The sequence below is a fragment of the Lycium ferocissimum genome, chromosome 11 (assembly GCF_029784015.1).
Source record: "Lycium ferocissimum isolate CSIRO_LF1 chromosome 11, AGI_CSIRO_Lferr_CH_V1, whole genome shotgun sequence".
Classification (NCBI taxonomy): domain Eukaryota; kingdom Viridiplantae; phylum Streptophyta; class Magnoliopsida; order Solanales; family Solanaceae; genus Lycium; species Lycium ferocissimum.
The window spans coordinates 41,226,705-41,298,793 of record NC_081352.1 but is presented as its reverse complement, the minus strand read 5'-3'; the positions used below and the strand labels follow the sequence as shown (position 1 = coordinate 41,298,793).

The 72,089-nt window shown below is 35.4% G+C and overlaps 6 protein-coding genes, 1 long non-coding RNA gene and 1 pseudogene across 25 annotated transcripts; 3 read left to right on the top strand and 5 right to left on the bottom strand.

The window, feature by feature from the left end:
- The first annotated feature begins 6,519 nt into the window (after positions 1-6,519).
- Positions 6,520-8,604, top strand: LOC132036454 (ABC transporter G family member 10-like). Its single transcript, XM_059426800.1, has one exon. It carries the CDS (start codon positions 6,557-6,559, stop codon positions 8,387-8,389), a length of 1,833 nt encoding a protein of 610 aa, XP_059282783.1. The 5' UTR covers positions 6,520-6,556; the 3' UTR covers positions 8,390-8,604.
- Positions 8,605-18,900: 10,296 nt separating this feature from the next.
- On the bottom strand, positions 18,901-21,533 carry LOC132036400 (transcription factor bHLH30-like). Its single transcript, XM_059426734.1, has 2 exons — positions 20,891-21,533; positions 18,901-19,773 (listed from the first exon to the last, which is right to left on the bottom strand). Exons 1-2 carry the CDS (start codon positions 21,161-21,163, stop codon positions 19,279-19,281), a joined length of 768 nt encoding a protein of 255 aa, XP_059282717.1. The 5' UTR covers positions 21,164-21,533; the 3' UTR covers positions 18,901-19,278.
- Positions 21,534-27,872: 6,339 nt separating this feature from the next.
- On the top strand, positions 27,873-33,485 carry LOC132037908 (uncharacterized). Of its 19 annotated transcripts, XR_009410115.1 has the most exons (7): positions 27,891-28,275; positions 29,511-29,658; positions 30,200-30,300; positions 30,501-30,527; positions 30,981-31,045; positions 32,064-32,192; positions 33,196-33,485. XR_009410115.1 is itself a non-coding variant. In XM_059428554.1 (6 exons), the coding sequence occupies exons 2-6, from the start codon at positions 29,560-29,562 to the stop codon at positions 33,197-33,199; spliced, it is 297 nt and encodes a 98-aa protein (XP_059284537.1). In that variant the 5' UTR covers positions 27,873-28,275; positions 29,511-29,559; the 3' UTR covers positions 33,200-33,485. The 19 variants fall into 19 exon arrangements, 1 of the variants encoding a protein (XP_059284537.1); XM_059428554.1 differs by lacking the exon at positions 32,064-32,192 and having other exon boundaries at positions 27,873-28,275; positions 33,195-33,485; XR_009410116.1 differs by having other exon boundaries at positions 27,889-29,658.
- A 19,617-nt stretch (positions 33,486-53,102) lies between these two features.
- On the top strand, positions 53,103-58,259 carry LOC132037532 (ketol-acid reductoisomerase, chloroplastic). The gene is made up of 10 exons (XM_059428055.1): positions 53,103-53,450; positions 53,997-54,089; positions 54,696-54,761; positions 54,912-55,052; positions 55,548-55,775; positions 55,864-55,981; positions 56,053-56,192; positions 56,311-56,478; positions 57,037-57,192; positions 57,631-58,259. Exons 1-10 carry the CDS (start codon positions 53,157-53,159, stop codon positions 57,994-57,996), a joined length of 1,770 nt encoding a protein of 589 aa, XP_059284038.1. The 5' UTR covers positions 53,103-53,156; the 3' UTR covers positions 57,997-58,259.
- Positions 58,260-60,466: 2,207 nt separating this feature from the next.
- On the bottom strand, positions 60,467-61,499 carry LOC132037404 (uncharacterized). The gene is made up of 2 exons (XR_009409867.1): positions 61,212-61,499; positions 60,467-60,885 (listed from the first exon to the last, which is right to left on the bottom strand). It is a non-coding gene; the product is annotated as an uncharacterized LOC132037404 (long non-coding RNA).
- A 745-nt stretch (positions 61,500-62,244) lies between these two features.
- On the bottom strand, positions 62,245-62,781 carry LOC132038352 (protein AGENET DOMAIN (AGD)-CONTAINING P1-like). The gene has a single exon (XM_059429030.1). It carries the CDS (start codon positions 62,779-62,781, stop codon positions 62,245-62,247), a length of 537 nt encoding a protein of 178 aa, XP_059285013.1.
- Positions 62,782-65,322: 2,541 nt separating this feature from the next.
- Positions 65,323-67,112, bottom strand: LOC132036511 (F-box/kelch-repeat protein At3g06240-like). The gene has a single exon (XM_059426868.1). It carries the CDS (start codon positions 66,998-67,000, stop codon positions 65,627-65,629), a length of 1,374 nt encoding a protein of 457 aa, XP_059282851.1. The 5' UTR covers positions 67,001-67,112; the 3' UTR covers positions 65,323-65,626.
- A 4,887-nt stretch (positions 67,113-71,999) lies between these two features.
- LOC132038351 (F-box protein At3g07870-like) overlaps positions 72,000-72,089 on the bottom strand; it is a 58,640-nt pseudogene continuing 58,550 nt past the window's right edge.

The window sequence follows — 72,089 nt, the reverse complement described above, 5'->3', positions numbered from 1 at the left end:
AGTTTTATGTGTCGATCTTTGTGGCAATGTGTTCACCTTTTTCTTCTAAGTCATGGATTAGATGATAATCATATTTTGTTTTGGGATTTAAATGAAATTGGTTATGATTCCCATTTTTATGTCTAAAGAAAGTGATATTTTGAGTGGGGGAGGGTGTTGGGAGCGAAGTTTGTAATCATGAAAAATACAATCGTTAGAGAGTTATAATTTACTATCATTCGGATTTAAACGAAAATAGTCTTGAATTTGATAGTATAGAAAGTTTTGGAATCAAAAGAAGCCTCAAATATGAAAGGTGCCACATAAATTTTACTATTACCTAAATTTTATATATATAAATTTTGTTGAAGCTTCTTGATTAGTTGAAATATTTAAGGACAAAAGAGCTATTTAGCAATCTACAAGCTCTTAAAGAAAGACATTGCAGAATAGAGGTTTGTTCCCTTTTTGTATTACTCCCTCCATTATATAATAAGTGGTGTTTTTAGCTTATGCACACCCCTTAAGAAATTGCTTACTCTCAAAAAATTCTGAGTGTTTTTACTAACTTACCCCTAATTAATGCTTAGAAAAAAAGAAGTTATTTAATGATTCTTGATTATAAATAAGGGTAAGTTTGGAAGAATAAGATCAATTTCTTCTTGAAATCCTAAAACACCACTTATTATGGAATGGAGGGAGTATGAATTTATTATTTTTCATGGCACTATTAACTAGTTACTGTATAAAGTATAGAAAAACTGGGACGATCGGGGCCAATGGTAGCAAAAAAGACATATAAATATAGTTAAATGATCAATTAGAATTAAAAATCAGATAATATAATTAAGTGAAAAGGTCCAAAAATATCCTTATATTATTTAATTTGTCTAAAAAATATTTTCCATTGACCTATTGTGGCACATAAAAGCCGTCATCGTTATTTTTCATCCTACATTTGCCGCTGCCTCTTACGGTTTTTTACATTAGCTTGACGAGGCTTTTTATTTAAAGAGAAAATGTTCAAGTTTACTCCTGAACTTGAACTATGCAAAATAGTCAAACTCTATCATTGTTAAAAATAAAAAATAAAAAAAAAGAAAGCATAGCATCCTGTGTTAACAGAATTCAGGGAAGGACCGCAACCTAAATTGGAATTAAATGAGCTCCTACCCTAAATAAAAAAGCTCAAATACGTTCTTATTTGCTATAGGTCGAAGCTTTGAGACTAATCAATCTATAGTCCTAGAAGACATGACTTCTTATCTTTCAGCCTGATTGCCTTAATTAACTGGCCCATTTGAACGCCTATATATAATAACCGGAATTAGCTGGGACAATTAGAACATTTTTTGTAAGACATTAAGAAATCTCATCAAAGGTATATATTTGCCCAAGGGGTTCTTATGCAAATGAACGGACTACAACCCAACTAAACAGTTCATACCTTACAAAACCAAAAATTATTTATATTTGGATTAGCCAACATATTATATAGGGCAAAATCCATCGACACCAAGTAGAAGTATCGAAAGATGACACGTGGTGATGGTGACCGGCTAGATTCGATTCAGCAAGTGGGGGACTCCGGGAAAACATAAGACGTTCTACGAAGAGTAATTTGGTAATCGCTACCGGAGGCAGAAACTATAAAAGGCCCTGATAAGCATGCCAACTCACCAGTCAAATGTAATTCAATGCATAGGCGTTATCAGAAATTCCAAGTCTTCCTCCAATCTTAAATGTGCATTAATACCCTTTATTTCCATTCATTGTCATAGCATTAATATTGGTAGTAAAGAGGGCACGATTCATGAAACTTGTACCCCATAGCTCAAGTATAAATAGAGCTTCTCATTTCATTGTAAGGGACATCTGAAAATATATACCAGAAATATTTTGCTCTCATATTTCTCTTAGTTCCTAATTGCTCTTATCAATTAAGCAAAGTTCTGATTGTTCGTTTGCCCGGAGACTCTAGCTCAAAGGCTACTCCAAGGCCCAGCCTATTCTAACTCCTTATTTTCAATTACATTTCGTTCATATTAAGCTCTATTGCTATTTATCTCATTATTTCGGTTATATTGATCCACGTGTCCTTGACCGCGTATACAAATTCAACTGCACCGATTTTACGGGTAAACACATATACTTACACAAAACTTAGGAAACCAAATTTCTTTCAGTGTTTTTTATAGTATCTTTTTTTCCCCGAGCCACTGTAGAATCCTTTTCATTATCCATTTTTAAATCTATATAACATGATGTATAGTAGTGTATGTACACTTTAATACATTATTATACAATACATATACATTCTTATACACTATAATGAATTATATATACTATACTATGTATAAATGACATATAGGTTCTGTATAACCAAGTATACATAATGTATTACTATGTATAAATAATGTATCCACAATTTTATACATAAAATTAAAGGTGAACCGAATTGTCGTCTTTATCAATTTTTCAGTTGCTCGAATCGGTTCGGACCAATTCCAATCGCCAGCAATCTCCTTTCCAAAGTAGATTTTCAGATCTACAATAATCGGCCAGTGATAACGTGAAATTGACCTGGTTTCCCGTTATACAATGTTGACATTTAGTGGAAAGTTGATGATCAATCAAGCACTTATATATATTTATATCTTTTTAACATCTGATGTATGTGCCTTTACATGCAAGGAACATACTACTAGCAAAGATTTCTGTGCATTGAAGGTTGTTTGAAACTTGATGTCCTAGATGTCTCTTTTTCGATGACGATGTCCTCTTACGTGTAATGGGGCTAGAGGAATCATCCCTGAAATAAAGAAGAAAACACCAAGTGGAAACACATGGATACTTGGTGCAAAGGACTAAATAGTACTCTCAAGAGTCAAGATGTAAACATTAAATTGATGTGTTGACATCTACAAGTGAATTATATGAAAATCGGGCTGAAGATAATGGGTGATACGGATAATAACTAGTAAGGAATTGAGTCAAATTTCATAAATTAGATCACCGAAAAAGTATTGAGCATTTATATATATACACACACATACATACATACTCTATCCTAATTTAAGTGTTTTAGTTTGTAGTTTGACAGAGCACTAAGTTTAAGGAATAAAAAGAGACTTTTAAATTTTATAGTCCTAGATGTGTGTAATGTACTAAAATGTCCTCTGAATCTAGTGGTTTTAAACTTGTCATGCAGGATATTTGAATTATCAACTTACTGAATATAGAAAGAGGTACTCTTTTTGGGACAGACCAAAAAAGAAAGTAAGACTCTTAAATTGTGATGGAGGGAATATCTAAGAACAACTACTTCTGCTTTGATTACACTTTTTCTGAGCCGAGGATCTACCGCAAACAACCTCTCTACCACAAAGCTACTCCACTTTAATTATACTGGGAATGCTGTTGTATATAAGAACAGCTACTCCCAAAACTCAGCTATGAATAGACAGTTGTGTGTTGAATCATCATAGGAGTATAAGAGTAATTATTAATGTAGAAGACAATAAAATAGTTTTATTCTTATCTAGTACTTATTTCAACCAGTGTGCAAACGGTCAACTACTCAACTTAATGTGATGCCTATCACTTTCTAAAGAAATATCTGCTTTAATTTATTTTGGTGCTCTTTCTTTTTTCTTTTTTCTTTTTTTTTCTTTTTGACTGGCGGTGAGGAGAGGATTGATCGTTAAGTTGTAACATCCTAATGTCAAAGGAGTTTGAAAGTGCTAATTTTATGTAGTGATCGTGTGATTAAACTAGTAGTTAAAAAGTTAAACAGTCAAATACTGACCAAACCAGCTGCATAATTTGAATCATATATACTTTATATATGCTAAAGCAGTCATTGGCATGCAAGTTGAAATCAGTATAATGATGTAATTGGGGCAAAAAAGAAGAGGAGGGCCGGCGGGGGGGGGGGGGTTGTGGATGGGATTTATTACACTATAGCATGGTTAAAGAAAAAAGAGAGCGGACCATGCATGTAATGTTAGGTTTTGGGGTTTTTCCTTCTTATGTGGAATTGGATTAATAAAACTCAATCTAATTTGGACCAGGCCAATTTTGCCCAAAATTTTCTCTATATATAGGATCAATTTAGGTCTTATTTTTAGAGCAAAGAATTCATAGCATATATAGAGAGAAAAACGTGAGAGAGAGAATTTTAATAAAATTTTCTGTAACTGACAGATCATTTTAAATTGCCTTTCCCGATTCGTTAACCGTTGGATCGTGCTGAAATTTGAACTGGGGGTTCTCAACATCTGGTTCTTCTATTTCAATGGTGGAGATCGGATTTTACGGTGTGTAGCTCCAGTTTTCGAGTACGAACAGTAGCTCGTTTTGGGGTGATTTCTCTCCCTTCTTGGCTCTTTATCTTTTATGTACTTTCCGTCTTGGTGTTGTAGCTTTTGGATCTTTTATGTATTGTTGATTATAGTGGAGCTTTTGTGGGCCGGAGGTTTGTTGTTTCTGTAGCTTCATTTTTATTGTTGGTATAGGCACTTGTTGTATATTGTCTTCTCTTACACTTTGTTTGGATCGTTGTTACCCATTGTATCGTATTGTATCGTTATTACAAATAAACGTTTATTTTGATTGTTACTTAAAATGAATTGTATCGTATTGTTAAATTCGTCATTACATAACAATGAAAAACCCCATTTTATGTAACAACCGATTTGGTGTTATCCCATCGTTACCTATTTTCCCATTCCAATTATGACCTTACTTAATATTTCATAATCCTATTTCATCCTTTACCGATAAGTATTATTTGATTCCATTCTGGATTTTTCTTTTAGTTTGTTCGTTACTCTTTTTTTGGGGCTAAATTTCTTGTTTGTTACTACTACACAGTTATTTGCTAAACTACCAAGTTATTTGCTAAAATTCTTGTTAATTCTTACTACAACTCTGTTATTGCATGTTCGTTAGACATTAATTTTTACTATGCATCAATATATTTTTGTCTTTATTAGAATCATGTATATTTTTTAATGAACTTTACATGAAAACACTATTATAAAGGATTTCACTTTGTGTGTGCTGATGATTGAGGCAGTAATTTTTGCAAGATTTTTAATTTTTTAGTGAAGAACAAAAAATATATTTACATGAATTTAACATCTTAATATATTTATATGCATAATTTGTGACAAAATAGTAGAAAGAAGTCGTCTTAAATTATTTACACTAGTTTAGGGCATTTTAGTAAACTTATCAGTTACAATAATGTACGATACAGTCAATCCAAACAAAAAATGTTATTAAACAACAATGTTTTTCCAAAACATTATATACAAAACGAACGATACGTTATGAAACGACGGGTAACAACAATCCAAACAGAGTGTTAGTTCAAATAGTTTGGGAAGTTTTGACTTGGGTATTTCTTCCGCTGTTACCTCGTCGTGCAATTTGATTATTGCTTGTTTCTTCCCAACATGTAAACCATATAGTAGTAATGTACTATCCTTAATTTAACATCTTCAAGTTCATGTACTCACATTTTAACTAGAAATAACAGTGAGTTTGGAAGACTAAGTTAATCGTTCAAGATGACAAGATAAAAAAGTCTTTTTTACATACTTAAAATTTGTATTCAACAAATTAAGACATATATACAATGAAACAAAAAGAGTAACTATACAACTGATCATAAAATAAATGAGAATAAAATTGCATCACATGAATACCCTTCTATTAACGATTCACAATCACATGCTAGGTGCATCACAACACAACTCACCCAACAGTTACAATGTAGTAACAATAAAACCCAAATCTAAAAGAGAACAAGTCACACTATATGTGTAGATCTTGCTACATGATACATGTTTGCTCAGTAAAATATTATGTACTGTATCTACATCATACATGTTTGCTCAGTAAAATATTATGTAACCGCAAGTAGAAATTTTCTCGGTGCTGACTTTAGTAATCTAAATGGTCCCATACAAAATAAATGAGGATTTTGATGGTATTCTGACCTTATCCTATGTCATTGGTAACACCAACTCCTCTATTCTAAGGGCTATTCATTTAAGTAACACTATTCATTTTGACAGTCCTGAAGTTGCCAAGTAATAGTAGTGAACCAGACAAAATTATCAAACTCCATTTGATCAGTTGCAAATATTTTCCAAAGAGTTTTAAATTATATTACACCGTCATTGTAAAGAATTTTTACATTAAGGTAAATTTTATCTATTGTATCAGGTAATCTGTCATATATTTCAAGATTACAAATCTCACATTTACATGTATTTGAAACTGTCAAATGAACCTACTCAGCCGACTTCATGCCTTGCATTTCCATGCCCAACACAACTCATGTGCCCTCTTGTGTTACAAAAGACAAATAAAAGTGTATATAATAATTAATAGTAGCCAGTTTATATTGTAGCACTAATCTCATGACCCAAGAATAAGTCCTAAAATTAAGCCTCATACTTAGTACATGCATGCAAATAGTATAAAAAGGAGACCATTTTGTTGAGTTAGCTCATCTACCATCTTCACTTTCAACTTTCTAGGCTATTTTTCTATCTTTTTTCCAATGGAAATTTTACCTGTGAAGGCACTAAATTCTGATAGATACAAAATAGAAGCCAAAAATCTTTCCTACAAATTACCTCTAAAATATAATGAGTTTAAATGGGTAGGCAAAAAGTTGGCTACCAACAAGAAGACTAGTACTACTACTTACCTTCTAAGGAATGTGAATTGTGAAGCCAAACCAGGGGAAATTACAGCAGTTGCTGGTCCAAGTGGAGCAGGCAAAACGACGTTGTTAGACATTCTAGCAGGGAATGTCAGTCCATCAAGAGTTTCCGGCCATGTTCTTGTCAATGACATGCCTATGAAGCCTGCAAATTTCAGAAGAATATCAGGCTATGTCACACAAGATGAGGCTCTTTTCCCTCTTCTCACTGTTGAAGAAACTTTGATGTATAGTGCAAGATTCAGACTCCATGAAGGTAACAATAAGGCCAAAGATAGAGTATCGAAGCTGTTGAATGAGCTTGGATTGGACCATGTTGGTAGTATGAAAGTTGGTAGTGAATCAAGCAGGACTATTTCGGGTGGTGAAAAGCGTAGAGTGGCGATTGGGGTTGAATTAGTCCATGATCCAGCTGTCGTTCTGCTCGACGAACCAACTTCAGGTCTTGATTCTGCTTCAGCTTTCCATTTAATGCATCTGTTAAAATCAATGGCTAAGAATCAAGGTAAGACAATTATACTAACCATCCATCAGCCTGGTTTTCGAATTCTTGAACTGTTTGATAAAGCTGTTTTGCTGTCAAATGGATTTGTCCTTCACAACGGATCTTTACATCTTCTTGAAGAGAAGCTTAGGTCCACTGGAAATTTCATTCCTCACCATGTCAATGTGCTTGAATTTGCTATTGATATAACAGAAAGCCTTGCAGAAAGCCTGAATTCTCCTGGAGAAAGTGACATTGAAAAATGTGAAACAGAACAAGAAAGTGATAATTATGTGCTTATCAAAAACACCAATAAGGAAGTTCTATACTCCAATTCTCCATTAAAAGAGGTACTAATTCTGAGCCAGAGATTTATCAGCAACATTTTCAGGACTAAACAACTTTTCTTGGCTAAGGTAATCCAAGCATTACTTGTGGGGCTTATTTTGGGATCAATATTCTTCAATGCTTATACAAACACAAAGAACTTAGAGCTGCAATCTCAAGTTGGATTTTTCGCTTTTAGTCTCACATTTTTGTTGTCATCCAACACGGAAGCTCTACCGATTTTCTTAGAAGAGAGGAGAATTCTAATGAGGGAAACATCTAGAGGAGCATACAGAATTTACACTTACAATATAGCAAACACTGTAGTGTTTCTTCCTTTCCTTCTGATTATAGCTCTTCTCTATGCTATACCGGTTTATTGGCTAGTCGGATTGAAGTGCGAATTCAGTGCATTCGCGTACTATACTCTAGTCTCATGGATGATTTTCGCGATGGGGAATTCGTTCGTGGCAGCCTGTTCTGCACTAGTGCCAAATTTCCTTCTAGGGATGTCATTTATCGGTTGCCTAATAGGTGCATTTTTCCTGTTTTCGGGGTACTTTATATCGAAGGAGTCGATCCCCGTGTTCTGGTTATTTGTGCACTATCTGAGTCTGTTTAAGTATCCGTTTGAGTGTTTCTTGATTAATGAGTATGGAGGAGACACTGGGAAAACGAAGTGCATACAGAAAGTTGATGGAATGTGCTTAATGTATGGTGAACAGTTGTTAGCGCGATATGGTTTGGAGGAGTCACAGAAGTGGTTTAACATAGCTATTATGTTAAGTTTCATCTTTGGTTATAGGTTTTTGTGTTTTCTGATTCTCTGGTATAGATCCTGCAGAAACAAATGTTGAAAAGAATGACTAACAAATTTTCTTTCATCTATGAAAATCTAAGTACATTAATTTGTTTTTTAAGAGTTCTCCATATTGTTGCAACATTTTCAGATACTTTTCCCATGCAAAATTGTCCAAATGAAACCTACAGTATCCCTTTCCTTTCTCAAATTCAAGAAGAGTTGTTTTCAACTCCAACTTGCTTATCAGCCGCAAAAAAGAGAGCACAGAAATCATCATTTGAGTTAGAATAATGGAAAAATGAAGTCATATATACAGCAATTACAAGGAAAAGGTACAGTAGATGACTCAACTTGCCTAGTAGTAGTACTAGCAAAGGGAATATTTAAGCATAACCATTGCAGCATTTACTACTTTATATTGTTTTACAGAGAAGATTAACATTATTTTATATGTTGCGGGAGAGGCAGTACCTCAATTTTTGGTATTTTATCGCAGCTAAAGACTTGACAAAGTCTTCAATAGCAGAGTTTAGGCCTGCTTTCTACCAATATAAAAAACCTTAGAGCTGTCTAACCTGCTGACATTCCTGATATAATTGACTGACGACATTCTAAGAAGCAATGTTCTTGGTCCAATAATTCATGGTAAGAAGAGGTAAAAAAAAATAAAAAAAAAAATAGCAATTTTGCTAAACTATAGCCTCTCTTATGATTATCTCATACTTGGGAGAATTTTTTATACCCAACTTGTCACTTGTCAACCCTCAACCTTAATTTGAAACTGAAAAAAAGAAAAGGCAACACTGAGACAATTTGCTGAACTTGGTTGTCTAACAAACCAGTGATGTTTGGTATCTGGCCATTAAAAATTAAAACAACGCAAATCGTACAGAACCTCTTCAATTGAGACTGTTAGATTATATACTTTGTTGGTCTTTGTTCAGCATTGTTCTTCTCAGCATTTTCACTTGACAAGTTTCCACAGAAAATTTAGCGCTGAACACAGCCTCTACTTCAAAACCAGTCGTGAAATTAAAAAAGGAAATGATCTAACAATATTTGTAACTTGGAAGTGGTTAAACTCTAAATCTGCACGGCTTTCTCAAAAGATCTCACATAATTAAGAGTATCATTGCACCTTAAATATGGCATTTCCTTTTCTTTTCAGCTACTAATATGAGGCTTTGTTCGCTTACCTACAGTTAGTCCATCTAGCTTTAAGTTCAGAAAAAACAAATTATGATTTTGGCACTTAAGTTATAGGCCTTAAGCATCTAATAATCTAATTATAGTGTCGTGGTACGAAACTAGATACTACTCTAAATTTCATCTTGGATGCAAAAACATCACATACAACTTGGCCATACTCAACCCTTTTAGGCCTCAAATTTCAACAACAATAACATAACCAATGTAGTCCCACAAGTGGGTCTGGGGAGAGTAGTATGTACGTAGATCTTACCCTTTCGTTTGTGGAGTAGAGACGGCAGAGGCGGAGCCAGGATTCGAAGCTTGTGGGTTTGCGGTTCTAATTCTTTAAAATTACTGGTTCTTGATTAATAACTTGCACATATTTGACAAAAAATTTAATACAAATATATGGTTCGGACAAAAACTAATGGGTTCAGCCGAACTCACGCCCAAAGGGCTAGCTCCTCCCCTAAGAGACGGAGAGGTTATTTCCGATAGACCATTGGCTCAAAATTAGGCCTTAAAGTTCGTTTCTGCTATTTCACAATTTATTGGATGGAACAACCTAGTCCTTTGGGACCAAAATATGATAAGTCTTCTTAATATAGTAAAGAAAGTCGATTGTTCTCGCATTTCTATAATGTGTAAAACAAAATCCAAGTTTTACCAGTATTTGCAATATACAACGAAAATACAGTTGCACTTTATTGGAAAAAAATGAAAAATAGGGGAACTTACACAAATACTAGTAAATAGGTATTAAATTATAAAATGTACAACTATTTTTTTATTTTCAGAATCTACAACATATACCTTATAAATGAGTAAAGAAAAAAGGTATTTAGATGGTAAAATATGGTAGTATAAATAATTTTGGTTTATATTTTTTCCTTCATCTATGATTTGTAAAGGAGAAAAAACCTATAAATACTCCATTAAACGCTATATGACGTCAATTTCGTATTAATATAAATTCAATACTCTCTGACAGTTTTCTTCTTTCATTTTGTTTCCTTTTGATGTACTAATGATATACAAACCTTGATTCAATACAATGGTGTTTGGCAAACCGATCGATTAAAATGAAAACGTTTTTACCAAAACATTGGTCCAAATATCAAACAAGATTAAAAGTATATAGGTAGAAAGTGGATCGAAATCGCATAATTCAAGTATCCTCCAATTTCTATATCTAATGATATGAGTGTTCAATTGTAATTTGAAGAAACATTCACTTCATATTTGTTATGCATAACGTTCAAGGACAGCAGTGTTGAAAGGGAATTTATAATGGAAACAGTACCGCAATGTCTTCACATGGGTTACATGACAATAATATAGAATATATGCAGGAAAATGGAGAAGATTTTGATGGCGTTCATTCCGCTCCTAATGGTATAATTCGAAACCCGTTACATCAAAAGATTAAGGAAGGCCAATGATACTAAGACAAAGACACTCTTCTCAGTGTTATAAAACACTTCGCAATACAGAAAAATTTTCAATTCAAAGTGCGCAGTTCATGTACAAAAAGGTATATCTTCTCCAAGTAATGTCGTAATATATTTATATTGAACTTGCAGAAAAGTTTGTTGCATCTATAGTATACGGTATATATTTTAGAATGTGCATTTATGTATAGTTACTTGGAAATTCTTGAATATGTATGCAGCATATATAAATATATGCATACAAAAATTTAGTTACATCTACAGTATGTAATATTGTGTTGTGAATAGATATCGCTTGGTATGCGTAGAAGACAAGTGCTGTTGGTATTTTGTCTCTTCAGATTGAACGAAACAAGTACATTCAAAGTCATAAAGTTCAATGATGTCCACAATTGCGGGTTTGAAGAACGAATGTTCATACAACGTCATGCTACAAAAATCATCGTCATCATCACCCATTTGATATTTACCATTGCAATTGTTTTGCAGAGATTCATCTCTGCAGTGCTTATTTCCAGGAAATTGTTTTATCGTTTTTCTTCTCAGACCTTGCACAAACATCACTATCCATGAGTTTTTGAGGAATATGTCATTCTTTTACTAGATTATAGCTAAGTATGTCTATAATAAGAAAGATGGAAGAAAGAGGAATCAGAGAGATGAGAAATGGGAAAATTATACGGTGGTGATGGTGGAGAGATTCTCGGGGATTCTTGGGAAAATTAAGATCTTAAAGGAAAGATTTTTTGGGAATTCTTGGGAGAATAAGATTGCAAAGGAGAGATTCTTGGGAAACCTAAGATCGTAAAGGAAAGATTTTGGGATTCTTGGGAGAATTAAGATTGAAAAGGAAAGATTTTTGGGGATTCTTGGGATCTTGGGGAGGGCTCATACGGAAGAGGCACAAATTTATCAAGGTGAACACAGTAATTTCAAGGAAAAGAAAAAATTCATGATATTAATGGGAAAAGAAGATTCTCATTTCTCATTATCTCTCTAATTCCTCTTTCTTCCATCTTTCTTATTATATAAATACTTAGCTATATTCTGATAAAAGAATGAACATATTCCTCAAAAAATCATGGATAGTGATGTTTGTGCAAGATCTGACAAGAAAAACGATAACACAATTTCTAGAAATAAGCACTGCACAGATGAATCTCTACAAAAAAATTGCAATGGTAAATAACAAATGGGTGATGACGACGATGATTTCTGTAGCATGACGTTGTGCGAACATTCGTTCTTCAACCCACAATTGTGGACATCATTTCGTTCTTCAAACCCACAATTGTGGACATCATTAAACTTCCTAACTTTGAATATATTTGTTTCGTTCAATCTCGAAGAGGCAAAATACCAAGAGCACTTGTCTTTTACGCATACCAAGAAATATATGTTCACAACACAATATTATATACTGTATATGTAACTAAATTTTATTATGCATATATTTATATATATTCTGTACATATTCAAGAATTTCCAAGTAACTATACATAAATTCACATTCTAAAATATGGACGGCTTACTATATATCCAACAAATTTTTCTGCAAGTTCAATATAAATATATTACGATATTAAATTTTTCTGTACTGCGTAGTGTTTTATAACACTGAGAAGAGTGTCTTTCTCTTGGTATGATTGGCCTTCCTTAATGTTTTGATGTTACGAGTTTTGAATTATACCATTAGAAGCAGAATGAACGCCATCAAAATCTTCTCCATTTTCCTGCATATATGCTATATTATTGTCATGTAACCCATGTGAAGACATTGCGGTACTGTTTCCATTATAAATTCCCTTTTCAACACTGCTTTCCTTGAACGTTATGCATAACAGATATGAAATGATTTCTAGATGTTTCAACTTCAAATCAACGTACAATAGTACACTCATGTCATTAGATATAGAAATTGGAGGATACCCTTCTTGAATTATGTACCTGATATCGATCCACTTTCTACCTATATCACTTTTAATCTTGTTCGATATTATCGTGACCAACTCTTCAAAATTGATGCTCGAATTGTTCAAAATCCCGTTTGCATCAAATTTTACATACTTTCGATCGGTTTGCCACACACCATTATATTGAATCAATGTTTGTATATTCACCATCTTTCTTAGAGTACATCAAACAAGAAACAAGAATCCCACGATGAAAGAAGAAAGAGTACAGTAGAGTATTGAATTTATTTTGCGATGAAGATGGAGTGTATGAGTTGTACGTTTGAGTATTTGTAGCGTTTAATGGAGTATTTATAGCGTTTGAGATAATGTTCCCTTGTTAGACGGGTCGGAAAGGAGAATTTCAAGGGACAAACTACATAGATGAAGGAAAAAAGATAAACTGTCAAAATTAATCACCATATTAATACGAAATTGACCATATCTATAGATTTTTCTCCTTTACTCATTCAGTTACCTTATTTATACTAAAATTACCATCTAAATATTTTTCCTTTACTCATTTATAAGGTATATGTTGTAGATTCTGAAAATAAAAAAAATAGTTGTACATTTTATAATTTAATACTTATTTACTAGTATTGGTGTAAGTTCCCCAAAATATACAGAATATACGATTGGGCTTTGGTCCCTATGGTATGAAATTCTTTAGTTGCACGACAAAAGTCTGAACTGTCATGTTTTTTTTTTTTTTTTTTGGTCCAAGTCTGAACTGTCATGTGTACCTTGGCCTAAGCTTCAAGTAACCGATTTGACCCAAACCTACCGAGAATCGTTATAAACCGGCCGGTTTCGGTCGAAAACCGGAACCGCCACCGTTTCAAATCGGAAACCGAACCGACCGGTCCAAACGTTAGAAAACCCCCTTTTTTTTGTTTTTTGTATAGATATATATATTATAGTATTTATTAATATATAGTAGGTATATTTACATATGTTATATAAGCTTATAAGTAAAGTTTATATATTTCTTGACTAACGAATATATATATATATATAAGTTATATATATATATATATATATATAAGAATATACTTATATATATCAATATATATATATAACTTATATATATATGTAAGTTATATGTATACTATATATAGTTATAAGTTATATATATATATATATATATATATATATATATATTATAAGTTATATATATATGTATACTATATATACTTATAAGTTATATATATATATATATATATGTTTAAGTTATATGTATACTATATATACTTATATATGTTTAAGTTATATGTATTATAACTTAAGTTATTTATAGCTTAAGTTTTTTCTAAGTTTATAAATTCCTATTTTATAAATTAAGTATATTTATATTATAAGTATATTCTTAGTATATTTTAGTTATTTTTCAAGTATATAATTTTCTAGTTTTTAATTTAAGTAGATGTATATTATAAGTATATTCTTAGTATATTTTAGGTATATTCCTAACTTAATATAAGTAAAAATATGAACACAAGTAAATAGAAGAAAGCACAATGAGCCATATATTTTATTCATTCATGGATAACATTTATTTGCAAGTTGTAGTTTTATTTAACTTGCAAATAATATATGAGTTGCAAAGAAATATTAGAATAATAAAATCAAAAAGTGTCAATCATTTGGCTAATATCCGCCATATCATATTCAACCATGGAGATATCATCAAAGTCTTCATATTGGTCCACTCCACTTGCTATCAAATCTTCAATCTCTTTCTCTTCGCCTTCCACCACTTCTAAGTTTTGGTTGCGTCACTCCGATCTAATCCAATCGCGAATGCACACTAGTACTTGCAAGCTAAATCAGGATAATGAGTGTCTATGGTCTCCAATTTATTGTCTTCCTTGGCTAAATGCACTCTCCGAAGCCACGGTTGATATTTGAACCGTAAGGATATCTCGAGCCATTCTTGAAAGTATCGGATGACTCGCCTTGTATTTCTTCCACCATGCTAAGACGTCCAAATCATCTAGTTGGTTGATATCCACATTTTGCTGCATCAAATAAAGGTGATATTCATCAAAGTTTGCATTACAAGAAGGAGTTGGATTTGAATGTAAAACTTTTAAATGCGACAAACCCGACAAGCCATTTTTGCTACTTTGAGAAGTAGTAGGGCGTGGAGCAACGGGTGTAGCATTTTCTTCCAAATTAAAATAATGACTAAAAACTTTTCTAAACTCGCATCAATAGCGAGCTCGGCTTCCGATTAAAGATGGTTCAAACTTCTAAAAAGGTATAAATTTGATTAACCAATGCTCTAGTATAAGACATTTTTAAACAAGGATTTAAAAGAGAACCAATATAAATAAAGTTGGGATGGGAAAAAAATACTTCTTAAATGTTGTTGTCATATTAAAAATAGCCGCTTGATAGCCGGATTTATTTTTATACTCTTGTAAAACTCTAGCTATTTCCGCTAAGTAGGCTAAAATTTCGATTACCGTGGAATAGAATTGTCTAGAAAAAGCAAGAGTTGCATTATAAAAATTTTGTAAGAGTTCAACACATTCCTTAACATCTTCCCAATTGGTAATATTTAACCAATCATCACTATTTGTATTAAAATGGTTGTGAACTTGTTATATGGGAATCCTATACTCATATGCTTGTTGTAACATAATGTAAGTGTAGTTCCACCTAATCTCAACTTCTACTTGAATTTTCCTAAGTCTAAGGCCATTTTCCATACAAGAATTCTTAAAATCTCTCAGTTTTGTCCTATTAGCATTACAAAAAAGAAACGCAACCTCATTTCTAACTTTTTGAATAGAATCTTCAAAACACTTAAGACCATCTTTAACAATCAAGTTTAAAATGTGACAATTACATCTCACATGAAAAATATTTTTTAGCGGAGGGTTTAATTCTCTTTTTAAAAGACCAATCGCCTTTGTATTATTAGAAGCATTATCTAAAGCAATACAAAGTGTTTTTCTATAAATGTTAAAAAATCTCATAATAGTAGACATTGAATCAGCTAAAAAATTTTCATCGTGACGACCTTTCCCTTCATCATATAAAAAAGCTATAATTCTTTTTTGCATCACCCAATTATCATCAACCTAACGATATGTAATAGCAAAAAAAAATCTAACTTGTTAAGACTAAGACCCAAATCGGCGGTAAGAGAAACATTACAATTTAAAGAATTAAATACATGGCGCAAATAAAATCTATATTTTTTATACAAATCTATAACATCCGCTCTACAAGTACTTCTAGGAATACTCTCAAATAATGGATTATAACAACGTTGAATATAAGTAACAAACCCCAAACCCGAAGGAAAGGAAAATGGTAGAGCATCAAAAGCAACCATTTTAGCTATTTCTACACGCTCTTTTTTCTTGTCATGCTTAAAAATTTTACCGGTTCGTGGGTCTATCGTCATTTGAATACCCCCCACATTTGAACCCGTTTGCTCTCCCCAAACATCCATATGTTTAACTCTCATATGATTATTTAGTGTACCCGTTCCACCATCCTTATTAGTTTGTTGCCTAAAAGCAAATACTTGTCCACATATGATACATTTAGCTGTTTGGCTTTCCTTATTCTTAGTCATAAATTTCTAAATTTTAGCGGTTGGCTTACGAGTTCTTAGCGGTTTGTCTTGTGTATATGATTGTGCAGGACCTGTATCTCCTATGAGATTTTCGGGGGCTTGTGTTTCTTCATCATCAATTTCATTAAAAGTGTCGGTATAATGTTGTTGCATTGCCTCATGATCTAAAAGTGGATTATTTTCACCAACATCAATACCTAAATTAGGTGTTTCGTTCATAAATATTTCCTCATTAAACCCACCCTAACAATACCACTACTACTAAATTTTAACGTCTAAATCTTTTCGCCATTATTAAATAGAATTAATTTAAATCACACTCAAATAAATCACAAGAAAATAAATTGCAACAAATTAAATTGCTAGAATTAAATTGCGTAAATTAAATAGCGAAAAATAAAGATAGAGTTGGAACAAAGGTACCAAATTGTCGGACTTAATTTTCAACAAAGTGAAGGAGGCTAGAATTGCAAATCCACCAAAGCTACTTCGGATTGTTGCAAAATCACCAACTCCACCAACAATATTACAATTACAAAATTAATAATTGAAACTAGAATAAAACTTTATATTATTTAATTGAGAGAAATTTAAAGTGGCTAATTGTTACAAAGTAACTATAATTGAGAGAAATTGAGAGAAACAGAAGAGTGAATTGGTGTGGATTAAAAATGGAAATGGAGAGGGGTTTATGTAGGGGTGGAGGATGGGTTAAAGTGTTAAAAAAAAAAATTGGGGGGGGGGGGGGGGGGGGGGGGCAAAGGAGGGAGTTTGGAACCGTTTTACTACCATTTTTGCAAATGGACCGTTGGCCAACGGTCCAGCCCATATACCCAACGGCTACATTTAAAAAAAAAAATTAATTTTGACCGGTTTAACCGGTCCGGTTCCGGTCTCGAAAAATCGAAACCGGACCGGTATGTTTTAAACGGTTAACTAGAACCGGTTTTACCGGTCCAGTTACCAGTTTGAACCGGTTAAACCAAACCGGTTGACAGGCTTACCTTGGCCCCGATATATTTCAATCTAAAATCTAAAAAGCTGATGCTTTTTAAGTTAGGGTGTGATATGTGCAATTCGAGAAAACAGAGGATAGGACATTCACAACCTTTACAGACTAGGTTTCACAAACGCTTTTAATTAAATGCTTCTCAAAGAAATCCTCAGTGAATATTTTTTGCAAGCCTTTACCTTAAATAACATATATTCAGAATTGGAAGTTCTATGCCCTGACGTACCAATTTTTTTTTGCATCATTAGATTACAGGTTATTGCAAGTAAATCAACTAAGTAGCAGTGAGTAGTAACCAATAACAAATGGCAGTAACTAGTAGCCCAGATTGTTAACAGGTGGGGCTCATTTGAATACGGGCAAATAGTAGCCCAGATTGTTAACGGTAAATTGTTTTGTATCATGATATTTTGCTGTCTTATTTTCTTTGCAATCCTGCATCGACTACTTTTCTTTTGAGCCGAGAGTCTATTGGAAACAAACTGTCTACCCCACAAAGGTAGAGGTAAGGTCTATACATCTTACTCTCCCCAAACTCCACTTGTGGGGTTACACTGGATATGTTGTCGTCGTTTTATTGTTAACGGGAGGGGGTTCATTTGACCCCAACGTTAAACTGAAGGTAAAAGTAGACATTTCGGAAAATACAGGGCAAATTTCAACCTTTTCCCATATTATTCAGTAATTAATTTTAGCACCAGACTGTGTCATAGGACTGGCACCAGATGGAAAGAGAAGCAATAGAGTTATTAGCCAGAAGCCAATACTTCAATAACCCATCTTCGGACCTCTGTGGACTAACATTAGTATGTTTCTTTTAGCAAAGGAAACTTTCTTGTCATTTAACCCCCTAAAATTTCTGAGCCAGGCAGCTGCTATTGTTTTAGAAAAAAAGCTTATGAATTTGTGGGCGGACATTGTTGTAAATTAAAGGCAGGTTAAATCTGGATGGCATCCTCAATCCTAAAAAGTATAGAGCACTTGGATCAATTGACGCCGCAACATAAAGTAACAAGACCACAACTCTGTGCCAGGACAACCATGGATGAGAAAAATATCTATTCTTTAGAGCATCTTTAGTTGAGATGGTCAGAACACATCTATTCGTGCAACTACGAGTGAACTCACTGAACCCTGGCGACAAAGAGTATGTTACCCATCTGGTGGATCTATCCAGAAATTCGAACAAGCCAGGCTAGTGGAATCCAGGTACCAAATATTCATATTTAAGAAGAAAAGAACTCCTGAACCAAAAAAGCATCCCAATTACAGCACTTGACTAGGAGTATCAATGCGTTTAGTATGATAGATGTTCTGCATGAAGGCATTCACTTTTTCCTAATTGTCGACAAGGATCGCAAAAGCTCATACAAATTTAGTAGTAGTAATATAAGTAAAGTTGAATCATTTACAACAAACAAAAAAGAAAATGTCTCATGGCAATACACATGCGCAATTTGTTTCTTTAAAGGAATGTGCAACATTTGTATATAAATTTTCTGGCCAGCAACGTCAGAAAAGACAAGGAACTATAATCATGGATTACATCACAATAATTTTCTTATATTTTTACTGGTTGCAACTCAGTGCAACACAATTTCCATTTACAAAGGCAGGCATATGTAGTAGCATGCACATCCATTTTATCATAGAGGATATGTATGCTAATACATATGCCGTCAACCTGTGATCACTACATCATTATAAAGTTGGTAAAGAAAAGCAGTAAATAAGACACATTATTCACCAGAAATCCCCTAAAGAAGATGAGCTCGAAGAATTGAGAAGTGAAACTCTTCGTCTCTTGCTTGATAAGGTACTTCTCGAAGAGAACTCCTCAGATGCATAAAATTTATCAAGCACTGACCTCAAAGCCTGACGAACAGAAGTTACAAGAAGCTGGCACCTTTCAGTATCCTCAATATTCCCTTCATTGCCCTCAGTAACCACGAAAACGCTAACCATTCTGCTCCCCAATGTAGCAATCTCTGCCCTTAGAGTTTTTAGGGGGAGAGTATCCAGAGCTTGTCGTAGATCAGAAATAAGCTCGTGCTTGTAGTCACAGCACAAAGATGCCTTGACAGAATAAGTGGCTCCGTCAGATCCCTCTGCTTGTTGTTCAACTTTTACTTCATCGATGTCTGTTGGAACTAGAACACCTTTGGTAGCTTCTGCTGCATTCATTCTCAATTCTTTTATGTGGCCGATGACTTTGGCAAGTAAAGCGGCCTTGTCCATCTGTAATCAAAATGCAGTTTAGCTACAATTAAACTTCAGGCATTTAAAGGACGTTGTGGCAACTTCATCATCATCAAAAGGTGAAGAAACGCATATAATAAAGGATTAAACTAACAAGGGAAAAGAATTCTCCTCACTATTTAACAGTTCGAGTATTTATGATAGTAGTATGGCATACATTAGACATGTGTTTCATGCAAAATCAAATTTTAAAACAATTTACCTAATATTGAGTATCAAAAAATTTACTGGCAGCCATTATTCCAAGAATTGGGAAGCCCTATATCCCTATGGCTACAAGTTACAGAGCTTAGGATGTTCCAATATCATAGCAAAGCTCAAGAGTTACCTTATAAAATCAGATTTTCATGTCATTAGCCCACTACTTTTATACTGGCAACAGGAAATATAATTCACATTTCATCGGAAGGACTTGACTGCCAAATCAGGTGGTATGCCAGCTTCAAAATATTTCTATTATTAATTGGGTAAATTATTGAAGCCAAAGCTGCTAAGTAATATTAAAAATCCAACCATTCAATTCAAGCAGGAGAAAAATAACAATTCGATCATTCAAAGAAATCACTTGACATCTAAAGCATACTTAGTATATAAACAACATTATAGACTCCTCTTCTACTTATCCAAATGATCTCTGGATTGATCAGACGATCCTTTCAGTTGGCTAGAATCTATTACTTGAGCAAAACTAGATCTTGTGGGAATCATATAGAATATTTGACCAACCACACATTGGTGGAGGAAAAATCGGACTATTCGAGGGAGCTGGAGTGGGTAAAAGAGTACTCATTATGGAATTAATTTACATTAGGCTGCTTGTAATTCTGCTCAATCTAATTATGAGCTTGTCAATGTCATCACAAGTTTCATTATACGATACAACCTTAGGAGAACCACACCCCGAAAGCTAGATATTGAGGTGGGTGAGCTCAAGGCTATAAAAGTCCCACATCCGCCCCCTACTTAACTGATGTGGGACTCAATTCCCATTGCTTGCAATAATATTAGTATAACATTATACAGCTTGAAGTTATAAAACAGTTGACAAAGGCTGATTCTTGAAATAAAACCAACCAAAATAAAGTGAAGATTTTACCTTATTAGTACCAGGTATAAGGTTCCTAAGAGTACCCAAATGACCATTAATTCTTTCTCTCCGCCTCCTTTCAGCTTCACTATGATTCTTCAATGCAATCAATGCTTTTTCTGGATTAACCCCTTTTTGTCCTGGTTTAACCAAAGCCTTAACAAGCTCTCCTCTTTCATTATCCAAAATCAATGATGAAGATGAAGTTGACCCATTTCCCATTATACCTTGAAACCCCATATAGTCCTCATTAAATCCATCAAAAGAACTGAAAAATTCCATCTTTTTTTGTAGCAAAAAAACACTAATGTACACAGCTTATTGTCGTTAAACAAGTAAACCAGGTGGACGGTTAGTTGGTGATGACCAAACAGAGATTCTTGGACTTGGTTTGCTTATTTCCATCACTTAAAAAAAAAAAAAGCTAACTTTTTGTTATTGGCAAAGTTTCTGAACAAGAAAATATGTAATAACATAGAGATTTTTCTTGAATTCAAACATTATTGGAGAATTTGTGATAACCCAAAGTCTACTTGTAAGATAAACAACAAGATTTTTAAGGGTCCCTCAAAGAAGAAGAGGTAACCAAGAACTGATAAGACAGTCAAGGTGTACTAGTAGTTGTTTTGGCAATCAGTACTCTATATTTAAACCCTAACATATAGTTTCTTCAACACTGTAGAAAGAGTCTATTCACACAAATAAAAAAAGGACTAAGAGGGACAGCAATGACCAAATCATATAAAAAAAATTGTACTTCCTCTATTCTAATTTAAATGGCATCATTTAACTTGAGACGATTTAAAAATAAAAGGAATAACTTTTAAAATTTATAGTTCAAAATAAACTTTATATATTTATCTGATTGTAAATCGTAGTATATAATAGTGACTTTTTTTTTTTTTACAGACTAAAAAGAAAAGTGCGTCTTATAAATTAGAGTGTGCACCAAAATTGATATCTTAGAACAGTTGCTGCCTGTGGCATTTAATATAAAATCCTGCTGCAAATATTGACATTTGTTTTGGTAATTTTCTTTTTGGAAGAGAAAAGCAGGAAAAGTGCTACTATGTGAAAAGAATGTGCTAGTGAACCTTCGGAGTTGTTTCTGATCAAATCTTTTTTGTTGGTTTGTAGTAATTAAAAGGAGTCCTCTTTTTCCCCATTTAATTTGTCGTTTACTCACTAAGAATAATTCTTTTTAAAGAGAAAGCTACTGCTGTATTTGTTTACTGTGAGCATTCAATTTTGTTGCTTGCTCACATCTTAATTTTACCAACTACTCCTATTTGCTTTTTGTAGTTGATCAGTCTTTTTTATAGTTGAAGCCAAAAACTGCATGCCACCGAAGATGGTGAATAGTAATTGTAACAACTTCTCTTGCTTCTCAAAAAAAAAAAAAAGTACAAAAAGAATAAATCACCTAATTTTTTTCTAAATTAATAATTATGATGATGATAATAATAATAACTATTTTAGCTCTCCATATTGTGTTTACCATTTCCACATGACTACACAAATTGGAAATAAGTGTATATATCCAATAACTCTAAAATGATTTTCAAAATATAAGAAGAACAAATGCAAAAAAGGAAACAGAAGAAAATGAAATCATAATTAGAGATTATTTCGAATAAGTGTTGATTTTACGATCTAGTCTAGTATTTGATGTTTGAAAACATGTTTAAGAAGTATTTCAAGTTTTCACTCACACAACTTTTAATTTATTTTTTTTAAAGTAAAATATTATGCGAATGCAATTGAATCAAATAGTACCATTTTTCAACTTCGAATACCCCTTTTGTTTTTCAAACATCAACCAAATCATGTCCAAAGATATTATTATAAAATTTTAAACTAATTTTGGAGACATTTCAACTCCAAAGAATCGTAATTTTTTGTATAGAAGCTTATGGCAAGGACTAATTGCCAGAAGCCCAGTCTATGAAGTTTCTTGGCAAGTTCTCAACACAAACTGTCTCCTTATCTCTGGATTTTTAATTTTTAACTCTGAATTTCTCCAGTAATCGAAGTCTTATAGTCAAAGATAATCTAGAAAAAGCAAGTTTATAATTGTTCCTTAGCTCCTAAAGAATATTTTTCTTCCCCTAAAGGGACTTCCATTATAAACTCTCTGTTCTTTCCACTGAACCTTTTTGAATACTGTCTTAGCCTCTTGTGTCTTTTTTAATGTCATATTTTGAAAAAATGCTTGGAGGAAATTAAATTTGTTTACCAAAGTCATGAAAATGCTAGACTGACTGTGTATGGTCAAGTTAGGCCATCAGACAAAGGCAGTTGGGTTGGGTCCACTTTGTGGGTGACTAATAATCAGCTCACCTCATCACTTTGCCTAAGAGCCAATCACTCACTTACCTACTCCATCTTTTACTCTAATAATAATGAGACCCTTCAACTCAAATGACTCATCAACTGATGTCCGGGTTAATTTGCGGACCTCGACTAATTCGATGCATACCTGCTATTTTTCACCAAGAGATGTATCAGGATTTCTCCATCGAGACTTGGACAGATGTTCATTGACCATTAGGCCACACTATTTTTGAAAATGACTCATCAATTTTAATTTTCAATTGACCAATAGGTGCACCGGCCATTAATTAATTAATAGTAGTTTTATAAGTTCTATACACTAAGGTGACACTTATTATGGGATAATTTTTTTTGGCTGAGATGACTCTTATTATGAGACGGAGGGAGTAATAACTACCTATCACAAATTAGCAATTCACTGATAACATGAAAGAATCTTTATATTATAGGTGCTTGTAATAACTCAAATTCAACTCTAAATTTGCTCATCTACCACTTTCCTCTATGACTCTTTTGGAGGCTTTTCCCTTGTCATTATCCATCTTTGGGCTGATCCTCTTTGTTTTGACACCAATTTTCTACAAAAGCAACATTATTGTAAAGCTAAATCACAAAAACCAAGATTTAGATTTGGCACTTTTAGTATTTTCTTGCTAGGTTTCAACTTGAATATATAGCTAAACCTGATAGCTTTAACTGAGAATTATTATGTGGCTGCGGTTTGCTGATCTCAGTATCTAGAAGAGATCTTGCTATTGTCTGTAGTTTTGGCATCCTATTGTCCTTCTCTGGCCAGGCCACATCTATCCCAAGTCCCAACCTAGAAAAAAATAACAATCAAATCTTCAATTCCTATTTGGAAGATTTTTTGATCCTGATGTAAAACTATGTTCACCAATCAACTACAGACTTATTACACCCAAAATGATCAAGTGGCAATACTAAGAAGTTACAGGTTAAACCATAAGTGAATTCACGATTTAAATTCAATAGATTCAGTCTATAAAATTTAATATTAAACTCATCATACATTTGAAAGAATAAGTTCAAGTCTGGATCCAAGTAGCATATAAATGTTACTAGTAAATAATAACGAGACGAATGCACCGAAATGAATAAAGAAAAGTCGGATAATAGACCATAATTAGTTTTGAGGCTGAGTCTTACTAAGCAATGCACATTTCCTAGTGGTTTGTTATAGTATATATATATTTCATTTCCTTTAAGATTGCTTGTGTAAAAAACACAGTCATTTCCTTTAACATTGCTTGTGTAAAAAAAGCGGGTAGTTTGGAGATTAACGTCTAGCGTAAAAATAATAATAATAATAATAATAATAATAATAATAGTAATAATAATAAATTCTCTTAATATTAACATGAGATGAGTTTAAATTGAGTAATATTATCAATAAGGGTTCATATAACGAACTCAAATTTATCTGAAACCGAGGCATAGTTATTGGACAAAAAGAGCGAGATGAATTTAAAAAAGTCACATAATCGACCACAAATTAGTTTGAGTCGTATATAGAGCAGTATACATTTCCTTTCTGATTTCAATTGCTTTTTCTTTTTTTCTTTTTTCATCAAGTTCTGGTCAAAGAACGCTTTAATTGTATTTCAACTTTAAACTTTAAAACTACTGCTAGCTGGTTTTCAGCATATTGACTAACCCTCGCAATGACCTTATTATTCTTTTAATTATAGCTAGCTGTAATCCTAGAAAATATAGACAAACATGAACCACGTTGCCCCTGTTATATAATTCTTCTTTCTGTTGTTGTTGCTGTAGTTTCCATCAACACAGCTCAAGGAAGCATCACTGAATAATTTGTAGAAGGATATGTTTTATATTAGGTTAATTACTTGCAGGTACGTGGATAGAAAATATGTTATCTTAATTGTTTGATGTGGGAGACAAGTACTAATTTAAGGGGCAACGTCATGCATGCTCATGCAAATTAAAGAACACGTCGAGATTAAATGACAAGAGCATCAACTACTCAACATTTATATATTGGACATAAGTCAACGGATCGGATTAATGTGACCCTTATCAATATGTGAAGTCAAAGCTGCTAGCGTCGCTGCACTGTTTCCTTTTGAGAGGCCAATTAAGGCAATGTTCGATTTAATTAAATTAAACTCCCAAGATAATTTGAATGAGAAAAAGATAAGTCATTTGGTTCATTATATCTGTCTTTTACGATTATTATGCTATCTCTAAACACGATATTTGTTTAAATCACATTTTATCTATCTCTTTAAAAACATTTTACTTAATTAATATTCCACTAATTAAAATAGTAAAGGTAAATCTGACAAAAAAGGAGTAAATAACGAGTTATTCTTTTCCTATTTAACATCAAATTGAACAGGAAAATTTAGTTTGTTAAAATGACTAATATTTGCGATTGGAGGCAGTACTAGGATAATACTAATTAATTGTCAATTAGTATTATGCTGCAATTTAAAAACTATTCACAATGTTTTTAATAGTACTATATATTAACCTTTCGGTACATATATGCCTGAGATTTTCATGAAATTCCAGTAAGTCTCATAATTTATTTATTTTTTAACTGTCGCCCTAATAAAATCTCTTTAAAAGAGTATAATCTCCTTCGAAACTAAGTCGTTTGGTAGGTAGCCAAAATTATCCTGGATTATAATCCCGGGACTAATTTATCCCATCTCTTGGGAAAGATGATATAAAATAATCCCAGGATAAGTGGGATAAGAAGGGATATCCCATCTTTTAAGTTGATATACGCTTCTACTAATTCATATATATATCCTAAACATACCATAAAAAACGACCCCTTAGGAGTCTATCTTAATCAGGGCGGATGCAACATGACAACATCCAAGCACTGGGTTCAAATATCTGAAGCCAGTATTTTCAATGCAGAATATAAATTCATATATAAAAGTCCACTAAAATTACAACAAATAGTAGGTCTGAACTCACAATTTTAAAGGTACGATGAATATATGCTAATAAATTTTAAAAATTAGACTCATAAAATTTAAATCTTGAATCCGCATCTGATTTTAATTTGTGCATCAGCCTTTTAATTTGTCATAAGATTCCCGCTTTTTAGTTGAGGTTTAGTTGGAAACATACAAATAGAAGAAAAAATAAATTGTAATAGGTGAGGATATAAAAGGAAAAATACATAAATAAAATGGTTGGAGACGAGTTTAATGATGAAAGAATAGGAAGAGGAGCAGGTAATTGGAAGTGCCAAAGCCTGCAACTCTTTACCTACTTCAAATATATTGTATTTTGTCATCAGTCAACTCTCAAATGACCAAATTGATGATCAGTAATATAATACTCCACGTATTGCTAGTTTGTAGCAGGCCAAAAGGATTAATTATGTTCATAATTCTTCTTATCCTATGGTGTTAAACATGACGTGAAACATATGAATACTTCCGATCTTGAATGGCTGAATAATGCATCAAAGCAAGTACTAGTAATTATCTGATTGTTCATCTATATGGGTTAGAATCAACTGTAATTCCATTTTGGTAACGGCTGCAGGGGATGTAAATTGAAGTCTAAATCCTAATTTATTCCATACATACATATCAATGGAAGAAGAATATTTAGAAGAAATCAATTATAAGAAAAATTAATTTTGTTATATAACTCACACACATAATTTAACGATACATATGTGGTTTCTTTAAAATTAAAATATATATATATATATATATATATATATATATATATATATATATATATATATAATTGATGCGGCATGCACGTGTTTTTTTTTTTTTTTTGAGTAAATTCACTAGACGAGATGCCTAAGGCTAGTTTTTTATTTATGTAATAAAAGTGAAATCAAAGGAAAAGTATAAGCAAGGAGGCTAAGCTTACCTTACTAATCCTATTGAGGCGTAAAAAACCTCTACTAACTAACATGCATGTAAAAAATAAGAAGAAGAAAGCACTAAATATTCTATGATCATCACAGAGTTTATAACACACTCTATGACGATATTACAACTGATAATACTTAAATAGTGAAATATTAAAATAAGCAAGAATATAGAGTCGACCTTGTTTTTTTTTGGATTGTGAATTCTTCAAGGAGATGTAGCCGATAAAATGCGATTCTTCACCTTGTCTTCTTCTTCCAATAGCTTCAAAATCTCTTGATACTTCGTCAAATCTTCTTGGATCTATTGGACCTTGTTGATGTAGTTTAACCTTGTCTCCTTCTGTTTTGTCACTCTCATTGGCAGTTGCCTTAGAACAACCTCTTCAGATACTTTACCATCCCAACTATGTTTTCTTCCATGAGTCTTCTTTGTCTTGAATCCACTCCTTTGTTGCCTAGGTGAAAGATCTCCATCCCTAGCCACCTTAGCAAAGCATTCATCCAATATTTCATTCTCATCTTCTTCATCAAATATGTCAAAGCCCAAATTACCATCAAAAAGCTTCCAAAGGATATTCCACTAAAGCTCTTCGCTCATACCTCTCGCCACAATTCCGAGGCTTCCTTTTAGTAGGATTATCCATAGCATTCAAATTTTTCATATCGTGTGACACTAAAGCATGAAGAACATTAGTAAGGGTCAACTGAGTATTCGGAACACTTACATTCAAAGGTGCACTCATTTGAGCCACACACTACAAGAAATATGACTTTTAACGACCACCTCTTAACGAAGGGGCAAGAATCTGGTCGTTATAAGTATATCTATAGCGGCCAATTTTTTTCCGGTCGTTAAACCCAATGTTTAGCTCCATATTAACGTGGGGATAATGTTCCATCGTTAGAAGGCATAGTAACCAGTCATTAATACTTTTAATCAACAAAAATACGCGCTTCTTTTTCCCTCTTTTTCTTTTCCCCCGACCCACCCCCTCCCACTCCAAAATAAAACATTAACCGTCGGTCAAAACACACACATTTTTGATTACTTCCGAAGAGTAATAGAATGAGGTCTGCTTGTCACCAACCCATTGCATAAGTGTGTGGGAGAAGAAAAGATGGTTCATTTGTGTCGGCATCAATCTTAGAGTTTCTTCTCAAGGTGAGATTCAAAATATACCCTTTTCATATGTTAATTTTTGTTCAAATTAATAGGGTTATGATCACACTTGTAGAGATATGGATAATGGTGTTTCTTTGGTGATGTTGGTGTTCAACAATTTGCGGCATTATCGATTTCAATTATCCTAATTTAGGTTTTCGTAATTTGGGCTTAGGAAACAAGAATTGTGGCATGGTCGATTCAATGTGCAATCCTCATATCATCATCTCTATCTTACTGCTTTTTAGTTGTGTTATACTCTTGATTTCTACTTCTTCACGGAGGAGTGACTTTTGGTTTCATGCTAAGTTTTAAAAAATCAAAGTTTTTCTCCAATTGGGTTTGCAAAAATTTAGTGCCTTATAGAGGAATAAAGCACATTTTCCTGATAATTCGACAGTGGTTCTGATGTTGGAAGCTTAACTAGTTGGGTGCTGCTCCCTCTATCCCATATTAGTTGTCCTGTTTCGCTTTTCGAGAGTCAAGTTGACTAATCTTCGGAGCTAAATTGGATTAGATCAATTCAATATTTTAAAATTATAGTTTAGATATTCAAAAACTACACGAAAAGTACTACTATAAGTTACAATTGTTCTCATATTAATATGGTGAAATAATATATCTCAAAATGTTGATCAAAGTTTATATAGTTTGACTTTTAAAAAAGGAAGTGGACAAGTATTATGGGACGGAGGAAGTATCATATAAAATTATATCTATTGCATTTTAGGTATCCTCGATTTCGGAGTTTTAGCTTCACTGAATTATTATGTTTCCTGTTTACAACTTGTTGAAACACATCATGAGATGGTTTGTCATGCTTTAATTTATTTTGCACAATCTCTTTTCGAGAGTTTTTCAGTTCTTATGAAAAAGGTGACATCTTATAGGTTCTTTCTTCTCCCTAATGTGATCATTCCTTGATATTTTTGTTGTTTGTGTGAAGGCTAAATTTAAATGGATAGTTCTATTCTATGTAATAGTGGGGCTAAATATAAAATGTGCATTTTGTTTTTACTCTATGAGCTATTTACATTACCCAACAAGGAAAGCAATCAGGCAAATTATTAGTAGCGTAGGAAATGGGACATTTTAAGACTTCTTTATCTTGAATTTATCTTGCTTTGTCTACTATTGAAGTGAGTGACTCAATTTTTTGGTCTGTGTCCCTGCATTGCTGGACTATTGTTTCTTGAATCTTGCCTCAAACTTGGATATTCTTAATTATACCGAAGATCACCATCGGTGTTATTAAGCGAGGAGAAGCGACCATCTAGCTCTTCAATGAAGCGAGCGTATTGCTTCTTGCTTCACACTTTAAGAGAAGTGGGACCTTGTCGCTTTTTCTTGATTCGCATTTTCGAAAACACTGATCATATAAAGGTATGTCTTCTTAGTTTTAGGTATCTGATTGATGTTGGATATGGATTCGAGAATGTTAATCAGCAGCGAATTTTGAAAACAAATGAGCCATTTGTATTAGCCAACCAAGCATCAGAAGTATTTTATGCTAACGATCATTCTAATGAAGGCTGGCATGTTGAAAGTTTTGACCTCGTGATTCTTTTGACGTGCAAAAAAGGATGTTGAGTTAAAGGAGTTAGATAATTCTACACAAATGAAAAAGAAAAGAATTCTTGATGTTTTGTAAAACTCCACTATTCTGTTCCCTATTTTGAGTCCTGAAGGTTTGTAAAACTACAATGTTCTGCTTTCTATTTTGAACCATGTGACAATGCATAACAGTCGTTTAATGGATTAAGCTGCTTCATGTCCTTATGTTTCTTTGTATCCATTTGAAAATACTAATAGACTGTCTGTGATTATCCAGGCTTTAAGTATGAATTCAGGCAATAGAACAGCTGATAAAAAACGACCCTTCACAGATGAGATTATATTTTATATCAAATTGTTTGTACTGCAGTATGTTTTTTGTTCGACTGTCAAGGCCTTGAAGAATATCTTGATTATTGGGGATGACGCTCGTCTTATAAAGAACATCTTCAATAAGGCATGCTATGTATCGTGAGAAACTAATCAGCCGTTCTTTGGCCATTTCTACTTCTTCATTCTATTTCTTTATCTTCTTTCTTTATGCTGATTTTTTTTTCTCTATAGGACTACCTCGCAGGGATGAGGTTTGCTTTATTTTGAATTATCTTTATTTATGATTTGAGTGTTGAAATTGCAACTTCTGCGCTAATTCTTATTCTTATTGCCTGCAGATTATTCTTCTGGCTTTCAATTCACCTGTAAGGAGGCTTATGTAAAGTTCCTTTGACGAATCTACTTATTCATATGATGTTTCATGTAGTTATGTGATGTTAGAGAATGAGTTATCTGGTTAAGCAAGATGTATGTGGGTAGTTTATTTCGGTTTTATCTTGTGTTGATTTCTTGACACTGTAGGAAGATTCACCAATCGTAAGTAACGACAAGCACCACAAATGGTACATTCTTAAATCTAATATGTGTCGAAAAACTCCACCTCTCATTGTGACCTCCTTATTCATTTTGTCTGTTGACCTCTGCTGATCTACATAATATCTCCACCTGGAATCCTCATTCAACTACTTAACTATTGTTTACTTCGGGGTCCAAGTCCTATTCATACTTATTACTTAATTTAGTGTTCTCCATGTGCTTTTGTTCCAAAGTATAATAATGTGCCAGTTAACTTGTTTTCAAATTGAGTGTGGTTAAAGGTGCTATTGGGATGAAGGGCACAACAAAAAGGAAGGGGGAAGCAACAAAAGTAAGCAAATGACAGGTAAGATAGAAAAAAGGGGCCCTTTTCTCTCATTTATAAATGTTTTAATTCGGTTTGTCATTGCAAATTTAGGGAGAGTTCATTTACTCTGTATATCAATTTAGTCTTCCAATTTCTTTTTGGTTAGAATTGGCAGATATCCAATAGAATAGCCACATGATTGACACCTCATCACTTTAGAATTTAGTCTATGCATTTCAAGTGATTAGTTGAAGGTATTTATTCGTGGCTAGGATTGAAGTTTCTGATTCCGTGTCTCTATGGTGAGGCAAATGTCATGCTGGAGTATTCATGTAATGAGCTGCAGGACTAACCATTGAAAGTGCCTTTCCATAGCCTTATATAAATGAACAGATGTTGTTGAACGTTTGCTTTAGGCATTTGCTCTTTTTCACAAAACTTAGGAAATTGCTAAAGTCAAATATCACATGTTGATCATTTACAAGCAGTGATCTCCACCTCATTCTATTTTTTATTACTTATTCTAAAATTTCCACTGATAGAAGAGGGATAAAAAGACAGAATTCAAGATCTGGGTTTACAGTTTCTGCCTTTGTACAGGTGATGAACTACCAACATTTTGTTATTATTTAGCTTTACACTTCACATATAAACTACCATGACACTTAATGCAGCTATTTTTCTTTGGTTGAATGTAACTCTGTTAACTGCAAGTCTGCAACTCTACGGGTGCTTTGGCCAATTTTTAGCTCCTAAACTTTGTGGTGCTGTTTCCATCAATTTTTAATCAGCCTTCAACCAAATGTTGAACTATTTTCGTGTTGGCCTCTACTGACCTCTTACTAGTTTTTAAAGTTGAATGGTTCGGTATTCGTCCTTGGATGTATTTTTTGTTTGAATTACAATTTCAACTTATTTGATAGAGTAACTGGATGATTAATATTTTCCTTCAAATAGATATGACACTGCTGAAATAAAAAAGCATGTATATATACGTGAAATGTGTTTTACTGACAAACCAAAGAAAAGTGATTGACATTTGATCATGTGATTGCAGCGTCTCTGGGTACTTGATTACAGCTTGGTGATACTCATTCCATGCCAGGACAGTTGGATCGGTCGACGAGTGAAAATACACTAGGAAGCTTTATGAGATGCAGATCTGAGAGTCGCAGAGACTTGCAGTCGTATCTGTTCTTTTCTACTATAGAATTGTAGTGTGTTCATATAGCTGGCTTTAAATGATTTTAGATTGAGATGTAGTTGATCGATATTGGTTTAATGCATCAAATAATACATAAAACACAATTGCTAAATTTTCTGATGGGACATTCTTTCCGTTAGTTCTCCTTAATAATTTCAAGACTAGTAGTAACTCTACTATAAATATACTAATGCTATGGTTGGCCTAGATGTAGGATCCATAGCTGGTAGCAATCTGCATGTACCCACTACTTGCTATATAGATAAAATATCTTGTTTAAACAAACAAACAAAAAAATTCAAGAATTCTAATTTTATCCTATTCCATCTACTGAGCCTTGTATAATTCTCTCAGGTGATAGCATCAACACATGCTTTTTTTTCATATATTTTATTAAGGATAAAGCCTTCCTGTAATTTGAAGAACTCACTGCTAACAGTATTTGATATCTTTATTTGCATTCTCCATGAGCCCAGCTTTCAGTTGTAGCTTTCAAAATCATGATTGGGAGAGGGTGATTTGTTATTAGAATAATTTTACCCATATGGTGGTTCTCTAGCTTTGAGAAGTACTTTTATGGAATTATTTTATATTTCTTTGTTGCTAACTCTGAAAATGGTTTTGGTAAGATCAGTTGATGTGCTCTATTTCATGTTTTGTTCGTAAAATTTATAAAAGCTTTATTCTGGTTCATGCATTGCACAATTTCAAGTTTTATAACATTAGCGCTAGCAAATTTTGATGTTTTAATTTGCTTTCCTCAATTAAATGATGAGTCATATATAAGAGGCCCGAATAATTGTATCTGACCATTCCAATTAGACAAGTTGCTAAGTGGGTTGTCATATAGTGAATGTTGATTCTCGAATTGCATTTTAATACCTGTAGGAAATTGGGCACAGACCAAGGCCTAATTTTTAAAAAGGGAAGTAGTAGCTAGTTGGATTTTGTTACTAAATTGACATGAACTTGTCTTTTTAACAGTATGAAGAATTTGAAATTGGAAGAGCATGTCCTCGGAAGAAAGTACAGAGCAATTTGAAGCACAAAAAATGTCAAGAATAAGTTGAAGCCCAGGAGAAAGCTACTGTTTACGGGTTTATTTAAGATGTTCCTATTTAGACATGTTTTAATTCTATTTTCTCTTTTTGTAGGAGTTAACAAATACAATGTCATATGATTTGAAGGGATATACTTTTATAATGTTAGACGTTAATTCTTTGTATTGACTTGAATTTTGATATGAATACAAGAAAATTGTACATAATTATCTAATATAGCTTTTAGCAAAGGTTATAATGATCTGCAAAATAGTTTAGTTATCAGATAATTAGCTAAGGTAAAATCCTGTCACTAAAGCACTTATAGCAACAGCATTTGATGTCACCTATATAGGTTTTGACGACTGGAATGAAAAATTAACGAAGGGAAAATTTAGTCGCTAAAAGGAAGTATAATGACCGGATTTTTTGTCATCGCTAAAGGATCTTTAACGACCGGATTAGAAATCCAGTCGTTAAGTTTTAACGACAGAGCTTTTAGTGACCGACGACGACTGGAATTTTTTCGGTCGTTGTTGACAAATGGCGACCGGATTTGGACTTTTAACGACCGCTTATCCCTTCGCTAAAAGTCACTTTTCTTGTAGTGACAAGCTGACCCGCGGCTAAAGATAGAAGAACCATTGCATGGCTTGGCACAAATGTCGGGGCTGCTGGACTCAACTTGCTGCGCATTGAAGGGGATGAAACCTGCCCATCCTCCTCCACTATGTCCGCCCAACTCTTCACACTCATACCACCTTTTTGGTCACTTTTCGTTTCAACATTATTGCTGAAACGTTCTGGAGCGGAGGCCACAATCTTATTCACATCTTGGTCATTCCGTGTGGGCATTACTTGCTGCCTAGAGTCATCATGTTGCTCACCAAATATCTCCATAGACTGAGTAGGGATCTCAAATGCCGAAGTGTTCAATGTGACCATCAACGGGTTCAAGACGGGGACGGGACAAACCAAACTTGCAACTTGTTGCTGCATTAGCATATTTGCTAATTCTAGATGTGCAATATGATGTTTAGAACATCCCGCGTATTCTCGCTCCTCTCTACCCGAAAGAGCCTCAAAAGTATTAGGAAACACAATGTCCTTTGTTGTAATGCCTTGTTCCTTTGTCACATTAAGTTCTTTGATAAGTTGAGGACTAACAGATTGTTTGCGTGAGACCTCTATCCAGCCTTCACTTCCAGCATCATCTCTAGCATTGTTCAAATCCATAACCTGCTCGAAAACCGTTGAATTCCTAATTACGACACCCGTATCACCAAAACTAGGCAACTCGTTGATTTTGGCCAGCTGCACCACCTCTTGCACCTTTCCAACCAAAACCTGCTGATTTTCATTGCTATTAAGAGAATGGATCGCCTCGCATTTACCATTACCCAATGGACTGCCCTCATTCTTTTCGGATTAGACGTAAATGCGGGGTAGCTTCCTTTCCAACCCATGAGCTTTCAGCGAGGTTTTCGGACCCCCTAGCCAATGCTCGACCTACTGGAATATCTTCCATATTAGCTTCCTTTTGTTGTTGCTTCTTAGTGTTTAGAAAATCACGTACATCTCCTTGCAATTTCTCAATCAAAGCTCCTTCAATCTCCATTGCCGCAACATCTTCTTTTTGAACCACTACGTTTTTTCCAATTAACAATCGACACTTTTTTTCATCATGACATTGGTGCTTACAATGGGTGCAATATTGAGGCAAATTATCATAAACGACCTCCTGAAACTCGTCACTAATTCTGCTCGTAACTTTGTCCATACTTTGAAGTCGAATACGATTCGGATGTTTGTCCACTAAGTCGAGGATCACCCTAACCCTAGGCGTGCTAGGTCTTGATCTCACTTGCGTGGCCTTATCCACAGCAATAGGTTTCCCGACTACTGAAGCAATGGAAAGCAAAGATCTCTTAGCAAACAAATCAGTCGATAGGTTTGGAAACAAAATCCATACTACCATACGTGAAGTCTCCTCCTTAAAGTTGAATCTAATAGTCCATGTGAAAATCCTAATTTGATGGTCACTGCCGTTGTGCAAGAAATAATTCAGGCCTATTGATAATACAGCCACAAAATCATCATATTGCTCCATACGAATAAGAAGTTGTCTTTGAGCAAACAACCCGACGAGACAATGTCCCTTAATGCTGGGGAACTTAGGCAAAATCGATCTTAAAGTTGGCAAATCTGGTGATCCCATGGATATTAACCACAATGGCTTGATGAAGTCCCTCCTCCTTAGCGAAATCTTGTCGTTCATCCAATGTAAATTTTAATTTAGGAATTCCATGAACAACTTCAATAGGTATCAAACTAGTTTGAGAAAAGTTAACGGTTGATTTTGTTTGATTCAATCTATCGGCATAAGTAGGGTTTGTATTGGTGTTTGTAGTGTTGTTTGTAGGGTTTTGGGGAGGCTCTCCCGCAGCCAAAGGCTGGGGAGAGACGGTGGCAGCCATGGCTGCCCTAAATCTCCATGGTCTCAAAGGAGAGAGGCAAGAGGAGATCGAGAGCCTAGGGTTTCTTAATCAAAAAAATAAATAAAAGAGAAGGTGTCAAATACACGTTTTATTAAAGTTAATATATTTGTGACTTTTTATTAAAGTTTGGTTTTAGGGTTTGCCTCATATTTTATTACAAAATTTGCCTCATATTGATCAAAAAACTTGAGTGATTTTGTAACTATGCTTTTGTACCCTGTAGCAAAAATCAAGGCATCAAACTATTTCCTTTTACCATTAGTGAACTTCACATAATTATTCTTGATCGAAGTAAAACCCGATAACCAAAATGAAATCAGTCATAGATATCATGAAATAAAAACAATATTTTTTTTGGAGTGAAAAAAATTAACATACTAATTTCTTGTACCCTGATTTTTCCTTCTTTGATTTCACCGTTCCAACATCAATAACAGGAGATTTACCCATGCCTTTCTTAAGATAAAAAGGACCCTTATTATGCCTATTTATCTCAAAGATAGAGAAATCTCCATATGTTAATTTGCTTAACATCATCACCATTTTGTCCACTTTATCACAAGGAATATATTTCAATAAAAACATTCTCATTTGGCCCATTTTCTTCATGAGAACGTGTACCTATATATATAAAGAAAAATGAAACATGATAATCATTATAATGGACTTTGATACAACTAAAATTGAAAGATTAAAGTGACATAAAAAAGACCGACAAGAGGAAATTAATAGTAAAAGAGAACTTATGGGGTTACAGACAACAGTGGAGGTCAAAGCACCCCAGTTAGACAAATCATAGGCAATTTCCACAGCCAACAACTAGTACTTCTTTCTCCTCAAGACTCTTTCCATTTCTATACTCACTAGAATGCACAACCTTTCCACCAAAACCATCTAATCCTTCAATTATTGGAACAAACCTTCACTACTTTCTTCAGTTGCAACAACAAGAAATCATAGCAACATAATATTCAACGACATTTTTTTCTACATTCATTGCCTTAACATGCCATTTACCATCAACATTATCGAAAAATGCAAACTCAACGGCACGTTGATATAAGGGATTAACATTAAAAGAGAAACATAAGTATCTAAGTATTCAAGAAAATCATTTTTGGACACAAAAATAGGTGAATTTGGAGAAAATGACATGTAATGAAGTTCACAAAATGGACTTGCTAAGTGAAGTTTGAGCCTATCATCAGACCTTTTGTCCATAAAGAAGCTGAAGAGCCATCTTTTTCTAAAATTATACTTCCTCCGGATCAAAAAAAGATATTTACGTTTATAGACACCTTTTAAGAAAATACTAACTCCTAGAAAAAAATAGGTAATTTGACTAAACTATCCCTAATTAAATAGGCATTGAGATTTGATCACATAACACTTAATAGGGGCAAATCTGGAAAAAAAATAAGGTTAATTCTTTCTAGATTTGATAAGTGAACACTTTTTTTAACCCAAAAAAAGAGGCTAAGTGGACCCTTTTTTTGATCCAAAGGGAGTATTTGGAATATTTTTGACATTTAAACAAGCTGAAGTAGCTATGCCAGCAGGGCCAGCTCCAACAACTAGAACAACTGTTTCTTGCTTCATAATTCATTTTTCTTTATTAATTGTTTATCTTTACCTGGTTTCTTTTCTAGTTTGTTGGTCTTTATTAATGTGTATATATAGAGAAGAACATCCAACAAATAAGTAAAATTAGTACATCATTGCATCATTTTTCAATGTCATATAATCAAAATTTCAATGTGCAAATGTGTGTTATCTTTTGTTTAATGCTGAAATAATTGCAGACGAGATGCACGTACGACTCACGAGATGCACACTTTAGTTAATAGATTTGTAACTTTTTATTTAAGTTTGACTTCAGGCCACCAATGTCGTTGAGTCGCCTGTGGTCTATATATTACCTATGAAGACATTCTCTAGTGTAAATTAAGTGCTTATTCAATATACTTTTACATCAATATAGTTTTAGCTTTATATTTTCTCGTATGCAATTTTATCGTGTGTTTAATTCTTTAATATTATCGCTCACCACCAAATGATTGCGAAGAACCAACCCCTTTAAAATCTTCTCTTTTTTTTTTTTGTGCGAATTGCCCTTTATATGGATTGGTCTTTAATATTTCCCCTCAAATGTTGGTCTTTAATTATTACCCCTACTTCTCATTTAATGAAAATTTGTGGGCCAAAGTATAGTTATTCGTTGGTCTACGAAACCAGACATTCCAGATTCAAACCCCAGCAGAGTCAAAAAAAAAAAATCCCAAGGCAAGGTGTCATAGAAACTATGTCTATTCGGGCAAAGTTCTATAAAAACTATGCCTTGTCCAGCATAGTTCCGTAGTACAGAACTATGTCGGACAAGGCATAGTTTCTATGTAACTTTGCCCGAATAGGCATAATTTCTATGAAATCTTGCCTTGCGAATTTTTTTATTTTTCCGATGTCAGAGATATTTTCGGCCACTTTTTTATTACTTAAAATGCCGAAGGGTAAAAATTAAAGACCTGCAATTTGAGGGACAAAAATTAAAGACCACCCCAAGATAGGGACATTCGTGTGAATTATAAAATATTGGGCTCAGCACACGTGCCATGCCCTCTAGTTATATAAATGAGGAAATTGTGACATGGATAACTGTGTTAATACAGTAAGCCCTTATGAACTCTTAGATCAGTGGTGAAAGCAACTAGAGTTGGTCTAACTTATATTTTGGTTAGCCAAACTTCTGAATTGTCATAATTAAAAAACATTAAAAAAATATCGATTTTTAAAAAATAAGGTGTTTGGCCAGAATTTGATGAAGAAATAAGTATTTTAAGCAGTTGCTAAAGTTGTTTTCCGCTTTTAAGTAGAGTTGTAAAAAATAGTTTCTCCAAAATGTAAGTGCATATGATTTTTCAAAACAAGATTACTAAATTAAAAATTCATATTTACCCAATTAAATTAGCTAGTAGTAACTTTCTTTTCCCTAATTTGACACTTAAAATCACTTTTTGAAAATGTTGACACAACACAAACTACTAATAAAATCACTTCTCAAATGATTTAATCAAACACAAGCTACTATTCTCTTAAAACACTTTTTCAAAACGCACTTTTAATGAGAAGTATTTCTCAAAATAAGTTGATTTCGACAGTTTGATCAACCCAGGTATTCTTTTGGTTTGTTAGACCACTTTTGTGTGTGTATATGCATGTATGTACCTGCTGCATAGAGATGTGATTTTTGAAGTATCAAGTATTGAATTTGATGGTAATGAGTTGAGGTTCAATGAAAGAAGACTTCGACAAGTATTTGATGATGGATAGACCCAAGACCTATTAGAGAGTGGATGGTGGAACTGTGGCCCTATTTCTTATGGATCCAAAGTTTTAGGAGATGACTCAATATCTAGTGAAACACGGTTTGCATCGTCAGATAATTTTTCGTACATTGGCAATGATTTCCCAAAATCTTTCAAAAGCTACCTGACGTAAATTTGTCAGGAGAAGAATATCATTGAGAAAGAAATAGGAAGGAGTGTTATCGAATGATTTCCTGCAATTCTTCCCAGTATGGAATGAGTAAAGAATCAAGCTACAAGTCTCGATCTAGAATTTTTTTGTTTTGAATGTATATTCCGAGATTAGTAAATCTTCTTCATGTTTGTGATTTTCATTTGCCAAAATTTTGTACATTGGTTTGCCTCCCGCCAGGTATATCTAACAATGACTTGTTGACTTTCAACAAATATTTATAATATTCAATAATAATCCTAAGAGGATGACACATGCCCTCCTCGTCGATAAACTTGATAACAACTCAGCAAATAGACATTCTGTTTGTTTGTTTTTTTTTTTGTTTTCAAATTTTAGCCCGAAAGACCATTTCAATTTGATACTTGACAGTACCATAGTTTGCATGGTAAGACATGGAAATTGGAAATGTATAACTAAGCAACAGTAGTTTTTCTTTTAGCACTGAAAAAGTGTTAAAAATATTCATCCTATCACGTCCACTAAAAGTAGGCGGCATAAATACCGAAACCGAAAAATCGAACCGAACCGAACCGAAACTTCAACAAACCGAACCGAACCGAACTAGTTTGGTTCGGTGTTTGCGTCCATCGTCAAAAAACCGAAACTGAAATAGCCGAACCGAAGTTTGATAAAACCGAACCGAAAAACCGAACGTGCACCGAAATTTAATACATTACCCAAAAAAATTAAAATAGTCAGGCCCATTAAGTTTAAAGCAAAAAAACCCCAATTGTAATAAGTCCTCTTTTGCATTTGTATCCCTAATTTCCACTTCAATTGAAAAAATCAAATATCCTTAATAAAGAAAGGTAACTAGGATGTCTCTTTAGGATTAATGTATGTATAACTTTATGCGTTTTCTTAATTATTCTTACTATGTATATAACACCTAGTAATCCTATGTCATGATTATAATTTTCTCTGCTCTTGTGTATCCCGTTTGTTTGATTTTGATTTCAATTTATCAGTTTTATGTTTTATTGCTTTTGAAAATATGAATTAGTGTCAATGGAATCGCTTCTAATATTATATTAAAAAAACCGAAACCGAACCGAACCGAACTTTAAAAAACCGAAACCGAAAGAACCGAACCAAACTAGTTTGGTTCGGTGTTTGTTATCCACCTTCAAAAAACCGAACCCAAAATAGCCAAACCGAAGTTTGATAAAACCGAACCAAAAAACCGAACGCCCACCCCTACTAAAAATTCAATTTCAAATAACTTTTTTAAAACAATAACTTGTGCAGATGACAACTAACTCACTATTATTGTTAAGAAAATACAATTTTTAACATTGTTAGTGTATACAATTTGTATACTACTCATTGATATGTTACTCACCAACAAGGATTGTAATAGATGGATATATAAGTACTCTTTCATCCTTAATTAGAAGACTCCGGTTTGAGTCCCCTTGAATACGAAGTCGCCTTTGTTAGGAAATCGGTTTGCCTCCCAATGTGGGACTTCTTGGTGCCATCCGAATTTAGGGAAAAGTACACAAATGGCCGCCGGGCCATAACAATCCCACACGCGCCCATCTATTCCCAAACCCAAAATTAGCCCATAAACTATTCCCATGTGTAGCCAAATTTGTAGCAAGTCGCCACAAAAGATTTAAAAAGTCGCCACTAAAGGCTGGGTGGTCCAATAGCCCAATTGCTTCTTTTTTTATTTTTAAAAAGTCAGACTTTTTGTGGCGACTAAAAGTCGCCACTAAAGATTAAATATCCCAAAACATGTATAATATGTGTATATTTAATAAGAAATATCCCAAAAAACTCTGAGGCGATTTTTGTATATAATATGTATCGTTTGTGTATAAAAATATGTATCATTACCTATCTATAATGTATAGAACCGTATAAAATATGAATCACTAAGGTATGTATCATTTTTGTATATAATATGTATCATTTGTGTATATAATGTGTATTATAGAATAGAAAATTGTATCATTTTTGTATAGAAAGTGTATATATAGTTCCAGCATGTGTATATAAACTATATCAGTCTTGTATATAAAGTGTATCATACATATAAAAAATGTATCATAGAAACCGTATCATTGTGGTATATAATATGTATCACTATTGTATATGTTAAAAATAAATATCATATCATTATTGTATAATATGTGTATAATAAATGTATAATTAACGTATAATTTATGTATAATAAATGTAAGATTAATTCCAGCATATGTATATAAAATGTATAATTCTTGTATATAAAGTGTATATATAATTCCAACATATGTATATATGCTGTAGCAGCCCTTTAGTGGCGACGTTTTTGTGGCAACTTAGTCGCCACAAAAAGTTTTTTTTTTTTTTTTTTTTAAGCCCCTACTGTACATTGGCTTGTAAATTAGATTATTTTTTAAATGGACTGCATTTTTTGGCATTAATTTGGGCCAACCGGACACACAATGGGATTAAGCCCAAACAAATGGTTAAATGTGGGATTAGTTGGCCCGAAAAATTTCATAGTGTCCTTTTCTCTCGAATTTAATCGGGCCCAATGTAAATAACGAATACGAGATGTGAACCTAAAAAATATAGTAATATGTTACTTTCATACAATAGAAAATATATTTTCTACACCTAGCTTCCGTGATTAAAAGAAAAGCCGCAATATTTTCATTCATTAATTGAGTTGGGCTTAAGTGGCCCCAGAGTCAGTGCTAAACTGCTAGTAGTTGAATGACGTGCGTAAATGGCATTTGGAAGGCGGAGCTTTCTGAATGATTATGCTGATTTTATTTCAATTAAATGGAATTTGTTGCGCCCACAAAGTTTGATTCCTTTTCTAAAATGTTCAACAGTGGTTAGGCTTTACTTTTATCCAGTAGTTTCCATAGCATGATTTGTCCAAATTTTTTAAAAAAAATTAACCAAGACTAGATCTAGAAAACATATACCAATTGGAAATTTATTAGAGTGCACTAAGAGGGTGTTTGGATTGGCTTGTTTTAAATGTTTTTTTAGTCAAATTAGCTTTTAAGCTCTTTTGTGATGGTGTCTGAGAAATGTAAAAAGTGTTTTTAAGCAATTACCTTTAGGTAAAAAATGTACAAAAATAAACTAAAAGCTAAGAGTTGTGTATCACCCAACTTATGACTTTTAGCTTATAAGCTACTTAAGCCAATTCAAACAACCTCTAACTTCACGAGTGTTCTATCTTGCTATTTCCCTTGCAAATATTTTTTTACATGACTAAACATTAAGTGGGAGAAATCAGAAATGATAAAGAAAATATTAAAGAAGAACAAGATTATGGTTGTCACATTGCTCAAAGTAAGTAACGAAAGCTTAATTTGACAACTCTAAGACAAAAAATTACTACAATTCCGATCAACTGGCGGAGGTAACATTCAGTATACTATTTGTATAGATAGAAATATATATAGTACCTATAATGTATTTGATGGTCATGTGCCTACTTAATTAGGTGTTGGGGGTTGTCTAGCACCATTACAATTTAAGTTGGAAAATTTACTTGTCATAACTACCTGTAATACTTAATTATGAATAATAACTACCTTATTTTTTATTTAATTTTCGTAGCTTTATTTTTCCAAAATTACATTTCATAACTCATTCCAAGAAACTCAAAATATATGTACCTCTCTATTCTCCCTCACTACACATTTAAGATTTATCATCTTCTCCAAACCCTAAAAAAAAAAAAAATTCCCTCTCCTCTCTCTCCTTCCCCTCACTACCGCCTCTCTCCCTCCCTTACTCTATCTCCAGCCTCTCTTCTCCTTCCCCTCACTTACCCCTCCCTCCCTTCTCTATCTCCACCACCCACGCCGCCGTCAACACCACCACCACTATTACTACCATCTCCATCTCCAAACTCGAAAAAAAAACTTAAGGTTCTAGTTCTTCAGATCTGAACTCCATATGCTTCTGTTCCATCACCTACCCTAGATCTCATTTTCTCTTACAAATCAGAAGAATCCTACAGTAGTAGCAGCAGCCATGGTCAACGACGGAGTGAAAAAAAAGAGCTCTAACAACGGTGAAAGATGACGGAGTGAAGATTTATTAACTAGTTCAATTGAAAGTCTTTATCTCCGGATAACGTCCTTTTTGTAGCAACCTGAGACAACTCGCTTCTTTCCCATAAGAACACCATTGATGAGAGTCATGGAGCTCATGCCCACCAAGTGTTTGATAAAATGTTTCAAAGATATTTCAGTGTATTAACGAATAGTATATTTAATTTTCAATATATTTCAGTACATTATTTCGCTGTATTTCAATGTATTTATCTTTTTTTGGTGTAGATATATGTTCCAAATATAGAGCCTATTTTTACTACACTTTGTTTTCACGACTTTTGTATTTCGCTGTATTTCAATGTATTTCTGCATTTTGTATTTCTAATTTATGAAACAGTTTCTGATATATTTCATTGTATTCCATTGTATATACGCATACTACAACTTTATATTTCTTAAACAATAAACCATATTTCATTATATTTCAGTGTATATTTTCTGTATTTGGAAGTTTTTAGATCTTTAGTTGTTTTTGAATGCAAAAAGTTTTAATTGTGATAAAAGTTGAGAGAGATTCGTAAGCTTTTATGGAAGAACAACTGTTATGCGTGATTTATGGGAAGTTTTAAATTGAATCCCATAATTTTTTTTTTAAAAACTGTTCCATAAATAGGGCCTGATTTTACTCTTCAGTGATTTGTGTGAAATATGGTTGATTTAATTCGACTACTATTTAAAAAGGAAAAGAATATTATGTTAAAAAATATAGCCTATTTTTCTCTAATTTTTTTTAAAAAATGTGTTCCAAAAAATAGAGCCTAAATTTACTCTAACGTGTTTTGTATTTCTCTGTATTTCGCTATATATTTCACTGTATTTCAAAAATGCTAGATACAACTGAAATATAAATAAAAGTAGCCTACGAATTATAAATCTTCAACTTATACCATAAGAAGCTAAGCCTATTAAAAGCAGTAAGCCTATTTCGTAAGCTTTCACATTTAAGTTTTAATGCCTCGCCGGACTTGGGCCAAGCAGCTACATTACCTGGATGCAATAAAAAACTTAATCCAGTGGGCCAAACATCCATTGCTGAAACTCATTAATAGCATTAATAAACTTTGTTTCGAATTGCTGCCAAATAAAAGAAACGGCTCATTGGCACTGATGCCCCTCTTTTGCGTTGGTCTTTAATTTTTGTGCAACAACAACATTTTACCCAATAAAATCCCACCAAGTGGTGACCGGGAACGGTGGAGTGGACACAGGCCTTATCCTACCTTAGGAGGTAGGGAGGATGTTTTCGGAAGACCCTCGGCACAAGAATAAGCAAGTCAAAGCAGTATAAAAAGTCATGACAAAATAAGATAAAAACATAATAAAGTAGTCTAAAAAATAAGGAGCAGTAACTACAACAAATTAATACGATAATCGAAGTACAAGCAGCAATAGATAGTAGCAGAAATCGAAGGATAAGAACTACAAGAATAATACTGCAAGTACTAGTATGAACGGGCCAGTAGGACAATGCTCAACTACCTACTAAATTTCTACCATAATCCGTATCATCCATAATCTCCTATCTAAGATCATGTTTTTGATAAGCTGTACCAGGTCATGTCCTGTTTAATCACCTATTCCCCATTTTTATCCTCATAATAAATAATTTTATCGCAGATATATATTTATATTTTTACATTATAATATCACACGAATTCTGATGTGCACCCTTAAGAAACTTATGTCGCTATGTATAAATTTGATTGTTAAAGACATAAATTAAAGACCAATCCATTTGAAGAGCAAAAATTGAAGATCACCCATTTGAAGGACAAACCGCGCAAATTCTTCAAAAGAAACAGTTTATTTTTAAGGTCATGCTTTTAAAACAAATTTTGGTACTCATGCTTTTAAAACAAATTTTGGTACTACAAAATATGTCTAAACACTACTAAAGTACATTTTCAGACGGAAAAAACGGTATCTCTATTGTCTCTACTTTTGTCTCTTTGTACACATGACAAATTACAAGTTGATGTCCCACGTGCGTGCGCTTTGTGATAACACATCATCGTCTTAATTTATTGTCTCGTAATACTTTGACGGCTGAAAATTTTGAGTCTTTTCAAACGGCTCTTGCCTTCCTCAAAGGTTCCTTTTCTTTTTTTTTTTTTCGTCGGGGGCGGGGTTGTGGGCGTAGGGGTGGTGTGGGGAGTCCAAAAGCAAGCATTAATACATCACTTAAGGGTTCCTTCGAATGTTTTGAAACTTAACATTTGCGAAAAAAATATTGCTAATAAACTATTCATATTCAACATTTGTTAAATAATTTTTCTAGAAAGCCTTTTTTAAATAAAAAAAAAATTAGAAAAATAGGATTCAAAAACTATTTCTTCGGACCAAACTCTAGAATTATTGAAATCTCGAACACTACTCCAGATTTTTCATTTTTTGGGAAAAGCTGAAACCAGTTTAAAAAATAGAAATCTGTTTAGGTTAGCTGATTGTAAATAGTTGATAAGTAATTTCAAATGTTAGAGACTAATTTTATAAATACATAGAGTAGGTTAGCAACATGGGACGCTAACTAAAGTCCATGTAGCTAGTTAAGATTCTTAAGAAGAGGAAGATTAATATAGCTTGGTTCAAGAGACCAAATGGGTAGGCCCTAAAGCCTAAGGAGGTAGACCGGGTATAAGTTTTGGTTCCCTCGGTAGGTCGAACTATAGGCATGGGGTAGGCATTTTAGTAGATAGTGATTTGAGGGATCGGGTGGTAGAGGTTAGGAGGGTCACGACAGATGACGTCGATTAAGGTGGTCGTTGAAGGGCTTACTTTGAACATCATTAGTGTGTATGCGCCGCGAAAGTCCAAGCTTAGGCGAGGAAGAGAAGAGACGATTTTGGGAGGATTTGGACGAGGTAGTGAGGCATACCGCCATCGAGAAGCTATTCGTGGGGTGTGATTTCAATGGGCACATCGGCCTATTTCGGAGGGTTATGATGACGTGCGTTGTGTTTCGGCTTGGGGACAGTGAATGGAGGAGAGTCGCTCTTTTGGATTTCGCAAGAGCTTTGGGTTGGTGATAGCCACCCGAGTTTCCCAAAGCAAGGAGGAGCACTTGGTAACCTTTCGTAGTTCGGTGGCTAAGCCTCAGATAAACTTTCTACTCCTTAGGAAAGATGATAAAGGTCTGTGCAAAGACTGTAAGGTCATCCCGAGCAACAACCTTACAACCCGACATAAGCTCTTGGTGATGGATTTAGGGATCACATTTACGAATTTGAAGAGGGTCGTGGGTGATCCGCCTAGGATCGATGGGGAGTTTAACCTACGTGACTAGTGCCTGGAGATGGGAGAGAAATTGCGGGTTGTGGGGGCCTCGGGATAGTAGTGGGGATGCGACCGATGTGGATAGAGCCGAATTTAGTTACATTAGGGTAGTAAATGGGAAGTCTTGGGGGTCTCGACGGGTAGTCGTGCGGGGACCTCGAGGGGATTGGTGGTGGAATGGAGAAGTGCAAAGGAAGGTGGGAGCAAAGAAGGTGGCGTATCCCGAAGTTGATAGAAAGCGAGGATGAGGTGGAGAAGTGGACGAATAGGAACTGCATAAGATGGCGAAAGGAGGCGAAGTTGGCGATTTCGATGGCAAGCGACTGCTATTTTCGAACGCCTTTACGCGGGAACTGTAGGAAAAGGCGGGGATAAGAAATTGTTGGGGCTAGCCAAGTGCGAGGGAGAGGAGGGCATGTGATTTGGATCGGGAAGTGCATCGAGGACGAGCATGGCAAAGTATTGGTAGAAGAGGCTCGCGTTGGGACGGAGATGGCCGGTCATATTTCCACAAAATCTTGAATGAAGAAGGGGACGAGATTATCAGTGTTGGGAGATTTAGAACATACGGGGAGGCGTCGCGATTTTTGGGGTATTGCGGAGTATTAAGGTTGAGGAGGTTAAGGGTGCTGTTCGTAGGATGCGCGGAAGAGTTGACAGACCCGACGAGATTCCTGTAGAATTTTGGAAGATTGCACGGTCGGCAGTTTGGAGTGGGCGACTAGGTTGTTTAATGTCATCTTTAAGACGGCAATGATGCCCGAAGAATGGAGGTCGAGTGTAATGATCCCTCTATACAAGAACAAGGGCGATATCCGCAGTTGCAACAACTATAGGGGTATCGTCGTTGCTAAACTTACTATGAAAGTGTGGGAAAGGGCGCGAGGAGATGAGGGTGAGGAGAGACGTATCTATTTTTAGAGAGAACCGCCTGATTCATGCGGGACGCTCAACTACGGAAGCCATCCATCTTGTGCGGAGACCGGTGAGCAAGATAGGAGAGGAAGAGGACTTACACATGGTATTCATCGACCTAGAAAAGGCTTACGACAAAGTTCCCGAGGAGATCCGGAGATGCTTGAAGGCTAAAGGTGTACCTGTGGCGTACATTAGGGTGATCAAGGACATGTATAAGGGAGCCAAGACTAGGGTAAGGACGGAGATGGAGACTCGCAGCACTTCCCGCCAGATGGGGTTGCATCAAGGATCGGCCTCTTAGTCCGTTTTTATTTGCCTTGCGATGGACGAATTGACGCGGCATATTCGAAGGCGAGGTGCCATGGTGCATGCTTTTCGCGGATGACATAGTCTTGATCGACGAGACTCGTAGCGAGTCAACGCTAATGTTATATCCCGTATTTTCGCATATTCGAAAATTTCAAATAATTGTGCCTTGTGAGAAATAAGGTCATATTTTGATTTCATTTAACATATATATGTTGTTATTCGTGAGAGTTAATTATGTGGAAATACGGAGGAAGGCTAAGGACAAAATTGAAATTTTGGAAATTGGTTTCGTGAATTACAAAATGAGATTTTTAAATAAATTGGGCTAAAAAAAAAAAAAGAAATTGAGGCCCAAAGGAATAGGGGTGGCCGGCCATGGCCAAGCCCAAGTCCATGGGAATTCATCCCATGTGACAATTAAATAAGAGGGATCATTATATATGTATCATGCTAGAACATTCAAGACAAAAAATAAAACAAAAGGAAGAGTGAGAGCCAAGAGAGGCCTTCGGCCATAGCAAAAAAAAAAAAAGGAAGAAAAATTTCCAAGTCTTTCAATCTTGATCCTAAAATCTCTTTCTTCTTGAATTCTTAGTAAGTTCAAGACGCTCTTCGACGTGGTACAATTAGTTTAGCGAAAGGACGACGTTTGTGGCAAGTGGAAAATTGAAGAAAAAGGTAAGAATTTCCTTCTTTCATGTTATGGAATTATGTGATTTTTCTATGATTTTTATATAAGTATGGAAGTAAGATTCTAAATGTGAATTATGGTTGTTGTTAATGAGTTTGAAAGGGAAACAATGCGATTTGGTAGTTTTGTCGCTTTCGGATGGAATATGGAATTGGTGGGAATACTTGAAATTATGAATATTGTTTGGAATGCTATTGAAATATGTTTGAATAATCTTGGATTAGTTAATGGATATGGAAAATGTTGATATTAGTTTGATAGTGTGAAGTTGGGATGGAAGTTATTGAACTATATAGAAAAGAAGGTTATTTATGTCATAATGTATTTTGTAGTGAATTGTTGATGTTTGTGGTATTGTTGGGGGTCGTTGTTGTTGATATTTTGGGCCGAGATGATTCTCGGGAACGTTGAATTTATAGGGGAGATGCTGCCGAAATTTCGGTAGACAATATGAACTTAAGTTAAAATCTTAGAAGCTTGAGATTCATATTTGGTAATTGTGACCAAATTGTAGATTTTGGCGAACTTGAGATTCGATTTCGGAGATGAGTAGGAAGCGGAAGAGGTATGTAAAGCTATCCCTTTTCTTCTTTTGGCATGTCCTAGATATACTAGGTTGAGATTTGAGCCTCGGGGGCAATTCTGTTCATAGAAATCCGAGTCTGATTTTAGGCACTATTCATTCAATGTAATTGAATTAAATTTCTTATGTTTTGTTAGAAAATTATTCGAACATTCACAATTTGCCCAAATGTGATAGAATCGTTTTGAAACTTACATGGATGACTCCATAGAGGCTAATGTTCGTAAATTATGTCCGCCACCTCGACTTGACCCGAGGTGGGCCCACTAACCCCGAAACTCCTTCGTTTGCCCTAATACACTTATCTTTGTATAATGTCGGGAAAAGACCTTTGCTTATGATTTTGGCTATTATAGAACAACATTTTGATTACTCCCTGATATTCTGATTTATATTTTAAACTATAAGTACGGTTTCAAAAGTATTTCTGTGAGATAAACTCCGTGTTGATCAGTTGTTCTGACTAGTTTACTCAACGGGATGCCATATGATTACGTCAAGCGTCATAAATGTTTGGATATGTAAACTGCATTAGTTTCCGCACTACTCTGCTCGTGCCTATACTATGACATCGTTCGCCGGTTCCCGGGCCGGTTTGTAATCGTGCGCACCATAATAAATTCGGCAGTATGCTGTGTTACGGTTCCCGAGACCTCGCCATAGGGGGGGGTTCCGCTTTATGTAGTTATCTTGTGATATGGCTTATGATATGTTTTGATGATATGACATGTTGTGATCATATGTTGTGTTCGGGGTTGTACGGAGATTTGAAACCTTATACGGAGTATGTGTTGTGGCACCGAGGGCCGGAGTGGTGACCACGTTCCCCGAGCCTTATGCATGATTTTCTATTTCGCATTATGTACACGTGTCTTCGGTACACGATTTTGATATTTTGATCCCAAGGTATTCTCTCTCACACCCTTCACTTCGCTATGGTTCGGATTTATTACTTTTATGCTTTACCTATTCAAGACATATTTCGCATCGACCCCCACTTTCTGGGGTCGAAGCCATGCCCGTGCGCACGAGATTCGTGGTTCCGGCGGTGTAGGCCGCACATTCCGCTATCGAGTGCTCTTTTGTCCGGAGCCCATATGTTGGTACCTATCTTCTCGCGATGTTTATGCTTTTGTATATTTGGTTATTTGGGGTACGGCGGGGCCCCGTCCCGTCATATGTTTCGTTTCGATTTGAGAGGCCTTTAGTCATATATGCGGGCCATAGGGTCATGCGTGCTTTCGTTTGTTTATGATCCGCATCTTAACGCGGTCCCGTTTGTTATTATGGCCAAGACGGCCCAATCGTCCGTACACGTGTATGTATCCGGCGATGTATATTCCGCCAATCTATCGTATTTCGGATGTGGCCTAAATGGCCGTATGTTTGTATATGTATATATATTCGGCGTGTGTATTCCGCCGCCCCATATGATTATGATATGATAATTTTTGCACGCGCGACCGCTTAAGATAGTATTTATTTCCTTACTTAATATGGTGAATGTAAGGTTTGAGCTAGCTAAAATATGATGACTTGATATGAAAGTACGTTTGGCGTCAGTAGGGCGCCGGTCGCGGCGGCTCGCGGCCGGGGTCGTGGCTTATTAGGTGGAGGATGGCGTCGAACTTTGAGTCTAAAGTTAGTGAGTAGGATCGAGCACGAGTACTTGGAGTGCAAGTTCGGTGAAGCACCTCGAAAGGTGGTGTAGAAGTGAGGCTTGGTACCCGTGTCATTCGGAAGACAAGTAGTTTCAAGTAGGCTTGGGTCTATTATACAAGACGTTGGGGAGATTGACGACGATGTCACACATCGTATTAGGGCGGGGTGGATGAAATGGAGGCTCGGCTTGGAGTGTCTTTGTGATAAGAAGGTGCCACCACGAACTTAAGGGCAAGCTCTACAAAGTGGTGGTTAGGCAGAGCTATGTTGTATGGGGGCGGAGTGTTGGCCGAGTTAAGATCTCTCGCGTTGAAAAGATGAAAGTTCTTAGAGATGAGAATGTTGAGATGGATGTGTGGGCACACCAGCAGTGACAGATTAGGAATGAGGCTATCCCAGACAAGGTAGGAGTGGCCTCGGTGGAAGACAAGATGCGGGAAACAAGGCGAAATGGTTTGGACATGTGAAGAGGAGAGACACGGATGCCCACAAGCCGGAGATGTGAGAGGGTTGGCCATGGATGGTTTCAGAAGAGGTAGGGGTAGGCCGAAAAAGTATTGGGGAGAGGTGATTAGACAGGATATAGCGCAGTTACAGCTTACCGAGGACATGACCTTAGATAGGAGGGTATGGAGGACTCAGATTAGGGTAGAAGGCTAGTAGATAGTAACGTTTATCCTTTCATATTAGTAGTCACATTATCGCGATATAAGTTATCGTGCTTTGATTTCTACTACTATTTGTTATCCCGTATTTTGATTGTCTTATTTTATGCGATGAGAGCACGCTCCTTTACAACCGCTTCATCATGGCTTAGTCGCTTTAGTGATTTGCGTTTCCATATCGCTTTGAATCTCTTGGCCTTATCGACCTTCTTTTTATGCTTTTATGTTTTCTATTGAGGCGAGGGTCTTTCGGAAATGTACCGTCCCTACCTTGGGTGGAGTCAGGTCTGCGTACACTCTACCCTCCCCAGACCTCACGTTGTGGGATTTCACTGGGTTGTTGTTGTTATAGTTATATATTTGAATAAAAGTGTTAAAATTAGAAATAAGCATTTGATGTGTTTGGTAAAAGAGAATGTTGATAGTATCTAGTGGTAAAATGATTAAAACATCCGTAATTTTTTAAAGAATTTTTTTAGAAATAAAAGTATCTTTGTAAAGTGAAGGATGAACGACGAGTATGGAATGAAGAGGAAGTTAGGTATTTTGTTTTGAAAATATATTTTGAGAATTAGAAAAAATATTAGTAAGAATGAAATATAAAAAAATTAATCAAACTAAATGTGCTAAAAATGATAAGCTGAATTATATATGTCCTACACATAAATAAGCCAAAAAATACTTATAAGCAACTGCCCAAATATCCTCGAAATCTCTAATTAACATTACAATCTCTCCTCTCACCCAACCCCTCTAGAAAAAAATATTATAAGAAAAGTGCAAGTGTTAAGAGTATAAAGGACTATAGGGACAATTCTTCCACAAAAGAAAAAAAAGGCTCTACTGGTTACACTTGGCTGAAATATAGATCAATTGAGTATTTCAATTTCTAATAGTTTGAATTCTGTTTGTTTATAAACAACAACAACAACCAAAATAAAAAATAAAAAAACAACGTTACAAACTAGTACGCCCCCAAATTCCAAAAGTCGATGGTTTCAAATATGATGACCATCAACAATTTTATGTGAATTTTCACATTGATTTTATTTATTCTTTAAATCACAACAAAATCCAAAAGTATATAAAAGTACAATAAGAAACAAATTTTAATACAAAAGATATAAATCAAATATACAATGCAATTAATAAAATTGAATCTCCTAAGCCCTAAATCCTAATATATAATATATCAAAAAACATTAGATTTGAACATATAACTTTCACAATATAATGAGTTTAACACTAAAAATCTTAAAAATTGAACGTACAAATTTAAATTATAGTTCCCCTATAATGATGTAAACCTAGAACCATAAGAATTCAATTTCAAATTCCAGCAATTAATATATACATATACTGATTGATCTATAATGATGTAAACCTAGAACCATAAGAATTCAATTTCAAATTCCAGCAATTAATATATACATATAGTGATTGATACCAAGTGGTCCAGACACCACAGTTACAAAAAATTTAAATATATTTTCATACTAGTATTTTGCAATACAACAAACATAATTCAAGTAGAGCAGTGGTACCAAAACCCTTTACCCTAGCAAACTACTACTAGCACACACTGAAACTGTGCAGCATATATATAAGGGGACCGTCACTCGTCTCCTCTCTCCCTCAGCATCTCTTATCCCTCTCTTTTACAGTAGCATATTCGTCTGCTTCCCCCACTTACAATCATGGCGGCGGCGGCGGCGGCAACTTCAGTCTCCATCTCCACTTCTACCACTCCATCATCATCATCATCCAAATCCCTAAAACCTTCACTTGCTAGTAATTTAGGGTTTCTTTCGTCGTCAACTCCGTCGCTTAAGCCACTCAGAGCCAAAGCCGCCGTTTCATCTGGCTCCGGTGGGGCACTTGCGGCTCGTATGGTCTCTGCACCTGCTGCTGCGGTTAAGGCACCGGCTTCTCATGATTTTGAAACAAAAGTCTTTAACAAGGAGAAAGTTACCCTAGCTGGAAATGACGAGGTGCATTACTCGCTATATCTATCTCACTTCCATACTGTTCCTTTTTTGAGATTCAACTTTGAGCAATTTTACTTGGGGAATCGCAACTATATTACTTTATCATTGCTTTTCGAGAGTCAAAACAATAAAATCTTTGACTGCGATTTATTCGGATGCAATTTAAATATTTTAAATTGTTAATTATTGTGGCTTATACTTTTTTATGTAGTTTCTATGTAAATGATATTTTAAAAATTAGAGATTGTATGTACAAATTCACAAATCACAATTGCCAAAATAAAGAAGTTTGACTCCCGAAATTCGAAATCTGTCACATGAATTGGGCAGAGGGAGTGCTTTTATATTTTTAATCGACAGAATGAATCAATCTAGTTAAATTTAGCTTTAAAGTTGGTTAAATTGATGCAGATTAGCTAAAACTGGCGAACAAACTGGGACGATGAGTGTGTATTGTCTTTCGTCTTCGGTGTGCTTATGATGAAAGTGTTTATCTGTTGTTTTTGAGGTTTTTTACCATGTTGATTAATATGTAATATTGTGGTGTAGTACATTGTGAGAGGAGGAAGGGATTTGTTCAAGTATTTGCCGGATGCTTTCAAAGGAATCAAGCAGATTGGAGTCATTGGCTGGGGTTCTCAGGTATAATTCGTGGACTAAGTTTTTATTAGTTTCATTTTACTCGTAATTTGATTGATTGATGTTCTCAACTCAGAAATTACTAGTACTGATATGTTCTCGGTACCAGGAATTATTGGTTGCAATCTTTGCCAAGTAAGAAGTTCTTTATAGTATTTTAGTGTTGCCTGTCTTAATTAAAAGAAAAAGAGGATTTTCTGACAGAATCTGATTGTGAGATATTGGATAATAGAATTTTTAAAGATTGCTTTTCCTACGATGTTGAAATCTGGATAATATTCCCTTATTTTTACTATTTTCCTGGTGAGCTATTATCTGTCTATGTAATCAGGCACCCAGCTTCGAACCGCCTTTTCTGTTGCTCTTTCTGAATTGCTCGTAACACTTCATCCTGGGTTGAAATTTTTATTGGCAGCTATTGCATTGTAAAAATTAATTGTGAACCTGCCAAGTGTTTGTATCTAGTTTAATTATATAACCTGGTTTACATGAGTTATCTTTGTCAAATTTGGTGAAAGAGCACTGTAAGCGACGAAGCTATGGCTTTTAACAACACTGCTCTTTTTTTTCATATTCAGATTTGCTTAATAAATACTATTTCTTTTGTAGGGACCTGCTCAAGCCCAGAACTTGAGGGATTCTCTTGTAGAAGCAAAATCCGATATAGTCGTTAAGGTAATACTTCATCTTCTTCTGCTTTCTCCTTGCCATCCCACAGAGACATATAACAGTGAAGATGGTGTTGATATGGTGGTGAATGTGTGAGTTGGTTATACTTTTGGCATATTATGTTAAGCTTACAAGTGTAATGTCTGTTTCATGTAGATTGGTTTAAGAAAGGGTTCAAGCTCCTTTGCAGAGGCCCGTGCAGCTGGGTTTAGTGAAGAGAATGGCACCCTTGGTGACATATATGAGACTATCTCTGGCAGTGATCTCGTGCTGCTTCTGATTTCTGATGCTGCTCAGGTTAGACATTGTTTTAGCCTCTGTTCTTATTGTAGCAACATTTGGTAATTACATTTTATTGAATGCTTTCCTTCACACAATAGTTCAATGTCTTGGCTTACTTAGTAGAATTTTTTTATTCAGTCTACTATACAACTATTTTGGACTTAGATACAATATAGTTTATGGTATATAGTTACTTCATGCGTTTTGTTCTTCATCATTTGAACTCACATTCATGTTTGTGGTGCTCAAATATGTGAATTACAATGTTGGGGTCAGTTTTGGTCTTGGTATAACTGTCGCGGAAACATGAATTATTTGTATTTGGAATCAATGTAAACGGAGGCTTTCTGGGGAGGGGAGGGGTCTAAAGCTCCACAAATGCTCAAGTGAATCTCTGTCAACATAACTAGATTAATGATTGCCTACCTGGCAGTTTATGCTTTACCAATGTGCAGACAATACCCCTTGTTCCATTGTTGCTTTTTGTCTAATTCTTGGATGTATGTGCAGGCTGATAATTACGAGAAAGTGTTTTCTCACATGAAGCCAAACAGCATACTTGGGCTTTCACATGGATTCCTCCTTGGCCATTTGCAGTCAATGGGCCTTGACTTCCCTAAGAACATCAGTGTGATTGCTGTATGTCCCAAGGGAATGGGTCCCTCAGTCAGGAGATTATATGTTCAAGGAAAAGAAGTCAATGGTGCTGGAATTAATGCAAGCTTTGCAGTTCACCAGGTCTCAGCCAATGCCCTTTCTGTACTCTCTTCCCCTCAAGCCATTAGTTTTATGTTCAATCAGATGTGATGCCTTTTACTATCTCCAGGATGTTGATGGAAGGGCCACAGATGTTGCTCTTGGGTGGTCTGTTGCCCTTGGTTCTCCCTTTACTTTTGCTACTACTCTAGAGCAGGAATATAAAAGTGACATTTTTGGAGAACGAGGTTAGTGTGTTTTCAAGCCTTTTTCTAGCTTATTAAAGCCGTTATGGTTGAGTAATTGGTTCCCTCCTTAGGCATTTTACTCGGTGCTGTCCATGGAGTTGTTGAGTCACTGTTCAGAAGGTACACTGAGAATGGAATGAATGATGAGCTTGCATACAAGAACACTGTAGAATGCATAACAGGAACCATTTCAAAGACCATATCAACGAAGGTCGGTCTTCGATTTTTATCTTTTCGTAAGATTATTATGGCTAGGAAGATGATGCTTATGTATTATTTTTGTTACAATCTCCCTAAAATTGTTGTATGCACATGTATCCTTTTTCCAGGGCATGTTGGCTGTGTACAACTCATTGACTGAGGAGGGCAAGAAGGAGTTTGAGGCTGCATATAGTGCTTCTTTTTACCCCTGCATGGAGATATTGTATGAGTGCTATGAAGATGTAGCTACAGGTAGCGAGATCAGGAGTGTCGTCTTGGCTGGCCGTCGCTTTTATGTGAGTCATTTCTGAATCTGTAGATTTATAAGTCACTTGGCTGGGTTTGGACTTTGGATTTAGTTTAGTTCTTTAAAGATTATGTTTCAAGATGTTTTTGTAGAACAATTCTGGGGAGAATTTGTGCAAGTGGATTATTCTGAGAAAATGATTTTTCCGGGAATATTGGGATTTGTTTTTGTGATACATACCTTTCGGGTCTTTAGTTATAGGAAAATAGTTTTAAGAATGATTCCTGGAAAAAGTCTGATTTAAAAACACACAATTATTTCAGGTTTGGAGAACTATCCAAGAACTTTTCTAATCAATGTGTGCCTTTTTCATCCTCTCTTAGCTGTGAAGATAGCAGGAGGGCATTGGTTTTGCCCTCTATAGTCTATATAGGGGTTTTAAATCATAATTTTTCTACTACCTAGCCAATGTGCCTTTTTTTCTTCAAGTCAATCTTGATTTTGTTCACATGTTAGACCTGGTAATATAAGATCTTCAAGGGGATAGTTGACGAAAACCGTCGTATATCATGAGAAAAGTATTTTATCGTTGGTTCTGTACATGCAGGAAAAGGAGGGCTTACCAGCTTTCCCAATGGGGAAAATTGACCAAACAAGGATGTGGAAGGTTGGTGAGCGCGTACGCGCAACACGACCAGCCGGTGATCTTGGTCCGCTGTATCCTTTCACTGCTGGTGTCTTTGTGGCATTGATGATGGCCCAGGTTTGCTTTTCTTTTTTGAACACCCTATTTTTTATTCTTATTTTTATGCTTGAGCCATGGAAGTAGATACTTGCATGGTCTTCTGGATGCTTGAAGTGCTCTTTTGCTCCGGTCGCTTTCTGCTTTCTCTTCTTTTTTAAATAAATCATATTTCCTCTTTCTCCCGTGTCTTGGATTGATGCTTTTGGAACATTCCACTCTAATGGTGTTAGCATTGCACTTGAACATCTGAATCTTAAATTGAGAAAGTTGTGCTTTTTGAAGGATTTTTTTTGCCGAGGCTCTTCGGAAACTCAAATGGATTTGACTAATTTTATTAAGTTCTATAAAATCAGAACAGGAAGGTTCCAAAATGATGACAGATCACATGAATAAGATATGTCCTGTTAGCTGACATTCCTTATCATCTAAAATTTTGTCTTTGGCAAATACTAACAGATTGAGGTTCTGAGGAAGAAAGGCCACTCTTACTCAGAGATCATAAATGAAAGTGTCATTGAATCTGTAGATTCTCTGAATCCATTCATGCACGCTCGTGGAGTATCATTCATGGTTGACAATTGCTCTACAACAGCACGTTTAGGATCCAGGAAATGGGCCCCTCGATTTGATTACAATCTCACCCAGCAAGCACTAGTAGCCGTGGATAATAACACCCCCATCAATCGGGATCTCATCAGCAACTTCCTTGCAGATCCTATTCACGGAGCTATTGAAGTGTGTGCTCAACTGAGACCCACAGTTGATATTTCTGTAACAGCTGATGCTGATTTTGTCCGTCCTGAGCTCAGGCAAGGCAATTAAGGGCTTTGCAGGTCATCTGGTGAGCGAGGGAGAATTTTGTTGGTATTGTGAGGTCGTGACTTCAGAGATGTGTGCTGTTTTGGAAGCGAGAATACTTATTTAAATCTGGTAGTTTATAAGAATCTTAGCCTTTTACGTTGCTTAGTTACGTGAGTACTAGCACTATCTTTTTAATGTAAGCCTTTGCTGAATAACAGGATGAATGTATTTGAAATTTGGTGACCCTTTTGGAAACTATAATTTGGCAGCACTACCTTTGAAAAGCTAGCTCCACATATTAGTCTGCAGTCGCCTCAAAGAGAGTCCTAAATCATATCTTAACCTTCAAGTCATATTTTGGCAAAGAATACAGTTTAGTCGGACCAGTGACGTTCTGATAGTGGATACATGAAGAAAAAGAGAAGTTAATTCCTGGATGTGAGTTTTCTCATTTATATCTGAATGGATAAAGTGCTGGAACAACCACACGGGAAATTTCACAGTTTGTAAGTCCAATTAATCGCCGAAAGATAAAACTTCCAAAAGGGCAGAATAATATAACGTTAAGTTGAAGACCCATATTTCGTTTGCAGTTACCCTTGCAAAACCATTCAATATTACATCCTCATTGATGGGGTGTGACAGCACCAGAGAGAAACATAAAGAATACTACAACAACAACAACAACATACCTGGAATCCCATAACGCGGTATTCTGGGAGGAGTAGAGAATAAGACGCAGATCTTACCCCTACCTGCAGAGTGAGGTCAAGTTTTCTGATTCTTACCAAGAAAAAGCATATGAAAGGTCAGATACGCCCAAACAAATCAAAGCAACTATGAAATGAAAACAACGAGAGCAAATAAGCCATTATAAACTAACAGATACTCGCAGAAATCAAGAGACAAGAAACTATAGAGCAATATAACTACTCGTAAGAAAGGATAAACGCGACTACCTACTTGCCTCTCTATCCCACATACGAGTCCTCCATACCTTCCTATCTAAGGTCATGTCCCGTGCAAGGTGGAAATGCCATGTCCCGTCTAATCACCTTTCCCAATACTTCTTCGCCCCTACCTCTACCTCTTCTTAAACCGTCGCTAGCCGCCCTCTCGCACCTCGCACCGGGGCATTTGCATCTCTCCGCATCACATGCCCAAACCATCTCGCCCTCGCTTCCCGCATCTTGTCTTCCACCGAGGCTACTCCAACCTTGTCTCTGATGACTTCATTCCTAATCCTATCGCTCCCAAGCCGTGCCCACACATTCATCGCAAAGATTCTCATTTCCGCCACTTTCATCTTCTCGAACACGAGATTTCTTGACCGGCCAATACTCCGCCCCATACAACATAGTTAAGTCTAACCACCACTTTGTAGAACTTGCCTTTAAGTTTTGGTGGCACCTTCTGTCACACAACACTCGAGGCAAGCCTCCATTTCATCCACCCTGCACCAATGCGGTGTGTAACGTCATCATCAATCTCCCCATTTCCTTGTATAATAGACCCAAGATACTTGAAACTATCTTTCTTCTGTATGACTTGGGTGCCAAGCTTCACTTCCACGTCCGCCTCATGCACTATATCACTGAACTTGTACTCCAAGTACTCTGTCTTGGTCCTACCCAACTTGAACCCTTTAGACTCTAGAGTTTGTCTCCAAACCTCCAGCTTAGCGTTAACTCCACTTCGAGACTCGTCAATCAAGACTATGTCATCCGCAAATAACATGCACCATGGCACCTCACCTTGAATTTGCCGCGTCAATCCATCCATCACCAAGGAAAATAAAAACGCAAGAGGGCCGATCCCCGGCGAAACCTCCATCACCACCGGAAAGTGCTCTGAGTTTCCTCCCATAGCCCTTACCTTGGTCTTGGCCCCATCATACATGTCCTTGATCGCCCTAATGTACGCCACATGTACACCTTTAGCCTCCAAGCATCTCCATAGAACCTCTCTCGGCACTTTGTCATATGCCTTTTCTAGGTCGATGAATACCATGTGCAAGTCCCTCTTTCCTCTCCCTATACCGCTCACCCGCTCCGTATAAGATGAATAGCTTCGTAGTCGAGCGCCCGCATGAATCCGAATTGGTTCTCCGAGATAGACACGCCCCTCCTCACCCTCATCTCCACCACCCTTTCCCAAACTTTCATAGTGTGGCTTAGCAACTTGATCCCTCTGTAGTTGTTGCAACTTTGAATGTCGCCCTTCTTCTTGTACAATGGAATCATTGTACTGCATCGTCATTCTTCGGACATCTTAGCCATCTTAAAGATGACATTAAATAACCGAGTCAACCATTCCAAACCTGCCCTGCCTGCAGGCTTCCAAAACTCCCCAGGAATCTCATCGGGCCCGATCGCTCTTCCCCTACTCATCCTACGAATATCACCCTTAACTTCCTCAACCTTTATACTCCTACAATATCCAAAATCACGACACCTCTCGGAGTACTCCAAATCTCCCAACACAATATCTCTGTCCCCTTCGTCGTTCAAGAGTTTGTGGAAGTATGACTGCCATCTCCGTCTAATGAGAGCGTCCTCCACCAGTACCCTGCCATCCTCGTCCTTGATGCACTTCACCTGATCCAAGTCACGCGCTTTCCTCTCCCTCGCCTTGGCTAGTCGGTACAACTTTTTATCCCCGCCTTTGTCCTTTAGTTCTGATTACAAGCGTTCAAAAGCTGCTGTCTTTGCCACCGTAGCCGCTAACTTTGCCTCCTTCCTCGCCATCTTATACAATTCCCTATTCATTCGCTTCTCCTCATCATCCTTGCTGTCTACCAACTTCGCATACGCCACCTTTTTTGCTTCCACCTTCTCTTGAACTTCTCTATTCCACTACCAGTCCCCTCGATGTCGACCACAGCTACCCTTCGAGACCCCCAGCACCTCTCTGGCTGCTTCCCTAATGCAACTGGCCGTCCTATCCCACATGTTGGTCGCCTCCGCACTAGTCTCCCAGGATCCCATAGTCCTCAACTTCTCCCCCATCTCTAGGGCACCCGTCATGGTCAAACTCCCCCATTTGATCCTAGGCCTGTCATCCACGACCCTCTTTCTCTTCCTCATCTTGATTTCCAAATCCATCACCAAGAGCTTATGCTGGGTCGTTAGATTCTCACTCGGAATCACCTTGCAGTCTTTACAAAGACCTTTATCGTCCCTCCTAAGGAGTAAAAAGTCTATCTACGTCTTATCCACCGAACTACGAAAGATTACCAAGTGCTCCTCCTTCTTCGGGAAACTCGAATTGGCTACCCCCAGCCCAAAGGCTTTTGCGAAATTCAACATTGCAACTCCTCCTCCATTCCTGTCCCCGAAACCACAACCTCCATGCACATCGTCATATCCCCGAAATTGACCCAATGTGCCCATTGAAATCTCCTCCGATGAATAGCTTCTCAGTGGGCGGTATACCTCCCATCATCTCGTCCAAATCCTCCCAAAAACGTCTTTTCTCCTCCTCGCCCAAGCCCGCTTGCGGCGCGTAAGCACTAATAATGCGCAAAAAAATGGCTAATAGAGAGAAACATAGAGAATGAGAGAAGAAAATGGCTGAAACTGGAATGAGAAGAAAATTAAAAAGGATAAACAAAACTAATAATGGATAATTGAAAACAAAGCTAACCATTATTAGTCTTCATCGTGCTATGTTAGCAGATATTAAGCTATAACCAAATCTCGAGTACTAATTAATTTAAATTGCTGGAGCAGAGGGGAATACTGAAATCTTGAAGGTCTTAAATGTGCTTTTTATTTGAAGAATGAAGAAAATTGAAAAGTAAAAAAAACCAACTTTATCAATCTGAAACACATAACAGTAAAGTAATTCCATCTCTAATCTCTAAAAGAAAAACATAGATTGAACGATCATGTGAGACAAAATTAGTGGGCTGACGTAACAAAGAAAAGAACGCACCACATTCAGCATAAGGATTTGAGAAAAAAAAAAAAAAAGAAGAAGAAGAAGAAGTAACAAGATACCAGTAAAGATAGAACATGGATCACATTGAATAACTGAAGGAAACGCCGTTTATGTACAACTACTTCATGTCTGAATAATATCAAGAAAATAATACTATTACATCGAACACTAACGCAACCATGAAGCCCTCAATAATATACCCTAAGATTTAGCAAACTACAAGCTACATAAAACAAAATTCAAGCGTGAATTAAAAAAAACCCCGAAACAAAGACTCAATAGACAGAACTGGACAACAACTTTGTTAGTCTTTTTCAAGAAAAAACATCAAACACCCTTTGCAGTCTCTTTTGAAGTAACCCACTTTCCATCGATCCAATCTTGATGAACTCTCAAATCACTTACATCATAAACACATTCAACCTCAAAGTTATCAAAGTACACATAGTACTCGGTCCCAATCTTACCAGTAATTATGCCAACCCACCACCCATCATTATCGAAAGCATCAACTTGATCATACAAGTTAAACTCATTAGCCGGAATCTTAGGTGGCACTGGCCTGAGTTCAGGGAGTGTAACAACCTCTTTCAAAGGACCAGAAAGATCATCTTTCAAAAGGGACTTATACTGCACAATATATTTATTTTTGTTGAGAGTTGGACACATAAACATTGCCTCGAAGTAAGAACCAAGAAATCCATCTTCTTTGCTTGCTACTTCAACAAGATCGCCCCTATGGAACACCATATCTTCAAAGATTTGTGATTTCTTAATCTTGAATGTTGTAGTAGTTGATTTGTTTACTTTTGGAAAGGCCATTCTTGAGTGTTGTTTCTTTAATTCTGCTCTGAGTGGAGCCATAACTGAAGTAAGATTGATTGATTAATTCAATTGAATGTTATTAGAGTGAAGAAATATGAGGCTTAACGAGTGAGATTTATAGGAACAAATTAACGCTTGTTTCCTAGACTGATAGGGAGTGGGATGGTTCTCCAAGTTTCCTATTTTAGTTTTCTTGAATGACAAGGAATAGGATTCCAGGTGGTTTTTTCACACTTTTTTTTTTATTTTTCTTTTTTAATTTTGTGATCACTTTTGGTTCAGCTGAAAAATTAATATTATTCATGGAGTACTTTGCTAATATTTTTTCAATTAGATGATACTCTTTTCGATTTTGAGGTTTGACACTATTTCATTAATAATATTGCTCTATAACACTTTTAGAACTTCCAAGAAATCAAATTCAGTTGCCATTCAAATTAAAACATTAACGTGATCTTTTTTATATGAAATTTCAACTATCACCTTAATATTTTCCTCCACTATAATATTCAAGCCAATAAACATCTTTAGCTCCGTGTTCAATCAAACAAATTGAAATGAAACAGAGAGTAAATATGATTCACCCAACATTAAAGTGTTTACTATACTATTTACCTAAACCTATCAAAAAAAAAAAAAGAAGAAGTTTTCATGCATAGAGTAATTTTGAAGTTAATAGAAGAGAGAAACAAAACAACAGAAAAGCAACAGCCAATCATTATCCTGTTGTTGTACGAACAAAGAAAAAGATAGAGAAAAATTGCATAACATCCATTAGTGGCATTAATAAGAAATCCATCTAATTAGAGTGCAATTGAGGTATAAAAGAGTCTGTCATCATACAATTAAAGTAGTAAGAAATAGGAGCAAATACTCTTAGAATGTTTGGGAGAATAATGCCCAGAATGCTAGCACCTATAAACAGTAGTTGTTAACTTGTAAGCAATCAGATTTATAATCTGTATATCAATCAGGAAGACTCGCACTAACCAAAAGTAACAATATCACTAAATTTTGAGGACTAAAGCTAAAGGATGTTTTTTCCTTGTGAATTTGCCTCAAGAAAGATAGGGCAACGCTATAAGCCATCCGTGTATTGAAGGAGAGGTATAACATAAAGAAGCACCTGTAGTCTTGTGGACCTGTGTCCCACACATATTAAGGCAATTCAAGTAATCAACTTTTCTCTTATCTTTGTATACCAATGTTGTGCAGTTAACATAAAATACAGAACAGCAATGCTCCATAAATCAACCAGGGCGCAGCTACCTACTATAAATAGACAGGAAGGTTTTTTGTATTCCATTCTTCTTGCAACCTTTTCTCCTTTCATTTTGACATGCATGATGCATACCAATCCTCTGAAGAAGAAAGGAGATCCAAGACATTGTGTCCCTTTATTAGTTTTCACCCTAAGTACTTCTCCCAACTTTAAACAACCAGATGATTGTTGTTCACAGGTGCTTCCATCTCAATAACCTGTTTGTTTATCAATTAAAACGAGGCTTTCCTTATAGGTATCACTTTAAGAATCATGAATGTCAAATTCTTAATCTATTCAACTGCATGGTCCTATCAGACCAAGAATTCACAGAACGCTCTCCACAAAAAAGTTCACCGTTTTGTCCTTATAGCTATTGGAGTTCCCAAGCAATAAGCAGCCTCACTCTCATACAGAATCCAATACCTTCTCTATCCACTAGCCAAAAAGTTATCAGCCATTAATACAGAATCATTTTGCCCTACACTCCGGTTCCCATACTCTTGCATCATCCATATCTCAACCTTTTGGTGATCTTCGAAGGAGTAATCCACCAAACAAGGTGACTACTCCGGTACAAATAAGACTACAGGAAACCAAAATTTTCAACTGAACAAGATGGCAACATCATCTCCCAATCTGATACCAATTGCGAAATGAAGCTGAAAGAGAAGTTGGGAGTAGCTTGCAAAGTGGTACCTTCAGCTTGCAGAGTCGAATCTTAATTGCAACCTATGAATACAAGCAGTTGTAGAGAATTATAGTTAGTATCTGATTCTACTCCTACTATTCTGCACAAAGGTTCAAAGCTTCATTGTATACATGATTCAGTATCGGACTAAAAGTATGACCAATTTTTTTTTTTGAGAAAGTACAGTTATAAGCTAGTCATTGCATTAATTTCACTGTTTGTATCTTCCCTTACAGAACGAGCAATATTAAAGCAATAATTTAAAAGCTACCAGACAAAAAAACCCAAACAATTTCCTTTCTATAAGCAAAAATATTTCAGCACTAGCTAGTGGCTGCATGAACTTTCTAGTGCTTCAGATAAACCCGAAATAAAAATGCATGCAAATGGCAACTAGAATTGAAATCTTCAGCTAAGACAAAGGCTAATCTCCTACCAGGAAGATGTAGAAGAGACTAGGAAGATGGAGGAACCAACAAGCATTAGCCAATCACACCTGTGGTAAGATCAACAAAATACAAAGAAAGAAGTCCTCTTACAAGGCATATGATAAAGAAAACTAATTATGTTCATGTAAATGTTTTCAGTATTACCAGGCAGTAAGTGTCCTACTACTGACAAATTTGGCTAGAAGCAATAACTCTGGTTTTTCACCATATTTCAAGATAGATGGAAATATTACACAACATAATATTATCAATTTAACAAAAACAAGCTGTCATATGTATAAGGAATCAGCATTTAAACTTTAGCCAAAAACATACTGAACTAAATGACTTAAAAGAATAATATGCAGAAAGAAACTTTTGCAGATTTGTGGTTTGTTTCTTATACAAAATATGCAAAACTCAAGTAACCATTTCCACTAACTTTTTTCTGCATTTACCAAAAGCTACAACATAGCCACAGGCTATAAATCAGGTGCAACATAGTTAATGGCGATAAATAGCCAATGAATGTCTTTTGACTTGCATTTTCTTCCTTTCTTTTCTCTGCAGCCATTTTCCTTTCATTTTTAACACATACAGCAATCCACTGATGTGCAAGAGAGATGCAATCCGTAGTCTATTTTTGGCGTTTGTCTTTAACAACTTCTTTCTCCCACCTTTGGGCTTTCGCTTCCGTGAATTGAATGACTCTCCATAAGCATCTTCAGCACAATAATCTTTCCATTTGTCAAGTAAAACAAGACTCTCTTTGTAAGAATTAACATAAAGTGAATCGTGAAACAGGTGATTGTTATCTATAAAGTCATGAACGCCAGGATCCTTTATCTCTTCATCTGCATGATTAACTGACACCAATAGTCCATTGCATTCTTTCCACAACATTTCACCATTTTTCCTTGTAGCCATTGGCTTTATCAAGTAATGATTAACCTCGGGCTCATATGGAATGTGACGAGAACTAATGTTATATTGTTTCACCCATGATTCTTCATCAGCATACTCTTTCATCATCCAAATATCAGTTGTTCTGTCATATTTATGATTAACTAAACAAAGTGACTCATCTGATACAAAAAGGAACACTCCACATTGTTGCCGTATCCCATAAACTAAACTATTAGGCAACATTATTAAAAAGAATGTCTCATGATGCATATTAAACGAAACAATCATACTCGGACTTGGTCCTTTTTCCCACATGAAAGCAACCCAATGGGAAGCTCCATTCATATACACTTGTGGTTCATTGCAAAAGAATAAATGAGACAGAGCGACATCACTAATGTCTTTCCAAACACCGGTACTTAACTTATAAAGCTCAACAACAGGTGGCATACCAGAAGTTTGTGATATTCTTACCACCTTGTAGTCATTCGTAACAGAATCGAATCCAAACCCCAATGTATGATCAAAACTACCATCTGCCCTAAATGTAGGATTTGGGAGTTTAACTGACTTTCTGATGGATGGGTTCCAGAGATAGAAAGCACTCCACAAGCACATATCATTGTTAAGACACAAAATCCCATTACAAGTACCCACAATATCAAAGAAATAGTTACTGCAGTTAAATGGCAAATCAAACTGGGCATACTCATCCAAATTGTCATTGTCAGAGAATAAAGTATATATTTCATTTTCGGGGTTACTAGAGAAATGTCGAACTAGGATGTGCTCATCTTGTTTTCGGTTGAGATGCATAGAGATAAAATCAGGGCTAGTAAGAAGAGAGTACCATGACTTGCTAACACTTGTGAATCGAAGGATTGACTTGATGGGTAGTCTTAGGAAGATGTCAATCATCAATTCTTGTGGCAAATACTCTGACATTTCTCTGTTCAAGTGGGTTAGGAACATCTATGTTGTTCTCAATTTTGTTATTTTCCTTTCTCTTCGAGAACTGAACAAAATTTACCACTCCTCCAAGAGCTTCATGCTTAAAACCTAGGTCTTTGCATCATTTATATGAGTTCTAATGACAAAACACATAAACGGTTGCTTAACCACGAGAGGGTGGGTTCAAAATAGTGCCTTAACTATTCAATTAACAGTTTTGGTCCTGTTTGTCACAAGTTAACAAAAATGATCGCTTAACTATGAGAGTTGTTTAAAAATAGTTCCTTAAATATGCACTTAACATTTTTGGTCCTTTAAGTTTGTCACAAATTAACTCTTTTAGTCTCCAATAAAATATTCACTGAACTTTGTTTGTTAGATTTGAAAGGAACTACGAAAAAAAAAAGAGATGAAATTAGCAAGAACTCACATTTAGAGGTAACACTACTAAAAAAAAAGCCAAATACTTGGGGACAAAATCGATGGACATCCGTCTGTAATAGTGCAAAACCAAGAAAAAACAATAAGACTTGATAATGTTAGAAAATAGTGTCTCGGAACAAAAAGAAAATGAGGGACTCCGTTAGTTAAATCCGAAGAGTTCATCGGCTAGGTAAAATTCACTAGATTCGATTTTTATTAAAAACCTAATATAAAAATAAAATACTTCCATTGTAGTGATTTCTAAAAAAAAGAAAATAGTTTCCGCGCATGTTTGCCCAAAAATAACTGACAAACGTCCGTCGATTTTTGTAAACAAAATTAAAATTACAAAAAAAAAATCATTGGCTTTCTGATAGTGTCCCTCAATTTTAGCCGTCGGTTTTCGTCCATCTATTTTTCGCTTGTTTTTAGTAGTGAATTTTTTTGTAAGTTCCACTATTTCTAAAGTCTGGTGTATTTTAATAAGCCAATGGACTCCCTCGGTTTTAATCGACAGAGTCCTTCCATTTTTATGTTCTGAGACACTATTTTCTGACATTATCAAGTGTGTTGATTTTCCTCAGTTTTTCCCTATAACCGACGGACGTCCCCTAGTTTTGTCCCAAGGTATTTGGCATTTTCTTTAGTAATGTGAATGTGAGGTCTCACTAAATTTTTTTTTCCCCATAGTTCTCATCAAATCTAACAAATAGAGTTCGATGAATATTTTGTCGGAGACTAAAAGCGTTAACTTTTGGCAAACTTAAAGGACCAAAACTGTTAAGTGCATACTTAAGGGACTATTTTTAACCTATCCTCATAGTTAAGGGACCATTTTTTTAACTTGTGGCAAACTTAAGGACCAAACTGTTAAGTGCATAGTTAAGGGACTATTTTGAACCTACCCTCATAGTTAATGAACCATTTATGTCGTTTTCTCGAGTTCTAATTCTAATGTTGTGTGAATGTTTATTGTTTACTACAATTATAGTTTTGATTAATTTCCTATTTAACCCCTGGAACTTTTTCAAAGTCCAATTGGGTACTCTGGGGAAAACACAAAAACAAAAACAAAAGAAGCATGAAAAAGCCACACGTATCATTTCTGCAAGAGATAAGAGATAATGGTCACAAACACACCTCAAGTATCACTTTTTTGTGAGTTTCCTACTTGAACTATCAAGTGTTTGTATTTCTTACCTAAATTATCACCAACTGTTTATTAAAACACACCTCAACTAGTATCTGATGGTGTGTGGTGTACATTTTTTTTTTAAAATGGTGTCATATGACACTCCATGCGGATAATTAAAGGAATTCATTGAATTTTTTTTTTTTTTAAAAAGAAAAAAAGTAAGAGATCATGGTCAAAACACATCTGAAGATATTAGAGAGGTGCGTTTTGATAAATAGTTAGTGATAGTTCATGAAAGAAATGCAAGCACCTGATAGTTCAGGTAAAAAACTCACAAAAAGTGATACTTAAGGTGTGGTTTTGCCATTATCTCTTTACAACAACAACAACGACATATCCGGTGAAATCCCACAATGTGGAGTCTGGAGAGGGTAAAGTGTACGCAGACCTTACCCCTACCTTGTAAAGTAGGGAGGCTATTTCCGAAAGACCTTTTGCGCTTGCGTTATACTAATTGGACGTTGTAAAGCTAATTCAAAAATATTGAAGCTCAAAACTTGAAGGGACGAGAGAGAGGAAAATTGTCCCTTATTTATAAAGGGTAGGTGTATCTTGATCTTTCGTAGGAGCATATAATCAGATGTAGATAATTCGTTATATTCATAAGGGAAAAAGGTAATTTTGTTCTTAAATTATTCGAGGTAGAATAAATTCGTAGACTGACTGGTTTGATCCTTAATAGCCAGTTTCCTACACTGAAGATTAATTATGCATAGTTAGAATGACACATATGACGTGGTGGAAATTAAAGAGCCAAACAATTTTTGAATATCAAGGTCATTAAGTATCACAAAGCCGGGGACCATTATAATTTGAAAATGAATACTGATGGTTATCACAAAGGCAATCCAAGGGAGGCAGCTGGTGGAGGTGAATTAAGCGATCACGAAAGCAAATTATGGCCTTCTACTCTTTTTTGGAGTACGAAAATGGTGTATTACCAATGAGCACAGGAACATTGTGATTGAAACTGATTCTATGCTCTTAGTCAATATGATCAAAGATGATAATAAAGTCCAACAGCTTGGTGTTACGCGTTTTTATGATAAATATCTGCTTGCATTACTTGCTTTCTCACAAAATTCATCCTTCATCAATTTAATTTGTAGAAATATGTGATACTATAGTGAAATAAAGAAGCATTAAACGACAATTTCTGAGCTAGATTACTAAAAGAGAAAAATATATTAGTAATATATCAGCTATCATTTAATATAGTAATTAAGTTAGTAACCGTATTGGAGCTTTAAAGCTCCTCCAATTAATCAGAGCAGCAGAAAACGCTATAAGAATGTTTATGTTGGGAAGGAAGAAGGATCACAAAAGCAATTCTTCTTCCTAATTCACCTCCTGGGGCTACTGGATCAACAATGTACTTAGTAGGAATCAAGGACAAGTTGTTGGTGGAAATGTTGTGGGTGAACTTATGGCATCAGGGCCAGTTATGGTTATTGTATCAGCTTCCACAAATGCAATATTTGAAAGGTTACCATTAGTGAAGGAGAATAATGTAAGTGAAGAGTTGCAAACAAAATTACCCCAACTACAGGGGTTAATACTGGTAGTTTAGCTAATTCTTCTTCTTCTATGCCTACATAGAATTTACCCACTAATGTTTTGCCTAATGGCCAAATGCTCCATGATGTTTTCCTGGCTCTTCATTCAAGGCCACTATCAGCTATTAATAGACTTAACTGGACTATAGTTACCTTTTTTCAGAAACTTTTAGTTCTCTTTTGAGTGTACTGGGAGGGCAGGTTATTCACCTAAACTTAGGAATTCCAAATTCCACCAAGTTCTTGAACACATTCTGACACGGAATTAATGCATTGATAAATTATATAGTATTTGACTTTCGAAAGCAGAAAAAAGAGAGGAAAGATCTCTACAGTCTACACCTTTACCTTCTCGCTAAACTTGGTGATTGACCAAGTGTTGCCATTTGCTACCTAAAAGCCATTGGATACTATACCTCACTGACCAAAGACGGGTGCATTGTTTTGGACTAAAGTATGACTAGTGTATACCTGTGTCGGTGACAATTACAAGCTAGTCAAGTATGCATATTATTGTCTTGTAGCAGATTTCTTGCAGAATGAGCTAAAGGAGGAAATACTAGACAAAGAAACCCAAAAAAGTTTTATTTCTTTAAGCTAAAATACTTCAGCAAAAAGTGGTTGGATGAACTTTCTAGCTAGTACATCAAAGAACCCCCTAGCACAACTGCATGATAATGGTAACTAGAATTGAAATCTTCAGCTAAGACAAAGACAAAACGCCTACCAATAAGACGCATAAGAGAATAGGGAGATGAAGGAACCAGAGACGACAAGCCAATCACACCTTGTTGTAAGATCAACAAAATAGAAAGAAAGGCATATGATCATGACAACTAAATTATGTTCATACAGTGGCCTTCAGAATTACTACTGAGAAATATGGCTAGAAATAGTAGTGAGTCAGTTTGCAAACTACAATCCAAGACTACTGCAAATGCTACAAGGTTTGGGAGTATCATAGCCCGAAAACTTCTACATTTAAAGTACTTGATACATTAGACTTACAGCCTGTATTCTTAATCTGAGAGTTCAGTACCCAAGAGCATAAAACTTTTCACGCGCTCTTGTACAACGACATGTTTTTACAGTCTATTGGATTAAGTTCGATCGGTTTTTACTAATGTAAATGCTGAACGAAAATAGTGCTTGTCTTTTGCTGTTTTACCAAAATCTTTGTTGATCAAAAAATAATAATGATAATAACAGATTAACAGCTATGCTCCGGGAGCTACCAAAGAAAAACCCAACAGATCCTCCAACAAATCCAAATGGTTCAGCAAATAGATGCTGCAAAAGCTTCTAGTGCCAAGACGAAGGAACCAGCAAAATTTACAGCCTATTTTTAAATCAAAGACTTCCAGTACCCTAGAGAATTAAAACACTTCTGATGCATGGAAACTTTGACCTTCGAATACATCAAAGGAGGTCTACAGTGTCAGCCTGAGCCCTGCAATACAATGTAAGGTTTGCTTGAAATATAGAAGATTTTAAGCAAAAATTTGTCCTATGTCTAAGGGGTCATCACCTAAACTTTAGTGAACTAACTTCAATCAAATACTTACTGGGCTAAAGGACTTTAAGAATAATATGCACAAATAAACTTTTGTCAGTTTGTGGCTGTTTCATAAATAGAATATGCAAAACTCTAGTAATCAACTCCCCTACTAACTTTGTCATGCATTTTCCAAACGCTAAAATAGTTAATTGGACTGAGAAAGTCTTTTGACTTTCATGTTCTTCCTTTCTTTCTTCCACAGCCATTTTCCTTTCATTTTTGACACATAAAGCAATCCACTCATGTGCAAGAGAGATGCAATCAGCATTCTACTTTTTGTTTTTGCCCTTAGGAGCTTTTTCTGCCATATTTGGGCTTGCTCTTACGTAAATCGGATGACTCCTCGCAAGCATCTCCAACGCAATTATTTGTCCATTT

Bases quoted from the DNA above. Each gene is read 5' to 3' on its own strand.
- LOC132038352 (XM_059429030.1), bottom strand. From the start codon at position 62,781: ATGGCTCCACTCAGAGCAGAATTAAAGAAACAACACTCAAGAATGGCC.
- LOC132036454 (XM_059426800.1), top strand. From the start codon at position 6,557: ATGGAAATTTTACCTGTGAAGGCACTAAATTCTGATAGATACAAAATA.
- LOC132036511 (XM_059426868.1), bottom strand. From the start codon at position 67,000: ATGTTCCTAACCCACTTGAACAGAGAAATGTCAGAGTATTTGCCACAA.
- LOC132037908 (XM_059428554.1), top strand. From the start codon at position 29,560: ATGAAGCGAGCGTATTGCTTCTTGCTTCACACTTTAAGAGAAGTGGGA. The intron at 30,301-30,500 runs GTGAGAAACTAA...TATTGCCTGCAG, and splicing joins AATAAGGCATGCTATGTATC to ATTATTCTTCTGGCTTTCAA. The intron at 30,528-30,980 runs GTAAGGAGGCTT...GTGTGGTTAAAG, and splicing joins TTCTGGCTTTCAATTCACCT to GTGCTATTGGGATGAAGGGC.
- LOC132037532 (XM_059428055.1), top strand. From the start codon at position 53,157: ATGGCGGCGGCGGCGGCGGCAACTTCAGTCTCCATCTCCACTTCTACC. The intron at 55,982-56,052 runs GTTAGTGTGTTT...TTCCCTCCTTAG, and splicing joins TGACATTTTTGGAGAACGAG to GCATTTTACTCGGTGCTGTC. The intron at 56,193-56,310 runs GTCGGTCTTCGA...TCCTTTTTCCAG, and splicing joins CAAAGACCATATCAACGAAG to GGCATGTTGGCTGTGTACAA.
- LOC132036400 (XM_059426734.1), bottom strand. From the start codon at position 21,163: ATGGAATTTTTCAGTTCTTTTGATGGATTTAATGAGGACTATATGGGG. The intron at 19,774-20,890 runs GTAAAATCTTCA...TTTTGATTACAG, and splicing joins TTATACCTGGTACTAATAAG to ATGGACAAGGCCGCTTTACT.